At 38.7% G+C, this 57996-nt stretch overlaps 1 protein-coding gene and 1 pseudogene across 1 annotated transcript; both read left to right on the top strand.

Moving 5' to 3' along the window:
- The first annotated feature begins 4513 nt into the window (after positions 1 to 4513).
- LOC147637566 (uncharacterized) lies at positions 4514 to 15531 on the top strand (annotated as a pseudogene).
- A 25697-nt stretch (positions 15532 to 41228) lies between these two features.
- LOC147637567 (sm-like protein LSM2) lies at positions 41229 to 50300 on the top strand. Its single transcript, XM_086799363.1, has 4 exons — positions 41229 to 41366; positions 49490 to 49560; positions 49662 to 49820; positions 49905 to 50300. Exons 2-4 carry the CDS (start codon positions 49558 to 49560, stop codon positions 50022 to 50024), a joined length of 282 nt encoding a protein of 93 aa, XP_086655489.1. The 5' UTR covers positions 41229 to 41366; positions 49490 to 49557; the 3' UTR covers positions 50025 to 50300.
- The last annotated feature ends 7696 nt before the right edge of the window (positions 50301 to 57996 follow it).

The following is a 57996-nucleotide window of genomic DNA, read 5'->3' on the forward strand; positions in this document are numbered from 1 at the left end:
TATATATGTATATACATATATATGTATATATATGTGTGTGTGTGTATATATATATATATATATATATATATATATATATATATATATATATATATACATACATATACATATACATATACATATACATGTGTGTGTATATATATATATACATACATATACATATACATGCATATGTGTATGTATATATATATATATATATACATGTGTGTGTATATATACATATACATGTATATGTATATATATATATATATATACATGTATATATACATATACATGTACATATACATGTATATGTATATATACATGTATATATATATATATATATACATATATACATATACATGTATATGTATATGTATATGTATATATACATGTATATATATATATATATATACATATATACATATACATATACATGTATATATACATATACATGTACATATACATGTATATGTATATATATATATATATATACACACACACACACACACACACATGTATATGTATATGTACATATACATGTATATGTATATATACATGTATATATATATATATATACATATACATACATACATGTATATATATATATATAATATATATATACATGTATGTATGTATATATATATAATATATATATACATGTATGTATGTATATATATATATGATATACATGTACATGTATACATGTATGTATGTATATATATATATATACACATGTACGTATGTATATATATATATGATATACATGTACATGTATACATGTATACATGTATATATATATATGATATATATATATATATACATATATATACATACATGTATATGATATATATATATATATAATATATATATATATATATATCATATATGTATGATATATATATATATTATATATATATACATGTACACATGTGTAAATATATATACATGTATATGTATATATACATATACACATGTATATGTATATATACATGTATATATATATATATACATATATACTTCCCCCCCGTTGGCGCGCGCGGTGTGCGGTTCCAAGTTTCAGCCACCACATGGCTTGAGCTGGTACGTCGCTCAGTGATATTATCTTCTCATTCTCTTTCACAGGCGGCCATCGCTACTCGATATTCCGCCACACTTCAGCTCTATCTCTTTAGCGCGCAGTAGCATCACATGCAGGTCTTCTCTAGCTTCTGCCACAGTTCAACACATGCGTTAGTAGCATCACGTTAGTTCTGCCCCATGCGAGCCACAGTTCGACGCTAGATCTATCTACTGTTTAGCGCTCTTCAGTCGAATCAGCAGCTTCATTCAGTGTCACAGCATAGTATACGCGTGTACTTCAGCTGTAGCTGCGTCACATGCACAGCATATAATTATTCTTCCGCCCTTGCATAGTTCAGCTAGCTAGCGTCACAGTTGATCTGAGCAACGCTAGGTCAACTAGCTTCACGTACAGTGTTTAGCGCTCTTCACGAATCAGCAGCTGCATGTAGCGTCATCTTCTGCCACAGTTCTGCCAGCGCTAGATCATCTAGCTTTAATAATAGCTAGCGTCTTGCACAGTTTATACATCTAGCTCTACATAGATCTAGTTGTATACATCTGGCTTATACATCTAGCTCTACATATACTCAATCTGTTTCCACCAGCGCCATAGCTTATACATCTAGCTCTACGTATACTCAATCTGTTTCCACCACCGCCATGTTTTAAACCTGCTCGCCATAGCTACATCAACGTCGTTGGAAATTACCTGCGAGCTTGCCTGCCGGCCAGAGTACCTATGATCGCGTCCAAGCTTCGGAGAGAGTGCAGAGAGTGCGGGGATCCGAGAGTCTACGCTTGTGACCTGATCAGCGCCTATAACATCCAGGTTGGTTATATATTAATGGTTGTGCTTTTAATTTTAATACTATATATAATAAAGTAATAAAAGCATAAACCTAAATTCTTGTATGTGTATTATACATAAGATTAATCTAAAATGAATGCTCAAGGACAAGAGTGGAAAAGTCTTTGTATTTTGAAATCCTTGCGTTTCAATCCTTGTAACTCCAAAGCTTTCCCAAAGCCTATGTCTTTGTATTTTGAAATCCTTGCATTTCAATCCTTGTAACTCCAAAGCTTTCCCAAAGCCTATGTTCTTGTTTTTTGAATGAGAAGCCTTGAAAGAACTACGTAATATTGAATAAACAAAAGGATGTGCGCCATTAATGGTACACCCCACTCAAGGTTGATCCACATAAAACATTTGAGTTTTAAGCACCCAAAACACACAACGACCAAATTGCCAAAGATATATATATATATATATATACATATATATATATATATATATATATATATACATATATATATATATACATATACATATATATACATATATATGTATATCTATGTATATACTTGTATATGTGTACATATATATATATATATATATATATATTCTTATTTACATGTGTATACCTTTGTTTTTGTAAAGATTACATACTATGGTTATATGTGAATATTTTGATCATACTATTGATATTTTGTGTTTTTGTAAAACTTTATAAACTTATTAATTTAATACAGATGGAGCTTGTGTCTCATGCAACCTCAAGGATTAGATGCACTTGTAATTACAAATGTAGACGAACAAATCAAGGATGGCAACTTATTAGTAAAAGTACTTTTTATGAGCATTGTCATCATGATTTAATTGGAAGTTCCAAGGCATCTGTCTCAAGAAGCACAACCAAATGTTTTACTGGTTGAAAATATTTAAAGAGAAGAAATCAATCAAAGAAATTTAAACTCTCCTATAAGGCCTCAACCGAGGCAAAGAAACTCTCTTTCAAGGCCTCAAAGGAGGTAAAGAAAGATTTGGTGTGATTGCAATTTGTATTGTCATGGAGGACACAATGTTCCTCCATCTACATTTTCCAGGCACCAAAAGTTAAAGAATAGATTTATTGGACTTAGAGGTAACCTAGAATTATCTCCTCTTAGAGATACACCTGACCAAAGAGATATTGAAATGAATGTAGCTTTAATGCATGAGAATACATGCTTTGAGAGCATTGATGAAGAAGAGATCCCTCCAAATATAACCCTAGAACATGAACCTAGTTTGGAGGAGCCACAAGGTATTAGCTTGGAGGACAAGATAATAGAAAGAATTGTAGACCTTCAATCCCTTTGGGACGATCATCAAGTCTCAATTGATTTACAAAATAAGATGCTTCATTTGCTATTTGGAGATATGGGAGGATCAAGAGTCAACTCTAAAAGTGGAATTGCTAAAAAAGAGTCTCTTAGTAAACTGTTAGTGCAACTACCATCATCTTGGGATGGAGATCTTGATGGTATTCAAGTTCCTGCTTGTTGGGACCAACTAAATTCATTGTTTAAAGGTCTTGGAATGGTGTCTGTACAACAATACAAGATATGCATGGGAGTAGATGGAAATATTCATAAGCCTGAGCTACTTTATCCGAGTAATGAGGATAATTATATTGGAAATCGTGTCTACTGTAATTATAGTGGAGAAGGTAATAAAAAGAAACTCAAGCGTGATTGTGGAACTTGTTGTGAGAAGTGTAAAGTTTGTGGTGCTCCAAGAAAAGAAATGCTCGCATTTGATTACGTTCCTATTGGTGAATAACTCAAATTGCTAGTCAAGAGTAGAAGCTTTTGTCATGACTTTATGAGTATGTGGCACATGAAACAAAGATGGTTAGGCAAAGACTCATGCGAACAATTAGAAAATATTCATGATTTTTGGGATGGATCTAAATGTCAAGACATTCAAGACTTTTGGAATCCAAATGCTTTTTATGAGTTGCCTGTTGTTTGTGCAAATCCATGTTACAAAAAGAAATACACCACCTTTCCTCAAAAGAATATTTCGAATATATTACCAACATCATGGATGGAGGATCGCCAAGAGTATAATTTTGTATGTAAGCAATGTCGTCTACCGATTCAAATTTCAAAGAAAACATACAAGGGAGATCCTAGAAATTTTGCCTTATTGTTACATTGGGATGGTTTTCAAGCATCTAGGACAACCCAAAAAGATTGTGGAGCTGTTGAAATGAATATTTTGAATGCTACATATGGCTTAAGCTTAGGAGTTTTACCAATTTTATTTGTACCTTTTAGTTGCAAAAAAATCATTCATAATTTAGGTGATGTTTTTGGTGCATTTTTGAAGCCATTAGTAGAAGAACTTGAAAGCTTATTCATTGATGGTATTGATGTGGTGTATAATTATCCCCTTGAAAGAATTTTTGAGCATCCACATGAGGAAAAAAGGGAATGTAAGATAAGAGCTATGATGATGGTTACTGGGGATCACCCAGCACAATGTAAACTTGGTCTTTTCAAAGATGGAGGGCAATCATTTTGTCGAAGGGATAAAGCTAAAGCTACCTTAGATAATAGTAATCCAAGATTTATAGGTCGTTATGTATATGACCAAAATAGGTTTTAAGCAAGATATCCACTTGAAAAAAGAGACATTTCAGAGATGGTGGAAGCTATTGAGGAAGCAAAGACAGAATACACAGCTAATGATAGAGAAGCTACTTTAAGAAAAGCAGGGTTATCAGGTGAATCTATCCTATGGAGGCTATATGATCTCTATGGTTTTGATTTATCACTTGATCTAGTGTATTATGTCATGCATATATTCTCTTTGAATATTTTCAAAAATTATATTTCTTCTCTATTTTCAAAGAATTATAGTAATTCAATGAAGAAAGAAATCGATGATGCAAAGTATCCAAAGTAGTGCCACCTACAATTCAGTATGGTCGATGGCCTAAGTCTCCTAGCAAATACTTTGAGAGTTTCAAAGCCGAAGAAAATCAAAAGTTTATCCAATGGTGCTTGCCATATGTCCTGCGTGTAGTGCAAGGCATTTCAAAACATCATAAAGACTTGGGCGTCTTAATGATTGATATTGCACATAGCTTTTACAACTTCAGCCGAGACTATGGATGGTCAAAAGAAAGTATGGAAGTTGTGTTAAATTTGCAGCAATGTGATGAGCTATGGTGGATCAAATGCTAGAATCAACATCATTAACAAATAGATTAGATGATAATTAAGATATGATTAGTGAGCAATTAACTGATAGCTTAATGTAGGCATGGATAATAAAAAACCAGCAAATTCTCATTAGGCCAATGCCTCAATTTATAGAGTTTACATCCAAGCATCCAATCCCACTAATTTCTCCTTGATTCACTCCACCTCTTTTGCTTGATTCTCTCCACCTCTCCCAGAATATCTCCACACCTCCTAAATCTCCTCATGCTACCCTTTATTCTCTCCCAGTAGATACTTTTCACCTTTTCACAAGTTCTCTCACATTTACAGATTCTCTTTTACAGCCTCTTGCCAAGGGCTTGTTCCCGCACACACCCTATTCACTTGTATATTTCAACACCTCTCCTCAAGTGAATACTCCTAGCACACCTAGACCCTATACCAAGTTTCCCTCTTACTTGATAGTCTGCGACCAGTGCCTCAAGTCCCTAAGCTCATAGTCCTTGATACTCTCTCTCTCTCTCTATGTGTCCAAGGCTACTACAAGTGCCCGTGACCTTGACTAAAGTGCTCACACATACATCTACCACATGGCCTACATCATCGGTGGCTCAGAGGTGGTTTTACTCTGTTGGGGCAGGTTACATTGGGTTGTGGGGTTTCTCTCTCTCTCTCTCTCTCTCTCTCTCTCTCTCTCTCTCTCTCTCTCTCTCTCTCAAAAAAGATGATCTGACTCCACTTCCTTAGGAGCCTCCATGAAGTTTGTCGATGTCATTCCTTCTCCACTGGGTTTGCTGTAGTAGTCTCTTGCCATGTGTCCTGGCTTTCCATAGTTGTGGCAAATGAAGGTCCTTCCTCCTACTCTTCCTCTTCCTCGTCCTTGTCCTCGAGAGAATCCTCCTCGGGTGAAGAATGCTTTTTCTTCTCCTACTATTGAGTCCAGCCATTTCTTCTCCTACTATTGAGTCCAGCCATTTCTTCTCTTTGCCTCTAGTCTCTTGCTCTAGTAGAGCTCCTTCTATCTCGTGTAGCTTCAATTCAGGTACATTCTTTAATGTTGCTACAATGTTTTCATATTCACCTTTGTCCACACTCTTCAGAAGCACTGCTAGTGCCTCATCATCTTCTACCTTTTTGCCAATAGCTGCCAGTTGTTGCTTAATGCTTTTATATTTGTTCAAGTGTGTGATTAAAGGTTCACTTTCCTTCATATCCAATTTGTAGAATTATATTAACAGGTTTATCTTTGAATTTTAGCTTGTGTGCCAAATAATTTATTGAGTTCATCCCATGCATGTTTTCCCCATTGTACCCCTGTGATGTGATGAATGATTTCATCATTTAAACTGAGTGCAATAAGTCCCAATGCTTTTTCATTCCTGCTCTTTCACTCATTTTCCCCTCACCTTTGGGTATTCATCTCTTCCCTCAACTAGCCCCCACAGATTTTTCCTCACTCATGATGAGCAGATACATGGTTTTTGTCTGCCATGTGCTCCGTATTAAATTTGGCTATCTCTTGTGCCGTACTCATGATGATGTGAAGGGGGTCTTACCTCTTGATCCAATTTCAAGATTCAAGGGCAATGTCTATCCTTTTACAACTCAATCTGGTGTTTAGGTGATGATTACAACAAATTTATCAGCATAATTTTACTAGTAGAAATTACATTAAACCATTAGGGCCAAAAACGGCTAGAAAAGGGTTGTTTGTTAATCTAAGGATTAAGAAATTGTCCAATTGTGAATTGACACGTATACAAAAGTATGGCATTCTTGTCTCCTCCAAATGTCTTCTTAACGGTTCTATTTTAGTGGCGAACGGCCAAAACGGCTAAATTTAGACGTTTACGATGGCTAACATTAAAGTTTGGGTCCAAAATAGTGACATCTTGTTCCATTTTTTATTTCAAAAAATCAAGCATGAAGATACGAAATCCTCTTTTCAGGCCTTGAAAACAACGCTATTAATGACAAAACACCAAATTTTTTCAAACGTCTACTTTCCACCTTCCCTTCATTTTGGCATATGGTTTATTCTCCTTTCTTTGCACTTTCAAAAGATTCACTATTTTTCTCTTATCTGTGAGCTTCTATGGCGTCCTCACGTCGTCCTTCTCATAATATAACTTCTTGTGATTTTCATAACACGAGAGAAGATGGTGTTTGGAAACCCATGTCTTTTCGTGTGAATGATTGGGTAACAATGCTTCCCTCTTGCAAAGGTGCCCACAGGGTGAAAAGAACCAAGCGAAATGAAGTGAAATCCCATTGGAAAGGTTGTGTTCTTGCATTCAAAGTGACCGACAATGGCTGGCTTGCAAAAGTTCAACATGTCTACATGGCCAAAGACAAGGTGTTGAACTTGGATGAACATCCAATTCTCCATTCTTACTGTAATTCAACAAAACTTTATCTATTTGATACAACACAATATTTCTCTTTCTGATATATTTGTTGTTTGTTTCATTTCAGTTATCTTTCCGTCAACAGCTGTGGAGTGGCAGCCTGTTGAGAGCTTAAGTGGCACATTCAAAGCAATTCACAAGGGGATTGCAGATGTCATGTACATAGACAAACCACCTTCATTTTACAAATCAGTGGATTTATTTGTGTATTTTGCAGAATACAGGGTTCCATCAAGAGAAGGTGTTCATGGAGAATTATATGACATACCTATTCCCACATTAATGTCACTAGAATGGGAAGTTCCTGATCCAAATACTATAACAAGATTCAAATCCAAAATCAAAGATGATATTCTTAAAGCAATGTCTCCTGGAAGGATTTCAAGAAGGATTAAAATTCAATGGTTCTTGCCTATACATGTCTTTGTGGCATGTTTCAAAACAATGGAATTGGAGAGGACAAGAACGATGTGGCTTAATAGAAGACTTGGAATAGGCTCCAAAGCTTTGTCAAACTTATATCTAAGTCTGGACACAAGCACAAAATCTTTGCTCATAAGAGTGATCCTATGAGCAAATGCAGCAGCAATGTAGCCATCATTCATAAAGTCGATTAAAAAATCTTCAGCAGCCTCTTGAAGACACATGAGGGCCTGGGTCTCCCATCGCGCTTTCTGAAGATTTGTGTTTCTCATTTTGCCAACTAACCTTTCTGATATGTCCCTAACAACCCGAGTAAATGGCAGTCGAGGGATGAGAAGACTAGTAGATTTCTGTGCTGCTCTTATCTCTCTTAAGGACTTCACCTGATAATTCAATCTCTTTCTTGCTGTCGCCCTCGCACGAGGCTTTGGAAGAGGCTTTTCTTGTTTGGAAGGTCCTGGTTTGTCCTCAGCTTTTTCAGTCTCCAATGGTGGGTAGACTTTCCTTGTAGTCTGTTTTGTCCTTGCCATTGAAGCTTAAAAAACGAGACCAGATGAAGAGATTTGTATAATAGGACAAAAAAATAAGGTAGCCCGAACGAAGCGATAGAGCGAATCCAAAGATAATGGAAAGTGATAATCGCTTGATTCAGGAAATAAAAAAAAGTAGAAGTCCCGAACGAAGCGATGAGGAAAATCCAAAAATCTCGGATGAGCGTAATCGCTTGATTCGGGCAGGAAATAAAAAAAGAAGAAGTCCCGAACGAAGCGATTGAGAAAATCCAAAAATCTCGGATGAGCGTAATCGCTTGATTCGGGCAGGAAATGTGCAATCGCTTGATATGGGAAAGGACGGAACGAAATGTCCTGGAAAGCAATCGCTTGATATGGGAAAGAAATGAAAAAGTAGGTTTGGGAAATAAAAGGTAGCCTGTTTTCGCTTGATACAGTGTCGGAGAAAAATATGAATATTTTCAACAAAATTAACTTTTTATACCTCGGATATGTCGTACAAAGAACCGTTGGGTATACGTGTCATGTAATCATTATTGCCACGTGGCATAAACGGTCACTATTTAAGGTGTTTTAATCACGCTACGTATATTTTTCAAAACTCTCTTTCAATTTTTTTCCCCAGTTTTGGACCACTTATTTGCGTCAAATCAAGCTTTGCATCGTATTCTCTTCCTAGCCCTATTTTGCAAAAATCAATATTTATTTTGAGACCTTGGAATTGCCAAAGCCCGCACCAAGCGATAGAGGCATTCCAATTTTTTTGGACCTTTCATTTTCGCTTCGTTCTGGCTCATCAGAATTTTTCAGGCATTTTTCTCAAATATCTCAATGAGTAAAGTTATTGCGGGTCGACATGAACTTGTTGAAGAAAGCCCAAGTGAGAAACTCTTGAATGCTATTTTGCAAGATGGTCATGATATGAAGATATACGTTGATGCAGTGGAGATATTCAATCCAAGGTTTTCTCTTTCAGATGTTTTGTTGAAGCTAAAGGACATTCTTAAAGATGAGTACAAGCAATTTGAAATGTCAATTCAAGCTCATTGTTTTCGTATCGGAGACCATGATTTTTGTCACCTTACAGATTTTACACAGCTGTCTGTGGAGAAAGCCAAAGTTACAAAGAGGTTCAGTAGATTTTCAAATAGAACCTCTTTCACATGCCCTTCATCCATTTCTTGTCCAATCCATAAAAAGCATTGCAACCTTGTCCCCAAGGATGTCTCCTTTCTTTTCTTCCTATTTTTGAAAGCAGAAATACAGGATAAAGAGCAACAACCAGAAATTGATGCAGAGAATGAGGAAGAAAACTTAAATGTCACCACAGTTTCAAAGTTAGAGAAATGTGAGATTTTAGAAGAGGAAGAAATTGATGTTCAAGCTGAGGAGAGAGAAAGTGCCAATCTTGATGTTGCAGAATTTAGGGCTTTCACTATTACTGAAGAGCCCTCAGAGGAAGCAAGCATATCTGAATCCTTTGTTACTCTTCCAAACCTTCCTTTCTTCTATATCAATGAGAAAGATTTTATTCCTCTGTCCTATCTTCAATGTCTCTTCAATATCAGAGAAGACTACTGTATTGCAGCAATTTCAGAAGCTTGTGAAGTGGCCAAAGACTTTATTGATACAGAAGTAGAGTCAAAGGAAGAGTTTTTGGCACTTGATTTGCAAACATCTGACAACTCATTTATCCCTGCTAATGATGCACTTGCCTTGTGCCTTAAAAAAGTGGAAGAGGGGAAACCTTCCTTGAGTGATGAGGATTTTGAGAACAGGCTTATTGAGTTAGGTATTGAGTCTTTTGGCAGAGATTTCAAGCTTCAGGTAGATTCTGATAAAGTGGAAAGGGTTGGCTCATGCAACTTGATGAAAGACAAAGTAGTAATTGAGGATGAGTTGCAGAAGGTAGCTTCCATTTAATCTTTTGTAAAATGTTATTGTGATTGTAATTTTTTTAAATTGAGGTTTTTGTCTTGCAGATTGAATTGCTTGATAAGGATGATTTTCTAGGAAGAGCTAGAGGCAGCAGAGTGAAATCTACAGACACTAGGTCAAGAAGGCCTTCATCTGCTCTCATGCACTACTTGCCTACATTGGATAAGGCTGTGTTCTGTGCATTCCACATGAACTTCTCTGAAGATGCTGAGTTGCCAATATTTGCCTTGAAGGTGTTGTCAAGGTTCATGGGATATACTCCCCTTCAAATAAATGCTAACAAGGTTTTGCTTCTGGAGAGAGCTGCTGCTCTTAGAATCTTTGGATATGCTGCAGGTTTCAATGCCTCAAGAGCAGGATACTTTCTTTGCTACTCTAGCTATGCAGCTGCAGACAGCTGAGGTGTCAGATATCAATCTTCTTGGAGGTTATAGAAGGAGAAAATTTTTGAGATACAGAGGTGACATGCCAAGTAGTCCCAAGAGAATCAAAAGCTAATGTACACAATATTTTGCAAGGACCGATTTTATTTCAGCAAATATTTTGTTAAAGGTACAAATGTGTTAGTAATCATTAGTCTCTTTCTTGAGGTGTTGGTGTAGTTTCAGATTGCTAGGTCTTTGATCTCATCCTTTGTAATTGCCTCCTGTAGAACCAATTGAATAATTCTTTTAGTGCATTGCTTCTTCTTTGTCCACCTCCTCCTCTTCGGGTACATCTAAAAAAGGAAGTTCTTGCTTGATAATGAGACTTTTCCATTCCTTGTGTATTCCATGTTGCAAGTGGTCCTTCTGTAGCAAAATATGGTCCATGCAAGTAAAGAATATGCTACAAAGATAATTTTTGTTAGTACATTTAAGAAATTACAAGTAATAAGTCTGGACACACCAATTTATAACTGTTTTGATAAGTCTGAACACTCACCAAGTAATAAGTTATGTCTTTTTCTCCCCAGGCATCTATGATAGCTTTGATCAAAAGCTTTATTGCGTTTTTGAAATCATCTGCATAAGTATTTGAACCAACTTGTTGTCTAAGGACTTTGAAAAAATTGTCGAGTTTTTTCCAAACTTCCATACGTTTGTTGGCTACATCTGGTCTACTTTTGACATTTGTGGTGATGACACATAGCTGTTTCCAACAGTTCCACATTGCGTTGACTTGTTTGGTGTCATGGTTGCTCAAAAATCTTCTCGCTTTTGCTCCTCCCATTGAAACATCTTGCAGAACATCACCTGTACCTCCAGAAAGAACAGGATCTTTTTTAAGATGCACTTCCCCACCATGAAAACCCATTTCAGAGAGCAAGGCTTCGCACTTTTCTATGCACTCATCTGCAAGTTTAGTCGGCTTAATAGAATATGCATAGTCCAGATGAAGTCTGAGCAATTTGTCCAAGATTCTTATCTCTGCATGCAATGTACATATATGCACATTTTTCAAATGTATTGGTAGAATTGGATCCCATATTTTAATAGAAGTTGGATAATCGACAACATTCACATTATTTCTGGATGGTGGTTTTCCAATCTCATTTTCTGCAAGCCATTCTCTTGTCCCTGTGCTTGCCATGCAATAAAGACATGGATATTTGGTATTTGCTCCTCCACATACACCAAACATACACTTCAACGCCTTGAGGTCGGCACTCAAATGCCATTCCACAATGAAATCACCTATGTCGTCAACATGAAGCTGTTCACCTGTATTTTGGCTCTGAATAACTGAAGGAATGTCTATTTTTGAGAAGAGCCACTTTAATGTTTCATGACTCTCTACTGGTACCTGAGCTGATCCAATCCACCATAGCTCCATTTCTGATTGAGTTTTGTGGTATGGAGAATCAAGCTTACCTTGACTATAGTCCAATGCTTTATTCATTAGGGATATAGATATTCTTTCCATTTTTTGACATTTTTGGATTTGAGCTTCATCTAATTTTAAAACAAATACAAGTTTTCCTTCACAATCTATTTCTCTTATGTTGTAATATCTCACCATAAAAGATTGGACTTTTCTAATGTTCATCCAAATATTATTATAAACGTTGTATTCAAAAGATGATTTTTTTTTTGTCTCTCATATGGCATTGTTCCCTCAATATGGAAATACTCTCCGAAATGTTTAGAAATTTCCTCATTTAACAGAGTTCTATATTTTCCAACATTGTGAGGTCTAGGCAACCCAAAAGCTTTGATTTTGTAATACTTAAGGACCCTGAACCAGGTTTTAGAGATGGCTCTGTATCCCTTTCTACTCACTCCCACTGTGTCACAAACTTCTTGCATTTGGGAAGGCTGGACTAATAAGTCCATATCTTTTAATAGATGTTGAAAGATCAGTTTTTTTTTAGTTTGATTTTTAGGAAGTTCTAAAAGTTTCAAGATATCCGACCTATTCATAAGCTCATTCAAAAATCTTACCCTTTCCTGAGCATTAGACATGTCAAATCCTAGAAGGCTAGTAACATGATCTCTTACAAGTTTTAACCTTTTTTTTCTTTGTCCAGAGCTCTCTGTTAAGTTAACTACATCCCGCATTCGTTTTACTCGTGCTCTTAATCCTATTGGAGTTTCTTTTAAGGTTTTCAATTGATCATTTTCTTGTTTCAAAGACACTATTTTATTTTCAAGTTCTATAATTTTTGTTGCATTCAAAGATGAAGTATTTTGAAGATATGTAGTATATTCTGCATAATTAATATGTGATTGAGATAGTCTTGAACTATAACCAAGTAAGCCATCCTCCCCATCACCAACAAATCTAATCAAATCATGTGGTGTGTGAAAAGAAGGATACCTTCCTGTTTTGGGATCCGGTGGATATAGACTTCCATCTGTCCATAGGTCAATATGCTTCTTTCCTTCGTTGCGAAGATGTTGAGCTTCATTTGCACATGAAAGGGATCTTTGGTAGACACTCCGTGTAGTTGCATACTCTTGGTTGAGCTTGATATTCAAATGAAACTTACGATTAGATGTATCACTCATTACTAACAGATCATGAGAGACACAGAAGAATGAGAATGAGATGTAGCTTGTGAAATTTTTAGAGAAGCAGAGGAGTGAAATTTTTTTGGAGAATGGATAAGAGCGCGTTTGGAGAGAATGGTCATTTTGCCGCGTAGTCACTAAAAGAGGACAAATTTCGAGACGAGCCATTAAAGAGTAGCATGAAAACGATATATTTTTTTAGATTTTAAAATATGCACTTAGATACGTATTCAATCAGATAGATATGCTTTAAATACCCAAAACGGCTAAATTTGGAGCCGTTTTGACCATCAACATTCTACTAATTAGCAAGTTAGCGAAATTCCTTACACAGCCCATTTTGAGACGTTTTTGGCCCTAATGCCAAGGGTAACAAATCTGTACGGAATGGTTAGAGTATCAAACCTTCTCCAAATTACAATCTGAAGTTATAGGGATCTATATCAGATACCCAATGGTTAATTTGAATCCTCAATTATACCAAAAAATAGTGATTAGTACTAATTAATCACTGATAAGTAAATTAATCCTCTATTTTGTGTACAAAAAACAGAGTATGCGGGGAGTCTAAATCTGAGGACTTAGAGTTCAAATGAGCTCAAATCCTTTCAAGGCCATCAATAGCAATCAGTCTAGTAGAGGATTAAGCTAAGAAACATAAGATTTGACCAAACATTGAATGCTTAATCTCTATTTTACCAAAGTCACCTGCAGATTTGATGAAGAGCTTAGATCTCACTGTAGACTTGATCAAATCAAAATCTGTCTCTTCACCAGCTTGTAGAGCACCCTTGAAAACCCCTAGAGCCAAGAGGAATTAGAGCCATTGCATCTGGTGAAGAAGAAATCACATTTTTTCCTCAAAAAATAGGCATCTACAAAAACGCGTAGAACTGCAGCAGCACGTGGCGATTTGATGCGCACTGATTTGATGAGCTGAATGGTGGGGAGGCTGGCTATGCTTGCCTAGAAGCTTTTTCCCTAATGTTAATCCTGGAGGGAGATCAAGCCCCTCCACTAGTAGCTGGGAGTATAGAGAGCTTATTGAAAACAACTTAAAAAAATGATTATTTCTTAATCATATACTAATCCTAATTAGCAAGATAATGGGCTCATAAATTTGATGGATTCTAGGCTAGGCTCTGATACCAATTTGCAGCAATGTGATGAGCTATGGTGGATCAAATGCTAGAATCAACATCATTAACAAAGAGATTAGATGATAATTAAGATGTGATTAGTGAGCAATGAACTGATAACTTAATGTAGGCATGGATAATTAAAAACCAGCAAATTATCATTAGGCCAATGCCTCAATTTATAGAGTTTACATCCAAGCATCCAATCCCACTGATGTCTCCTTAATTCACTCCACCTCTTTTGCTTGATTCTCTCCACCTCTCCACCTCTCCCAGAATATCTCCACACCTCCTAAATCTCCTCATGCTACCCTTTATTCTCTCCCATTAGATACTTCTCACCTTTTCACAGGTTCTCTCACATTTACAGATTCTCTTTTACAGCCTCTTGCCAAGGGCTTGTTCCTGCACACACCCTATTCACTTGTATATTTCAACAAGTTGTGAGGACTTTGTTACAATCATGGAGAGTCCGAAAAGAAGAGTATACAAAGCCAAATTCTTCTCCTTTGGAACATGTTGCAGGTATATCAATATCAAACTTTTTTGATAGTTTTAATATCTTTTACATAATAATATTAAGTCTAATTAATTTAATTATATCTTTATAGGTAATGGAGAGATCTTAGATCATGTTGTAAGGCATGGTCTACATGATCGCTTTTGGTGTTATACCTTTGAGCGTAATGTGTCTTCTTATGTTGCGATTAAAACTAATAATCTCAACAATGAGGTGACTTATGTACATCACTACAGTTGTGTTCTTTTCACCAAAGCTTATAAAGCCATGAAATTTGATAGATATCATCTATTACCTAATGAAAGGTTGCTACTAGAATTGCATGAGGTTCTAGTTACACCAAGTGGTTTTGTGGTGGCTGACCATGAAAAACTCATGTGTTTGCCATGGCATAAAGATGGAATTTTTGAGGTTCCATCAGCTAATAAAGCTAAAAAATTATGGAGTGATATGAGAAAGTATATACAAGATTGTTATTGTGAAAGTGTAATAAAGAATAAGGGCATTGCAGTTACAAGACAGAGACGTGAAATTCGTGATGCAAGCAGAGTGCAAGCATAGATGAGATAAGATATGCAAGGAAATTTTGGAATATTGTCAATGAAAGCTTAGATGCACTCCAAGTAACATGTTATAAAAGTGTATTTTACAACGGAGACCTATACAATATTGGCGATGATGTGGTAGTTAAGGTAGATGGAGAACAAACACCACAAGATAATGTAGGCCATTGGAAGGCACACATTACTTCTTTATTCTCTATGCAATATAATGGAGAGAGAATACTCTTCTTTGGTGGAGAGTATTATAAGCAATGTGTGGTTGGAGATGGTGGTGATGAACACTTGCGTATAGATGCCATCACAGGGATGAGTATTTTGGAAAAGAATGGTCTTACATTTGATTGGGATAGCATAAGACCAATTTCTTCATTGTTACATAAGTTCTATTCTCTATATTTGTGCTCAGAGTAAAAATTAATTGCATATGAGGTAAAGGATTTGCAACAAAGAAGTAGATTACTTAGATATGGATTAGTAGGAAATGTGCCACCTTGGTTGGAATCCCATGACATTGTCAAAGTGCAAAAAAGTAATGAGAAAAATTGTAGCCTAGAATATGCAGAGAAGTAAAGCATAGTGGAGAAGAAGTGAAGTTAGCATTCTTGAAATGCGATGAAAGAAATGAAAAAATATGGAAGGTTCAAGTGGAAGAAAGATCTTGGAGGCATTGGAGTTGTTGTGTAACAAGAATTTTGGGGTGGACAGTTACAAAACGACAAAGAGTTCTTCATGAAGGCCAAGTGAAATGGATTTCTATAACATGGCAGTCTTAAAATTTACTTTTTCTCCAGGTATGAATCTTTATCACAACTATTTTTAATTTATAAGGTCTTTTTCTTAACATGCCAAGCTAGCATCTCTCCAAGTCAAGTTAATCTCTACACTAATTCTTTGATAATAGTTTACTCTCTTTAATACTATGCATTCTTAAGTACACTGGTGTTTTTTTCTTTCTCTTAATTTGAAATGCTTATGCATGATAGTCTTTAATCACAAGAGTCGCATCTCTTAAAGAAGTCTCTACACTCATCAAGTTAGCCTCTCTTAACGAAGTCTCCACACACACACACACACACACACACACACTGTCTAGACTTGTTAAGATTTTTACATAATCTTATATGTATTGATTTCAGCTATATATGGCAAGGATGTCATATGAAGTTCCAAAGAGATTGAAGGGGCTCGTGCATAGGCCACTTTTAAAACCAACTCTTGTTTCTAATTGTATCAACTCTTTCCTTCCTAGTGTACTAGCATGTCCAAAGACCTTTCAAGACCATGTTCGAGAGCATATGGGATGCAATCAAGTTATTGCACTAGATAAAAATGGAAAGAGGCATTCTATGACTTATAGTCAAGTGTTAGATGGCAGGGTAGGGGAATCATGCCTTTCTACTCTTGACTATTCGATTCCAAAAGGCAATTCAATGCTTCAAGATCTAGAGGGATATCTAGAGTTTAGGGATGATATATATCTTGACTTCCTAGAATCTATTAAAAGAGGAAATCATGATTCAAAAGTTTGCATCATTTATAGTGATAAAGTTAGTGCATCACATATAGATCCCATGTGCACTCTAGGATGGATGGGATTAGTGGAAGGGGAAAAAACTTGGTATTTTTGGGACCCTAATGATGTTAACACTATGGCCATTTGGAAAAAATGTAAAGCATACATTACCTCCCGCATAATTAAGCTTTACAGCTGAGGCAGGTTCACTTGTTTTCATTCCTCCAAGATGGCCACATGCTGTTTATACATTTGAGAAATCCTTAGGGATTGGTGGATCTATGCTCACTTATGACAGTCTTCATCAAATCTCTAATCGATGGAATTGGCTGGTGGATTTGTATCCTCAAGACAAAGTACCTTTGTTTGAGGATATAAAGAGCACTCTTGGACGTTTACATGGCTTCTCCTCATTAAATCTTGACTATGAGTTTTTAGTTTGTAATGCATTCTTAGATGACTGGTTAACAAAAGTTAATGACCAAACTCACAATGTTGTGGTACTTATTAGTAGTAAGAGAGGATGCAAGCCAGGAAAACGAAAGACATTGAGACCCAAGCCTATAACCAAATTTGGAAAGAAGCCACATGGCAACAAACATTGCCACCCAAGATCCTGAGCATGACCCTACAAAGAGCAAATATTGTAGAAGAAATTTATCTTCATATGCATATGTATTTCTATTATCTCCTGTTTGTGGAGTATGCTACAAGAGAAACCATGTAAACAAGTATTTTCATATTCCATAAATCATAATAAAACTATTTTCTCAACTGCTATAGTTTATTTCATTGCTTATAGAAAATTGTTGTAGATGTTTTTCGCTTTGCTATATTTCTTACACTCGCAAGTACTCTTTATGCCTTATAGATTTTTATTATGTTTCACTTTAACAAAAAAAATGTATTCTTATTTTTTGGGATAATTATTTAACTACACTCCATTCTTTAATTTGCACTTAGGAAAGTTTGTCATTGTTCCTTATGGGCTTCTCTTGTGTTTCACTTAGGCAAAATACTTTTTTTGGATAATTATTCAACTACCTTACACCTTTAAATTTGCACTTGCGAAGTATGTATTTTTTTTAACCTTGTAGACTTTTCTTGTGTTTCACTTATGCAAAACTTTCCACTTCTTTGATTTGCACACAAGAAAGTACATCTTTGTACCTTATGGATTCCTCTTGTGTTTCACTTAAGAAAAAATTTGTATACTTTTTTTGGATAATTATTTTAACTACACCAATTCTTTAATTTTCACTTGTGAAAGTATGTCTTTGCGCCTTACATATTTGTCTTGTTTTTCACTTAGGAAAAATTATGCCTTATGGATTTGTCTTATGTTTCACTAAGAAAAAATTATACCTTATTGGATTTGTCTTCTATTTCACTTAGGAAACATTATGTAAACTTATTTTTAGATAATTATTTAACTACACTTCATCCTCTTATTTACACTCTTGAAAGTATGTCTTTGTGGCTTATAGATTTTTCTTATGTTTCACTTAAGAAATAATTTATATACTGATTTTTTGAAAAATTATTTAATGGCATTCCACCCTTTAATTTGTATCCATGAAAGTACATCTTTGTGCCTTATTAGTTTCATTGATCATTTTTTAACTATAGAATGAAAATATAAGTGCTTATATTCCGGACATGACACTTCTTAACAATACTAATGTAGAGAAGGTTAGTAATATATTTGATACATCAATTTTCATTTTTATGTTCAATTCTAATCCTTTCAAAGTATTCTTTTTGTTTTAACTATAGATTATGAAAGTATCTTGATTGATGATAGGTACTTAATGAGGATGACTATTTCGATAATGATGCTCGGAACATAGAGGAAGATGTTGGTGGTCATTCAAATATTAGAACCTATACAGAGTTGCTTAATATCGCATGCCATACTTAGGAGGTCCTCACTTTTCATATAAAGATTGTTGGAGATAAAGTGCCTCACCAATGCATGAAGCAAATACAAGAAAAAGCTCACAAGCACGGAAGGTAATATTTCTACCATATCTACTTTCTTTATGATGATTAAAAGCATAGAGATATTTTTTAATATATTTTTTGGTATTGGTGTAGATAAGTACCAAGTTACAAAAACACTTGGAGGATAAACAAACCTTGACTTCTTCTACCTTCAAATTAAAAAAGCTCAAGGTAGTTAGATATATAATGTTAATAGCATTTTTTCCTTAATGATTAATTTTTTTTACTTATATTAAATGATTAAAATGCTAAATATATGATGTTAATAAGATTTCTTCTAAAATGATTAAAAAATTACTTATATTAAATTTATATACTCATTTTTTTCTTATCTATAATTTTTAAAAGTTGTTTTTCTTATATAACACTTATGATTCTCACTTAGTGTCCTACTTCTCTCAGGGTGATTCTTCTATGGATGATACACCATCTTCTCTCGAAGCTACTCAACCCCTCGAAAAGTAATGCTTTTAGTGTATATTATTTTAATCTCTTTATTTTAAGTATGATGTACATGTAGGTTCTTCTATACTTCTTATTTTGAAGCTTAAGATCGTTTTTGGTTTTATGCTTTAGGAAGCAAGTTAATATACCACAGATGATCTTGAAACGATTTTGATGAAGTTTATAGGTGCAAAGAATATAGAGGACATGTACATGTCAAATGAAGTTGACATATGCCATGATGAGAAAAGCTCAAGTATTGTATGCTAACAAAATAAATGAACAAATTTCTAAAGGGATGAGAGAAGACCTTGTAGCTTGGTTATTACAAGAAGGACAAGTGACCATCGCCAAGAAGAGAAATGGCTCTTTATCTTTAGATGATGTTAACTTAAGTGATATTTAAACTATAGAAAACTTCATTTCTTAAACTACTGATGTACAATTAAGATCTCACAGTAATGTATTATTTTTATCTATTTTTAATTTTTTTAATCTCGAGCTATTGTGATTTTTTATCTCAAACTATTGTAATGTTTTTTTAATCTAAAATTATTTAAAAGTTTTAGCTATTTAGAAATATTATTTTAGAGTAAGTTATTTAGCTATAAAGTGTAAAAGAAGCTTTTTGTTTTAAAATATTATGACCTAGGTGTTTATGATGAAACTTATGAAGTTTTACTTTATAAGTATTCTTAAAAATGCTCCAAATCTATTTCTCTCTCTCTCTCTCTCTCTCTCTCTCTCTCTCTCTCTCTCTCTCTCTCTCTCTCTTACACACACATACACACACATAAAAACGAAATGTGGGTGTCTTTAGGTGTCCACATAATAGTGCAATATTCTCTACTACATATAGTAAAAAATACTTTGAATCTCTCTCTCAAAGTTAATGTGTAGCTATCTACATAATCGTACAATATTCTCTATGATAGATAGAAATCATTTGAATAAAAACACTTAGTAAAATAAAAAACCTAATTTTCAATGTATTTCTCTTTTAAAAAACTAATCTTCAACTTAAAAAAATATATCTATAACCATTATTATATAATGAATTTTTACATATTAATTTGCTATATAGTAATATTTTATTAGATAAATTACTATATAGCAGTATTTAATTAGATAAATCACTATATAGTAATTAATGATTATTGATTACTATATAGCAATATTGATTACTATATAGCAATATTTTTCTATATAGATTACTATATAGGAAAGTTTTCCTAGATCGATTACTATATAGTAAATACTTTCATGACTTTTGCTATATAGCAACTTTTTATTGCATAGTGTACTATACAGGAATTTTTTGGTAGTTTATTTGCTATATAGCAAGTGTTTTCCTAGAATGAAGAACTAGGAAGTGTTCCACTTTTCCTAGATCTGGACTTTTACTAGATATGTTCATTTTTTCTAGTAAACTATCTAGCAAAAAAAAAAAATTGCTATATAGGAATGCGTTTGAAGTCCCTTGAGAGAGAGAGAGAGAGAGAGAGAGAGAGAGAGAGAGAGAGAGAGAGAGAGAGAGCATTTCTCTAGAAATGCAAAACAAAAGAGAAAACGATACACCTTGTCGAAATAAGAGAGATATACGCCTTGCCGAAATGAGAGAGAGAGAGATAGATGGTGCACGATATCTCCTGTGTGCTCTTTTCCTTATTCACCTTTGGCAGGAGAAACCAATCGTGGTGTCATGATGCGCTTGAGGTGGTGAAACGTTAACTCTCTTGCTAGCATCCCTTGTTACATCCGGTGTAGTTGCCGACAACAACTGCAATGGGGCTGAAGCAACTCCCTACACAACTGCAGCTTATATGTGTATTTCTTGCTTTCCTCATGGCTATAGAAGGGGTGCAGTGTATCACTAAGGAAAAAAATATGAGGACTATGATGACATTGATATGTCGAGAAGACCTGCCTCTATAGCCCATCCGAAGACGAGGAGAGAACTACACCAGCACCACAACACCAACAGACAACACAAAATCAAGGCACCGGTACACTCAGCTGACGTCCCTTGATCTCCAATTGACATAGGCGGACACTTGAGCAAACTCCAACCCTTCTAATTAGATCCACTTGCCTCCTCAAACTGTCCTCCCAGGTCAGCTCATATCTCTAATGACTCTAACCATCCACCAAAATAGCTTAGCTAACCTTAACTGATATCCAACTGACTAGAAACCTCCCCATCAACTAAACTAGATGGAAACTGCTTCCGAATTCTGATGCAAACTTCAGTCAAAAAACTATCCTATAGGATCCTCTATTGTCCTCCAACATCAGTTGACCTTACTGCCACAACCCTAGGGGCTTACCAAACACCTTGCTGACCCTTTTCTGACCCTCCTCTGATAGCTCACTTATTGAAAACTACCTCAGCAATCTGACTTAGAACTAGCTGACTCAAAACCCTCAACTAAAACAGAAACTTTCCTCAAATGTCCTCTAACATTCGTCGACCCTCATGATGCTCTAAACTCAAAGAGATGTCACCATTAAGACCCTCTCATGACTACAGCTGATACAAAGCTGCTTCCAAACTAACTGTCCCCTCAAGGATGACTAAAACTGACTCAACTGATGCAGGTTCTCTCTTCTCTACTTGGGCTAACACTTCTAGATGCTCAACACACTCAAACCACACAAGGACCCATCACAATGGATTCCTAGTTGACAACAGCTGACTCACAACTGCCAGGAATACCTTTAAGACTAGAAGTCTATCTAATTGTTGCTGATAGCTGACCTCTAACTGTTAGACCTAAGTTAAAAACTCTTCCTTTCAACTCAGACAAGCCAAACCAAGCAGTCTACATCATCATTTGACTATACTGATGCTCAACTGATCTAATATGATCATGTACTCTCTCTTCTGACACCAAATGAGTCAACACTGACTCAGAAATTAGTTTACCAAATCATCAAACTGATACCCACAGAAGCTTCATCACCATGATCTCAAAGAAAACCCAAACTCTCTAATTTCTTCAGATAGACAAAAAAAACTCATCACTATCTTAACAGCCCTGAGACATGGGCTCAAACATAAGAAGAAAAAACCAAAATACTCAAGGATTCCCCACAGGCAATCACCTACAACAAAACTTCACATCACCATCTTCACCAACTACAATCGATGATGAATTGAGCTGGGTCAAGTCTCTGTCAGATAAGCTTAGAGAGCCCAGGGGACACACCACCTAGCTAGCTCTCCCTCTGCTCTGACACATCCAATCCTCTCACAATAAGCTGTCTTCCTCTGCTATCTTAAAAATAAATTGCAGGAACTCTAGCCTGTAACTTCACAAAGAACATCGATCTGTAGGAACTCTCTCAACTGCAGTCGCCCTCACTCAATCTTCTGGTGGTCACTCTAGCCACACTCTCAAAAAAACCACTTGGAGAGGCCTCGAAATCTTCCCCCAATTCCCTTCTTAAACTCTTCATTGACTCAATTCCGTCCAGAAGGTATCACCACCCGTCTTCATTGTTTGCCCATGTTCTTCTTATTTTGATTTCATGCACATACGCTTATCCACTTGACCATGCAACGGTCATCCTTTCCTAAGGTTTCAAACATTCTCAATGAACTTATTATCTGTTGGGCGTTCAGGGTAGGCACACATCCTTTGAGCATATATCTTGGGCACAAAAAACCCATTAGCATCTGTAGGTTTCCTCTGTGTGTGTGGTAAAAGAAAAGAAGAAAACATTGATGATGTGCTGCCTATGAGTCCCCTCTGTATGTGTAAGGATTGCGATGGCGTTAGCTACTTTAGAGATTCGTAGTGGTGTAGATCTACGACTTGTTGCCCCATACCCCATGGCAAGCTTCCTAGTGATGTAGATCTATAGCTACTTGTGTAAGCCATCTTGATGGCCAACATTTGTGGGGGAGATAATGCAGCTAGGTCAATTCGAGGCCATTAATGATGAAAGAATGCCCATTCATTTTCTAAAATTGAAAATTGTGCATCCACTTCTCTATGGATTTTTCAGAATATGGGACACTCTCTCAAGAATAGTGCCGACTTTGGAAACAATCTTTCCCCCGAGACTGTCCAATGGAATGACAAAGATGGAGCTTAATGAATGTGAAGAAAAAATCAATAAACAAGCTAACTTTTTTGATACATGATTGCTACATTACACATGTGAGAAAAACCATCATTCCCACCCAACTGATGTTCAAGAGTTTGAGCATGCGCTTAAAAAATTGATTAAAGAGATTGCTCCAAGTTTGCCCTTCAATTTTGGGTCTAGTTGTTGCTTTTGTCATCTGTATAGCTGTGTTTCCATCCAATGCGGATCAGTTTGGAACCATACACCTTCACATTTTGCAAGATAAGTTATCTTTTGTCTATGATGTTAGAACTATTCTTTTGTCAAACCAATGTCTTTTTGGAGAGCCCAACAATGAGAGCCCTTTGAACAACTATGCAACTAGAATGTCTGTTTGTTAAACTTGCTTGCATAGTGTCTTTTAGTTGTTTACTATTGAAGTAGTGATGTCTTGAGCTGTTTACTGAAGCTTTACACCTGTTGTGACAATATTGAATTCTACACTCTAGTCTTGTGTGCTTTGTTGAGAGCATTTGCAAATCTCAGTGACGCTTTAGAAGGACAAGTCAATTTTGCAAGAGACATTTCCACTCTGGTGTATGGAGCACACCAGTGGACTCAGTTCAATTCCCAGTAGGGCTCACACTAAAATTTGTTGGTAGAACTTGTAAACTGTTTGTATCTTGCTTTCTACAAATGTGTCTCTATTCAATGTTTCTTGACAAGAGATCAAACTTCATCCAAATTGATCACTAACTGATCACTGATCATATTGATTATACTAGATCACTACTATAAACTCTTTCTTGGAAAAAAAATTATCATGATCACTTTAAACCACCATGTATTGCAAAAATCTTGCATTACTTTCAACAACAAGATTCAATAATCTTGCTTGCGTGAGTCAAATTAAGCAAAAACACCACAGGGTGTGTTTATCTTGCATCAAACTTTATAACATTTCTTGATTTCTTTACAGTTTGATCAAGATTAGAAAAGTCTCAATCAAGAATCATTCAATGTTGCTTCAAGATTTAATTTATACACTATCTTTGCATTTCTTTATAAATATGTACCAAGAAACTAATAAATAGTATTCTGCATAATAACTTTACATACATCTGCTACACAAGTTTAAATCGCACCACTCTGCACAACATATTCTACAATAGAACTGCACTCTACACTGTAATCTGCATAATAACTTTACATACATCTGCTACACAAGTTTAAACCGCACCACTCTGCACAACATATTCTACAATAGAACTGCACTCTACACTGTAATCTGCTCAATATACAATTAACCATGACTAAGAAAAATAAGCTTTCCACCATTAAACTATCTCTACTCAAGAGGGGAACCACCTTTTATAATTTATTTAACCCTTGTGTCTTGACAAAATTACTAAATGGGGGATAATCAAGCCTTGCCCTATCTCATGAAAAGAAAGAAAAGCAAACTATCCATTAAAGTAACACAACTAAATTAACTATTCCATTTAGAAAACTTTTGACATGACTTGGTTAATATTCCATCTTTATCTCAAAAAAGAGCTTTTAACAAGTAGCACTAAGGCAAGGTATGAATAATCCCTCATTTAGAGAAGAGAAAAATCCAAACGAGTAGCATTAAGGCAAGGTATGAATAATCCCTCATTTAGAGAAGATAAAAATCTAAACGTGCTTAAGAAGACAAGCATACAAAGCTAACAAACAAAATAAAACACAAAAAGTGAAGAGCAATTAAGATTATCTTGATAGTTTAAGCTTCCCACTATAAGAGAGTAAAAATACAAGGGTTTATGGAGTAAAACTAGTAGAGCAAAGGCCTTCATTGAAATGTTAATGTTTATTCTACCCCCTCTCCTCCTTTTATAGTTGAGGAGTAAAACTAGTAAAGCAAGGTCCTTCATTGAAATGTTGATGTTTACTCTACCCCCTCTCCTCCTTTTATAGTTGAGGAGTAAAACTAGTAGAGCAAGGGCCTTCATTGAAATGTTGATGTTTACTCTACCCTCTCTCTTGCTTTTAGTTGAGGGGAGTTTCCCTTTTTAAGAAATGGTTCCACTCACTAGTTTAGTCAAAAATGGATTAAAGAGGCCAGAAAAGACTAGTTTTGTACATGGTTTGGTTCCCTCAAGAGGTCACATGAAATATCCCATGATCTTAGGTATTTGTCCACTTTTTTAAGCTTCATGGGCATTATTTTTTCTTCTTCTTCTAGGCACCCCCTTTTGGGCTCTCTCCTCTCTAACTTTGGCTTATTTTAATTAATTATTAGGTGTATCTATCCATACAATATTTATTTCTCTAAGAAATCCAGTTATTCCTCTTTAGGAAAATCCCTTATCCAACATAAATTATATTTTTCCTAAAATATGGTCTTGGCATAGGGGTATCATGTGGGAATCCTTTGACTTAAGTTTCCTTGTCAAATTGACTTCAGTTTTGCATTCAAACTGAACATATAAGTTGTGAAGGTCAAAAGGACTAATCCCATTCAAACCTATTTTCAAAACTCAATATTCTCATTCTATAATATTTTTCTCTCTCAAGCTTTTCACCTAACAAAATATGTCTTTTACATTTAGGCTTAGGGAGGGGGATCTTACACAACATTTGATAATGTGGATGGGAAGAAGAACTACTTTCACTTGTGTAAAGCTTTCTTCTTCTCTTGAGTTCTTACCCTCTTGCTTGCTTGTGATATGCATGCTTGTGTGATAATGTGTGGTGTGTTGAGTGTGCATTCTAGATAGCTCGAGTGAGAGAGTGATTGAGCTAGAGTAGAGTGGAGAGTGGTTCAAGCTTTCTAGCTTAACCATTAGAAGGGTTGCCATGGAAGATTGAGAGTGGAGGAAGGGTTGCCATATAGGATTGAGAGTAGAGGAAGGGTTCAAACAAGAGGGATTGAGAGTAGAGGAAGGGTTCAAACAAGAGGGATTGACACTTCCTCTTGACCTCTTTTGCCTCTCCTATTAGGACTTCCATGATCCAAGACAAGTCGTTTTACACTATCCTATAATTCCTTGCATGAGGGCAATAATTTTCTTTGAGATGAATAAATGGCACCAATGTTGAGGAAAGACTAATCTTAGTTGAGGGAAGAAAGTAAAACCATCTTCTTCTCAAATTTCTTCTATTTTTCTCACTTAATTATGCCCTTAGATGCAAATCCTTGGTTAATGTTAGGGAAATGTGTTCTATAGTAGAGTATTAACTAGATTAGAGTGTTAATGTGTGCGATTTGTGTGTATGTGTGTGGATTTGTGTGATTAGAGTAGGTTTTCATAACCTTTTTTTTTGTTTTTGTTTCTAATTTGGTATGACTTTGTCTCAAGGGAGTGATGGAATGAAGAGAAAGCTCTCCCAAGTGACTTAGGTTATCTCTCCGTTTGGTTGCTTTCATCATTACCATGAGATTAGACTTAGGTTTAATTAAGTAATTAGTATACATTAGCATTTTTTGTATTTTTATCAAGCTTAGCTTAATCTAACCATCTTTATAGTTGTTGTTTTTAGAAGCATTGAGTAGATAATGACAACATCATTAAGGTGTTGCTATGAATCACTAGTGCTAAAAAACTCAAAAACATATAGAAAAACCGTGAAAAAGCCAAAAACATCAAAAAAATATGTATTTATTCTCTTTGAAATTTTCATATCCTCAACCAATTTTTGGATCATCCAACATCCGGATCATTAATCTGAGGTTTTGATCTTTGAACTCTATAGAGTTAAAAGCGGATATTATGGGATAATCAGTTTGGTAATGGTCCAAATCAAATATTATCTTGTAAGAGGGTATAAAGTGGTATAATGACCCTTGCTTGACCTGTAAAATACACTGAGGAGAACAGTGCCAACTACTACCTTAAATGCACTTTGGATCATCAATCGCAAATCTAGACCATCGGTCCCTGTCGAATTTTGATCGCCAATCTTAGTTCACTAATCCCGATCATTCATCCCAATTCCAAATCATCTAATTTTGCATCACGCAATCCAAAATCCATATCAATATCTAATTCAGATCGTTGATCCAAATCTCAAATCATTCCTATTTTAGATCATCGCAACTTCGGGATCGTTCTAAATTTTAGATCACCTGTGATGCAAATCATCCATTTAGAAATCCTAAATCTAGGTTATCGATCCAACTAGACTTTTAAAAAGTAGAGAAACCATAGATAAAAAGAGAGAGAGAGAATCTTAAAAACAAGCAATTATGGCACTGGATCAAGTGCTTATGCATTTGCAATCAGGCTGAGTCATTGCTCAATCCTATTCTAGCTCGAGATTTTGTCTCATGCTCAGAAATTAGGGAGTGGTACTGGACCACACATAGAGTTAGAATAGGACTGAGTCATCACTCAATCCTATTCTAACTAGAGATTTCGTCTCATGCTCAAACATTAGTAGGGAGTGGTACTAGACCATGCATAGAGTTAACCTACCTGATTCCATTAGACACTAACTCAAAACTTGGAAGTAGACCAAGAGTTCTTCACAATAATGAAAGAGACTAGATGAGTGTTGTGGGGTATAAACCCTATAGTAGAGCTTTTGCTAGATTACTACTGTCGGGTATAAACCCAATAGTATAAACCCATGTATTCTCTATGAATCATCACATGAAGGGTTGAAAGGAATCAAGTAGCTCACCAAATCGGAGAGAGATGAGCGATCAGTGAGAATATGGGAAAATGAGCACAAAAATGATCAGCTCGTGAAACCTCAAGTGCTACGGTTATCATAATGAGATACTCTTGAAGCAATGATAACTTTCAGCATTGCCATATCGTGAAATAGAGTTTCTTGACAACCCAAAAGTTATTGTTTTGCTATGTGTGATGGACACACGAATGCTATGTAGATATGGAAGGAAACATGTATATTATCCCCACACAAAATACCTAAACAAGCGTCTGATTGATAAGCATTGTATAAGCAATAGGCTACTTTTATGAGCCTTGGGTGCTCGATTGGCCACATTTTAAGTGTGTGTGAACACTTATGGCCTCATATATAAGTCACTTTCTCTCATAATATAACATACTCTACCATTGTGCAATTCATTCTTCCTCTTCCTAACCCTCTTGCTAATTACCTTCTCTAATGTATGCTAGTAAGTGTGTATGAGTTGGTGAAATGCGCGATGAGTAGACCCGTAGTCCAATATGCGATGACAACACTCGCTCGCGGGATAGTGATGAAAATTGCTACCCAAGGAGGTGTGGATCTCTTGAAGTGGTAGGAAAGATCCCCCATGACTTGCTAAGGTACTCTCTTGTGAATGTGTTTCTAGAAGGAGAGGCCAAAGCAGGCAATAACAATGACTTCTCCTAAGGAAATCACTTCAAGACCAAGAAGCTCTACGAACAAGAGGAGAATTTTCATTCTATTCTCCAAGGGAAACTACATGTAGAGACCTGAAGCCGAAGTCAAGATTCCCTCCACATTAGACCCCTATAAGGGAGAAAAATCTAGCTTCCATTTGGAATGAGGTGAGAAACCATGCCTTTAGAAAGAACTAGATCAATAACCTCAGTAAATTATAGAATGGAGCCACTGGAGTTGAGAGCCATGAATATAGAGCCTCAAGCATACCTGTGACTCTTGGAGTACTAGTATATGGATACCCAATGATGCATTTAGGATGGGGAACTGTAGGAGTTGAGAACCATGAATATAGAGCCTCAAGCATATATGTAACTCTTGGAGTACTAGTATATGGATACCCAATGATGCATTTAGGCTTTGTACCTCCTAAGTAACCAAGAGAAGAACTTATTGAGGCACCATCCTATGGTTATGGAGGACCATAGGCTTTGTACCACCTCTTGAGTAACCAGGATAAGCATGTATCAAGGCACCAACCTATGGTTATGTGAGACCATCTGATATTGAGGTACCTCCTAGAGTCAAACCTAATCACATGGTTGCAATGGCTCCCAAGCCAATACCAATAGGGAAACCGACTAAAACAATAAGGGGCCAAACTCATATAGCCCATGAAATAAGAAGACTATAGATGCCATTCCTAGAACTGGAGTATAGCCATCCCAGGATAAGGCCCTCTCTCATAGCCGTTAATTTTTATTTTTATGGAATGGGAGATCTATATAATCATTTGGCTACTTTTCAAGCAAGTCTGTACATAAAAAAGGGTGATCAATCCTAGAACGAAGGTAAATGCTTTTGACCTTGGAAAGCTGTGCTTTGCTTTGGTTTCAAATGCCAGAAGATTCATGGTGAGAAATCATGGAAGAATTGAAGCTAGCATTTACAATGGGTGTTCTCCAAGACACGTGTCAAGCGTTAGCTCTATAACACAATTATATTCAAGCAACTTAAACAAGCAACTTAAACACGAAATTGTGAGAGACTATATTAATCGTCTCAAGAAATTCAATAGTAGGTGTCCTACGAAAAAATTGAGCCAGACTAATCTTATCTCGTTGTTCTTAGAAGGATGATTGAGAGCAACAATGTGTTATATGCCAAGACGCATCAGATGTTAGTGGAGTGTTGCTTGGATGCCATTGACTTTAATGATAACTATAGAAGCATCCTATCCATAAATAACCTAAGGTCAGATCCATTGGCCAAAACTAAGCCCATCATCAAAAGCACGGTTCAAAGAACGCTGAAGAGCCCAAGAGTGTGAAAGATATAGCAAATTCTATGATCAAACCAGCTCCAAGAGAGACTAACCACCCTTATTTAGCTCCTAGACGACAAATGACGAGGTGTGTTATTTGTAGAAGCAGCTCCAAGAGAGACTAACCACCCTTATTTAGCTCCTAGATGACAAATGACGAGGTGTGTTATTTGTAGAAGTAAACACATGGCTCACAAATGCCCCAATTGTAAGAGCTAGAGCAAAGTAGTGGTGTAAATACTTCAAAAGATATGGAAATCATGTATCATCATCTAATTGCCACCATGCCTAAAGAATGATGATAATGGCATGAGTGTCAGCTTTACCAATGCCTCCTCAATCATATGTTAAGTTCTCGAGCTCAACTCTAGTACGGATATGGGTGACACACCAAGATGATAGCTCCATGCTTAAGCTATTAGCATGGTTGGTGTGATTATAGGTAATATCCTGCCAGTGGTTTATAGGTTATGTGATACCATTATGGTTTATTAGAGTTATGGCATAGTTACAACACTAGCTCATGTAGTCAAGTTCACATTATGGACCAACCTTTTTATGTTATAGTAGGAGATTACTTTCTCTTATAGTATGTACTCTTATCTTTATGTTATAGTTATAGAGTAGAAGAAAATTCGGCCATCCATCTCTCTTATGTGCTTGTCTACTCTTATGTATGTATGTTTGCTTAAAAGGAGCTCAAGCTCACTCTCTCCCTACATTCTTCTCATGGTATTAGACCATCGATTTGTGTGAAGAGCTTAAGAGGCAAGAAAGAGGGCAAGAAAAGGAAGCAATACATGGGTAAGAGTAACTCCATCGCTTTCCTCTTTGATTTGGAAGCAAATCTTTGCAAGTAGATACTAAGAAAGAGCAATAGATAGACACAATAATAAGGTGCATTGTCACATCTTGGGCCGCCATTTGCGGTCAATAAAAGGGGCATTATATTATGTGGGTGATGGTCCATAGGTAGTGATTTTAGAGCTTAAATTTGAGGCCATTTTGCACGTCCCATTTTGACTCTACAAGTTTTCCTCGAGCACTCTATGAAAGTATTAATTTTAACTATGTTGTGTGGCATAAATTTAGTTACAAGAAATCCTGTACAGAGAATTTGAGATTGTAGGTTATTGGTGGATGTATGTTTTTATGATTGGTCCATATATAGTTGCATTTACAATACCATAGGAGGTGACTATGTTGGAGATTACAAGTTTGCTATAGGTAATCATGTCTAACAGTCTATCCCACATTGTGACCAAGAAGGTGGACAAGAAGAACTTCCAAGCATGAGAAACTTCCTCATGGGAAAGGGTAAAAGGGGGTTTATCTTAGTGTTGAGCAACTCACTCAAGGCCTCATATCATAACATCATAATGCTTAGCTATTTTGATAGCTCCACATTGTTTAATTATAATAATCCTTATGTAGGAAAAGGTGAATGATTCCTCCAAGTGTTTTCCCTTCATAATTCTCACAAGTAGGTCACATCGAGTGGCTCCCTTAGGCTTAATAAGATGTCTTAAATCCTCGATTATGAAGGCAATTCTTCTATCCTTTCAAAGATACAAAAAGATAAGCTAGTTAAGCATTTGTCACCAATTTTTGACGATCCGGATGTATGTGAAGCTTGCATGATGGGTAAGAAGCATTGTAAACTCTTTCCATAGGAGGCTAGTTTTAGGGCCAAGGCACCTCTTTGATCTTTATGAAATGATGAGTACAATTGGAGGTTGAGGCTATAAAACCATTTCCATGAGAGGCTAGTTTTAGGGCCAATGCTCCTCTTCTACTTGTATATGTTGATCTCTATGGAAAGGATAAGTACAATTACACTTGGAGCTTGAGGTTCTTTCTATTTTTTCACATTGATAGATGATTATAGTAAGAAGACTTGGGTGTATCTTCTTAAGGAAAAATCTCAAGATTTTAAAAAGTTTAAGGAATGGCTTACATCGTTTGAAACTAAGATAATAATAAAATTGAAGTAGTTCAAAATAGATTGAGGAGGATAATTTATATCTGATGAATAAATCGAGGAGGAGAATTCATATCTGATCAATTTTTGGGTTCCTAAGAAGAAAGAGGTATAAAGCGGTAGCTTACTACCACTCACACTGTGCACCAAAATGATATTGCTGAGTGCAACAATCATGCTATTATTGAGCTGGCAAGGAGTATGCTTATAATGGCAAGAATCTACCTAAATCCTTTTGGGCTGAAATAGTTGTGTACATTTTAATAGGAGTGCAACAAAGGTCATTAAGGGGTGACTCCATTATAGGACTACTCGGGTAAAAAACCTTCAACTGCACACTTAAAAGTTTTTGGGTGTGAATGCTATGTACATGTTCCAGATGCTCAGAGGACCAAATTGGATACCAAAAGATAAAAATGCATCTTCCTTGGTTATTACATGGAGTCAAAAGCATATCGCTTGCTATGATCCTTAAGTAGAGAAGATCATAGTGAACCGTGATGTGGTATTCTAGGAACAACCATGTTGAATGGAGAAGGACTTCCTTCAGAAGTGGGATAACTACTAGGTAGTCAACTAGTACATCTTTATGGGCTGCGAGTCTACCCCCAAGGATGGTGGCATCGGCTGTGACTACAGACCTACTCAGTCATGTCATGGGCCACATGTCATGGGCCACCCCGGTTATACATTCCTATAAAGCTTGATACATGACGAGTCACTTCTCCACACCATTCACAGTCACCACTGTGAGTTTTCTCCCTAGCTTCTATGAGTATACAGCCCACGTCTTAGCAATTCCAGATCAACCACATCAAAGCTCCCTCTATAGGAGAATATGGGTGTCAGGATTTTCCATCTATTGTATCACTTTAGTAATACATTATTCTTCTCTATCTCTATTATAAGGTAATTTGAGTTTTAAAGTTTAGTACTATGAAAACTTGAGTGTTCTCTTATATACACTGCACGTTGTATCCTGTTAGAGTACATTCAGACAATTGTTCATCTAGTGACGTGACTGCTAGAGGATCTAAAACATTTATGCTCCTTCTTGATCTGAAATTATAATGAAGCCATCCTAAGGTAAGAATCTTGACCTGTAGGTCCATTGACCTTTGAGACTTAGCTGTCGTCCTATGGCTTTAGTAACCCATAATTAGATGGAGCTCTCTTCGATGGAGGGAGCAAAAATGGTTTCTATTGGGTTGTCTTCTTAGGAAAAGCTTGCATAAAATCCTGATCCAGCCTTCTAAACAAATTGATGAAGAAGGGTCCATCATCTATCATAGGAGCATAATGGATAAGACTTACATAAGACTTCGATGGGTTTCCTTACATGAGATAGTTATAGAAAATCATGTTGGAATTAGGGTTGCAGGAAAGCACACAAAGCTTGGAGAAGAAGAAGCAAGAATGCACACAACACAAAGTGTATTAGATTGTGTCAATGTACAAAAGATAAGTTAGCCCTAGAATGATAGGCGTATATACAAGCCAGGGGAAAAAACTTCCTAAAGAGGAAAAAAGTGCCCCGGCGGTCCTAAGTGTGTTCACACACATCACTGCCTATATATATGGCAACAAATCTCCCCTGGGAGTGATGGTGTGAACGAGAGCTGGCACTCATGTATAGGGCAGTGCCATGCCCAAAGTAGATCAGTCCACAAAGGGGAGCAAGCCCAAAGCTTTGCGGAAAGCTTCGAACTTCTCACGAGGAAGCGCCTTTGTGAAAAGATCGGCGATCGACGAGGTTGTCCTGTGTTGGCACATAGGCCAAGCTGATCTCTCCTGCTGAGAGTCTCTCCCTGACATAGTGATAATGCACCTCAATGTGCTTTGTGCGAGCATAAAAAATTGGGTTTCTCGTCGCAACTGCCAATGCGCTCTGACTGTCAGTGTAGATAGAGGTGGCAGACTCATGTCCAACACCCAAGTCAGCCACCATAAGCCGTCTGAGCCACACACACTCAACCGTAGCTGTGAAAGCTGCCCTGTACTCAGCTTCACAACTAGAAGTGGCCACAGTAGGTTGCTTCTTGCTCAACCAAGATATGCATGAGCTACCGAGTATGAAACAAAAACCACTTGTGGACACTCTTGTGTCATAGCAACCAGCCCAATCTGTACCCAATCTGAGTCCGAAAAAGCATGTAAATCTAGCGGCAACGATCCCCCCTTGGGATAAAACAACCCAAGATGTATGGTGCCACTCAAGTAGTGAAAGATGCGTTTAACTGCCTTCTAATGCTGAGACCCTGGGGCTATGCATAAACCTGCTCACCTGTGAGACTGCAAACTGAATGTCCGGCCTCGTAATGCATACATAAATGAGGCAACCAACAGCTGTCTGATAGAGTGTGATATCAAAGTGATCTCCAGCATCATGAAGACTCAACTTCAAACTTGTCTCCATTGGAGTAGCAATAGGCTTGCAGTCTTCAAGGCCAAATCTTCGCAACAATGTCTCAATATACTTTGTCTGCCACAAAGCAATACCTCCATCACACTACTTAAATTGTATTCCCAAATAATGATGCAAATGCCCCAAATCTGACATCTCAAAAGAGGCATTCAAATCAGCCTTAAAATCAGCAATATAACTCTCATTTGGTCCTCTGAGTAGCATGTCATCGACATAGAGAGCAATGATTAGATGTACATCATCACACGTTTAACATACAAGGTGCTTTCTGTTGGACTATTCTGAAAACCATGTGCAGTCAAATATGCATGTATCTTTTCATACCAAGCTTGTGGAGCTTGCTTTAAACCATATAAAGCCTTTTTCAACCTGCACACTTTGTTTTCCTGCCCTCTTTGAACAAAACCACGAGGCTGCGATACATACACCTCCTCATGCAAATCTCCATTCAAGAACGCAGTCTTTATGTCCAACTGATGTACATTCCAACCATTATGAGCTGCCAATGCACAAATGCTACAAATGGTAGTCATACGACAAGTGGGAGCAAAGGTCTCATCAAAATCAATGCCCTTTTCTTGAGCATAACCCTTTGCAACAAGTCTAGCTTTATAGCGATCAACACTGCCATCTGGCTTTCGTTTCAACTTAAAAACCCACTTACATCCAATGACCTTTTTACCAATAGGCAAATCACACAAAGACCATGTACCATTTTTCATTATAGCATCATATTCACTTTGCATTGCAGCCAACCAATTTTCTGATTTTTGTGCCTCATCAAATGAAAGAGGTTCTTCCTCTTCACATATACTAGACACAGCCAAAGCATAACAATCTGATGCATAAGAGGCATGCTGAAAACCTGAACGAGTATGACTAGACATAGGTGCATCAATTTTACTATCACGCAAGGTTTGCACCAGCCATTTAGGCATACCTCTAGCTTGCTCATTTTCAGCCCTATCTTCATAAATTACATCCTGTAAATCTCCATCAGAAATAGGCTGATCTATGATGTCGTTTGAAATCTGCATAGGCTGAATATTTACCTCATTAGGACTTACATTTGAATTCCCACCTGTATAAACAAAGGCAACAACGTATCAAATACATCCCGTGAGCTCACACCTGTCTCTTTGGTACATGATAACAAAGGCTGCACAGCATCTTCCACAAAAACAACATCTCGACTAATCAAGATACGCTTTGACTGCGGATGATACAATCTGTAATCCTTGCTCTCAGCACTGTAACCAACAAAAATGCATTTGACAACCTTATCATCCAATTTTCTATGTTGTTGCATAGGCACTAAAGCATAGGCCAAGAACCCAAAGACACGCAAGTGACCAATAGAAGGCTTCCTACCATGCCAAGCTTCGTATGGAGTAACAGACTGCAAGGCCTTAGTGGGACACCTGTTGAGTACATATGTAGCACCCTCTCAGCAACACCATTTTGCTGAGGGGTATACGGCACTGCACATTGGTGTTTTATCCCACGACTAGCCAGAAAAAGATCAGGTGCAACTATTGTAAGGCAACTGATCATGTTATTAAGAATTGCCCTATGCTAAAGGCAAAAGAGGCAAAGAAGAAAGAGTCAAATGCAGCCATAATAGCAGATGCTTCTACAAATGCAGATTCTACAAATGTTGTGCAGGATACAGAATGGGCGTTTAGCGTGTATTGCCAGTATGACCCATCTGTACATGATGCATGTTTGGTAGTTTCTGTTGACTCTGATGTATGGCATTTTGACAGTGGTGCTACAAAGCACATTACCTCTCATCGTGATATGTTCACTTGTCTTGAGGCTGTCCCTAATGGGAATACTGTCACATGTGCCAATAATGCTTCTTACCCAGTGAAGGGCATTGGTAAAATCATGCTTACTGCTGTAAATGGTAGCGCTTTCACACTTTCAGATGTTTTATATGTGCCAGGGATAAAGAAGAATCTATTGTCTGTCTCTGCACTTGCTAGACTTGGACTTGTAATCAAATTTGTGGATGACAGATATACTATTCATGATTTGACTTCTGGTGATACGATTATTGTATATGGCACCTTGTTTCGTGGACTGTATAGGCTCAATTCTTATGACAAGTGTGTGGAAGATTAAGCAAATGCAGTTTGTGATGAAAAGGCAATTTCAGATGCAAAACTATGGCATGCTCGTTTTGGTCATCTGAACTTTGCTAGTTTGTTGCGTTTGCAGAAATTTGATATGGTTGCTTCATTGCCCCCTCTTGAGGCACCATTGAAACATGTTTGTGAAGGCTGTATTTTGGGCAAAATGCAGCATTCTGCGTTTCCAAAGGATGGTTCTATGTGGGCCACTCGCAAATTGCAACTTGTACATAGTGATGTATGTGGGCCAATGCAAACCCCGTCATTTGGTAAACACTTGTACTTCGTGACTTTCATTGATGATTACTCAAGGCATGCATGGGTATATCCACTGAAGGCAAAGTTCGAAGTGTTTTTGTGCTTCAAACAGTTTTTGCTTATGGTTGAAAATGTATCCAATTGTAATGTGGGCACCCTCCGTTCTGATCGAGGGGGGAAGTACATGTCTAAAGAGTGCCTTTATCAAGAGCCTTCTCAGACCTATTGTTGCTACCTATGGAAGAAGAAGAAGTTGCAGACCTGCTAATAGGAGAAGAAACAATGGAAGGAGCTGCCTTACCACTTCTTCTCTGCTGGGCAGCAACAAATGCCTGATCAACTGCACAACGCTGCCTAGCCCTGTTTTGCCTGGACTGCGTTTCTTGCAAGAGCTTGTTGACTAAAGTATCATACTTGACAACATCAGGTCTGTCCTCAGTAACAAGTCTCCACGTGGAAGCAAAAGTCTGATATGACTCAGGTAAAGCATCAAGAACAGTCTGCACAAGAGAATGATCAGGAATAATCTCACCTACAGAAATCAACTATTCCTTGAGATCTTTAATCTCAGCAAGAAAAACATTCATGTCATCATCTTCCTACATAATCTTCGATTCTAGCTCTTTACGCAGGTAAGAGATTTTTGCCTCGTTAACGACCTGCATACAAACCAGCTAGAATATCCCAAGCCTGTTTTGCTGTTTTAGCTGAACGAATATGTGGAGTGATGTTACGTTTGACAGAAAGTGCAATCGAGGCATGAGCTTGCATATCTTTACCATCCCAATGAGCTTGTTCAGTAGTGGGTAAAACAGCAGCAACAGTAAAGCTGCTAGAACCTGCAACATCCTCAACAAATCCTACATCCACAGAACCTGGACGTACATCCATACCCTGCACAATGTTCCACACTCCTTTTGCAACCAAAACATGCTACATCATGTATGCCCAAAGTGGGTAGTTGCTGTCTCCATCCAATTTGTCATCAGCAGACAACATGCGAAATACATCATTGCTGTTATCAACCATGGCCCACTGACTGAAACTGATGCAAAAGCTACATGTAATGAAGCAAAGACTGAATAGAAAACAACTCGTGCTATGTAGCACGGTCCACAATAGAATACCTATGCCTGTTTTGCAAAAAACTACACTGTCGAAATTTTTGCACAAAATGACGAAAACACCTGTGCAGAACTTGTAATGCAAAAACGAAGCCCGAGACGACCTCAGATGTAATTTCTGAGAACGCGAGGCCCTATGGGCTTATTTGTAGAGTATAGGGACTTGGAAACGCTCGTGAAAGCTCACCTCAAACGGAGAACGTGAGTCGGAGGATGCTAGTGGCGTAGCCCTGGGAGTCGATGCCTGCTCTGATACCAATTGTTGGAATTAGGGTTGCAGGAAAGCACACAAAGCTTGGAGAAGAAGAAGCAAGAATGCACACAACACAAAGTGTATTAGATTGTGTCAATGTACAAAAGATAAGTTAGCCCTAGAATGATAGGCGTATATAGAAGCCGGGGAAAAAAACCTCCTAAAGAGGAAAAAAGTGCCCCGACGGTCCTACGTGTGTTCACACACATCACTGCCTATATATATGGCAACAATTCATTCATCTTCTCCTCTTGGAATCTTGGGGAGGGACAAAACCATTGTTAGAGGTAAGAGCCTTCATGTCTTCCCATTTGAGTCAGTCTTGATTTAGATGGTTGGACTCAATATGGTCCCTCCAACTGTTTTAGGCAACACTGATAATCTTGAGCTGTGCAAGACCCACCTTACTTTGGTTATTATACCCGGTTATATTCAAGTACTCATATATGGAATCGATGCAGTTTAAAACCACTTCTTCGAGATTGTTATCTTCATCAAGCAATAGCCTTGGTTGAGACCTTATGAAGTGCCTCTTTGACATCATTATATACAATGCCTCAATTCTAGGTACAACATTTCATGCTTGACACTCACATCTCATTATTTCTTCTGAAAAAGAAGACTCTTCTTGAATCAAGATCTTTTTAGTGAATAAAAAATATTTATTTTATTTTCTATATTTTTAATTATATTGCCAAGGAAAGGTCTCAATCTTAAGATTCAAAAAGTTAAAAACGATGATACGGCCCTATAATTACAAATCTTTTGTTGAGCTATTTAGCTCAACAAGTGCTGTAGACATTGATGACCCACCCGGGTGATAGCTTCTGCACTTATGCCACTGACATGGTTGATGAGATTATGGTTGATATGTCACCAGTGGGAATGACAAGTTGCGTGACAACCACTTTGGAGTACTAGGGTTATGGCATAGTTATAGCGCCAACGTTGGGTTCACACTATGGAGTGACCATTGTATGTCATAGTAGGAGAGCACTTTCCCTTATGGTAGTATGTACTCTTATCTCTTTATGTTAATGGTTGTATATAAGAGAAAAAGATAGAAGAAAATTCAGCCATCTCTCTCTCTCTCTCTCTTGTATCTTGCTCTCTCTTATGTGTGTGTCTTTGCTTGTAACAAGGAACTCAAGCTCTCCCTCTACCCTGCATTTTCTATATGGTATCTCAGAGCTCGAGTTCGTGTGAGAGCAAGGAGGCAAGTAAGAGACAAGAACAAGGGAAGCAAGGAAGCAATACACAAGTAAGGGTACTTCCATCTCTTTCCTTCTTTGATTTTGGAGCAACACCTTCGGTAGCTGTGAGAGCTAGACACATCGGGAAGTCATTGTCTCATATTAAGGCATCCTCTAGAAGACCATATTATGTACAACTAACATAGTTAATTAAAATAGTTAACATAGTTAATTGAACTAATTAACTAACATTTTACGCATTTTGGGCATCGTTTTGGCTTTGAAATTTGTGAAGTGCCAATTTTGATTATATATGACCAATTTTTGGTTCGGTGCAAAGTTACAACAGAAAATTGGTTGCAAGAAAGTCTATATAGAGAATCTAAGTGTGTTGTAGGTATTGGTAGATGCATGTGTATGTGATTGGTTCTTATACAGTGACATTATAATAGGTTTATAGTACCGTTGTAGAAGGTTATAGATTTGTTACAAGTGCATAAGCTTTTTTGGGTAATCCTTTTCATATCAATTGATAAAAAGTAAGAGAATGTAGGAGAAACTCATTCATAAGTGAGTTATGGGTTAAAGACTTGTGTGAGTTCCTTAACACTTGTAAAAAAAAAACAAATTTTGTGACTTTAAAGACTTTTGCAAAAAAAAGTATATCTTTGTAACCATAACATCTTAAAGAAATTCCTTCTACGAAAATACTCTCAGTGCAAATTATTAGTGAATATCAACCAATCAAAAAAGTTACAAAACATGAATTTTCCATGGCCATCATTTAGCCACTTTTTGCGAGTAGTTTCAATTTTTGAAATACTTTTTGAGCACGCTATAAATACAATATTAAATAAGTACGTAATCACTTTTCCTTGAATATTTCTATCCATATTAGTCATTGCTCCAGAAATCATGACTCATACTACTACGATTACTCCTTCTCCTCTCAAAATCATTGCTCAAAATTCTTTCTTAAAATCATCGCTTAAAAATCCAAAGGGAGGCCATTTTTTAGATTTTAAAAAATTTGGAGAGGCATCACACAAAATTTCCCCCAATAGATATTCTCATATATACATTACAAAGCATTTGGAAGAGTAAGCTTATCACATGGGCGATGCCAATTTTCTATCTAGCAATTTAATTTTAATAAGCAATTATTTATCATGAAAGAGGGGCCGATATTATGGCACTCTCTAAAAAGACCAAAAAGAGCTTCAATGAAGGGGTAATTTTTTTACCAATTTCAAATCTAATTCGATACTATGAGTCGCTAAGACTGTGCGATAAAAAATCTATCATAAAAGTATATTACTTTTTGGCTGTATTCACTAGTATTGGGGGCACTACTTTAACAGCACATGAGAATGAGTATGTGCCAACTCCACACTACATGTTTTTTTTTTGGGGGGGGGGGGTGCTAACTCCACACTACATGGGGCCTTTTCATGCATTAATTGTGTTTGTTTTTTTGAGGGGGGAACTCGCCCGCTACTATGTTAGCACTGAGCGACCTAGGATTTATCTACTCTTTATTAAACACAACTTACTCCCTCCCCAAGAACAACTTACTCGAAAGGGAAAAAAGGAGCTTGGAAGAAAGGAAGATTTTTGGATTTTTAAAATTGAAAAATTTAAAGATCAAGTATTTAATTAACAAACAAAAAGTTTGTTGGCCTTTGCGCATTAGAGCTGCTGCTGCAATTCGATTCGAGTTGCCGCCATCGCCATAACTCGGGGCGGATATTCTTGAGGCCAGGTAATCGTGCCGAAATCCCTCAGGAATTTGCACTCAGATAGGGTTATCTTAGGGTTTTTTTTGGAAGACTCTTGACCCTTCGATGACAGCCTGCATACAATTTTAGGTTTCTTCTCTTAAAGAAGGACTAGGGCTTAGCTTTCTTCTAGGTGATTGGGAGAGGAGAGTAAGAACTTTATCTCACAGTGACTTCCTAACAGAAACTCTCAAGAGTTTTGATCTTACAAAAAAACTGCTACAGGGCCGCGTTGTACTTTAGTCACAAGCTAGGTCATGAGCGAGTTGCTGCTCTTCACGTTCTCTCTCATACGGTTGATTATACTGTTGTATGGGATGGGTCTTCTTGCAGCTAAACGGCTGATCATCTCCACTTGGTTGGGTGGTGTGATACTGGTGTCAGGTCTTTGGGGCATCTCTAAAGCTTGTGAAGACTCTCTGTGACTTCGAGTCTCTTCCTGTTTACTCGACCGGTCCTCTGGCCCAACCCGAACACCGCAGAGGATGAGGATACAAGCGATGCCCTTTCGCATGAAGCTGCTCTATGGGATCAGCTTAATGCCCGTGCTAGACCGGTCATTCATTCTTCTGAACTCTCAACCCTCAGTCATCGCTCACATCAAACGGGATACCCATGCACATGTTGCGTGGAAGAGACTCTCTGACATCTACGACTGGAAGACACCCATGAAGAGAGTTTTCCTAGAGCTTCAAATGTTGAAGCTTTCACCCATTGATTATACTTCCATGTGGGATCACATCAACAAATTGGAGTCATTGCGATCTGAGATTTCTGGGTGTGGGAAGGAGATTTCCACTGAAGATATGGCCATCCGGTTACTTGCTCAACTGCCCTTGAAATATTTTATTCTTCACTTCTTACCTCAGGACGGATGAAAACCATTACCCGAGATGAGCTGGTGCCTATGGTCCTTGATCAGGAGAGCAAATTCAGGGATTCTTCTTCAAAGAAAGGTAACGATGCTGTTATTGGATAGAGAGGGGGGCAGTCTAACAAAGGCAAAGGTGGGGCACCTCCTTCTAAGGACTCCAAGGACTCCAAGGATGCAAAGCCGAAGGTGTCTTCAACTTCTAATTCTTATGGTAACTAGAAGTTTTGTGATTATTGCTCCAAACAAGGGCACTTATGGCGACAATGCCGGAGTCGCATGCGGAATTTGGAAGAGAAGTCAGAGGACAAAGGGGCAATCTCATCCACCAAAGTTGTGGAGGAGTCAGCTTTTGTCACCTTGATTGATCTCGAGTCCAAGACTCCCCCTCCAATGGTTGAGCAGGCTCTTCCTTCTTGTTCCCACTCTCCACAGTGGATTTTGGGTGGACAATGGTGCCACACAACACATGACCTATCGCAAGGATTGGCTTGGTGAACTGTAGCAATAGAGTTGCCATTGGAGATAACTCTACTGTTCCCATTCTTGGTGAAGGGACAATGCCTCTCATTCCGGATGGCAATGGTCGAGAGTGCTATTTGTGGTAGATTTCGGATTTCATCTTCTTTCTGTACACAAGATTTGCAAATTGGGCACTAAGGTGAAATTTATGGAGGACTCATTAATCATTTGGGATCCTCTCACGGACAAGATCTTTTGGCAAGGCATCGAGGACCATGGTCTCTACAAACTCATGGCTCTTTACTCTCACACAAGTACCCGCATAGGTGATCTTTGGCATGTTAGATTTGGACAACTTCATTAGGAGGCCTTGCGGAAGGCTTTTTGGGAGCAGCTGGTGGATGGATTGCCAGATGTTGGCACATGTGAGGGGCCTTGTCACTCGTCTCAAAGGGAAACAACACCGGGAGGCCTTTCGAGAGAAGGCTACACGGCGAGCTACGGCACCTTTGGAGTTGGTTCATGCGGATTTGTGCGGCCCGATGCGCACTCCATCTCTTGGTTGTGCTAGTTATGCTTTTCTCTTGGATGATGATTTTAGCTGATATACCCGAGCCTATTTTCTCAAATCCAAAGATGAAACTTTCGACAGATTCCAAACATAACCACCAATTCAAGGCGGCATCTTTCAAGTGCATGTGAACCATGCGAAACTTTGACTTTTCGGAGTAGTTGTCTCCTCCAAAAGCAGCATCGAACTGCATAACAAAAGATAATGCTTTTTGTGCATGAAAAGCATCGAACTTGACGCTCTTCTCTCTCAGCTTGAAGTCCATCTTGCGGGTTGATGTAGGCTCCTTTGCCTTCCTTTCCCTTACCTGTCCCGAAGAAGTTGCATCTGAGAAAGCAAGCCTGGGAAGAGCCTCCCCATTTTCTCTACAAGAAATAGACCGGATAGATGTAGATTCTTTTGCAATGGTGACTTCTTTGGTCCAAAGCTAGGCTTTAGCAGCTTCAACTCCTTCGGCTTTGGTATCTGAATCCTTGTTGAAATATTCAAACATCCGAGCTCTTCTATGGTAATGTTCCTTCTTGGCTCTCCAAGCAAGGAATTCTTCGTCTTGGAGAAACTGTCTAAACTGCTGAAAATCTCGGTACTTTGCTGATGTCACGGTTGAAGAAATGGATCGACGACCTTGGTTTCCATCCTGAAGTCTTGGATTGGCCTCATAGTTGTTCCCTTCATTAGGCCCTTGGTTTTCCTCTTCTCACTCAATCACATATCCAAGAGATAAGGGGAGAGAGGGAAGGGATTAGGGAACTTTGCATAGTACACCACATTGAGCGGGGAATAGGCCCCATCTCCTTTTAGGAATTTATTCATTTTTTGATGAGAAATAAAGTATGTTAAGTTGAATAGTGTCTAAATAAGCCTCCTTTCGCTTTGAAGACATAGTGCTTTAAGGGAGGGGTGTATGTGAGGCCTCTTTTTCTCTTACTTGCTTAAATGGTCCGCATAAACATGAGAAAATATTTATATTGAGAAAAACAGATATATAGTTTGTAAGGTTTAGTTAAATGGGTTTGTCTCTGTCTGCACTTGCTTCTATAAGTTACCTCAAAGCTTGACACACCACATCATACCCTGGGGGAAGCTTGGTGAGGATAAGTGTAGCCAATTGAGTAGAGAACAAAGCAGCACCCATTGCTAGTAACTAGTCATAGATAACTTTGGCCTTCATGAAAAACGACTGCATAGAACTTCAGTAGGAAATAACAGACCGCAGAGTTGCCCTTGCAAAGTAACCGCCCCAATCAACGAATCTCCAAGCAAAGAGACCTTCCAACTTGGACCATACTTGATGGGCACTGGTAAGAGTTTGCACGGTTGGTGAGACCTCCTTTGTAATGGTCCGCACAAGCATTGAATGCGCTTTTGAATCACGAGCCTCCCAGTCTTGTAATTCAGCAAGGAATTCATCTTCTTGAACCTAGGTGCAACGCTTCGGGGTCTGAGGACGCTTGGGCTTCTTCTCACTATCTCGTGTACTAGAAGGCGGATCGACAATAGGTGGCAGCGTAGACGGCACATAAATAGGTGGCATTGTCAGCAGTATAGTACGACCAGGTGTATAACAAGATGGCAACGCATAGAAATAGCTGGTGAGGGGTGGTAGAGGAAATCCCTCAATCAAAAGCTTGATAATGATGATGATGATGACAAAGATGGTCTTCTCGCACTCTCCCACGAACTCGATGATGATGTTGATGAAGTTGGGGATAACCTCCAAGCTTCAATGAATGAGAAGAAGAGAGAGGTTCATGCTTCTTTTATACCTTGGGAAAGCCTTGCTTTTTGCCAAAAGCAATGCTTTTGCTTTGTTTTCTCTTTTAAAAAAAAAAAACTTTGCTTTTGGTCTTTTTTACTCCTCGCTTTTTCTTATTGTTTTTCAATAATAAAATATTACTTAACTTTTGATAAAGTTTTTGTGCTTTGCTTTGTTGGCTTTAAGGCCTTGCTTTTTGGCCTTAGAGATGCTTTTTGAGAAAGCGGCTTTTAGCTTTTTCGTCCGGCTCAGTCTCCTCTTGCCAGTGGTGCCCTTGGCTCGCAGTCAACCTAGTTTGACTTTTTGCTTTTTCTTGCTTTTTGACCAAGATTGATGCTTTTTCTTGCTTTTACCAAGACTGATGCTTTTTCTTGAACAAACCTTATGGCCCATGTCTTCATGTCTTCCACTTGTCTGGTGTCCGGGCAAGGGTTTCATCATGTGAAATAGAGCTGGAAGGGCCAAATAGTTACAAAAAACTTCAACGGATCAAAGCTTTTTTAAGTATTCACACAACCCCTTGTGGTTTACAACCTTTCAAGGACCTTAAGGTTGAGGCTCCTTGTTTAGCTTCCGCCTAGGTTGTTTTGGTGTGCACTTCAAGACATATACCATCATGTTCACAGGAGCTGGAGAAACTCAAGTTAAGGAACCTCTGCACACCAACGTCGTGGGTGCCGAACTACCTCAACTCAGAGTCACATGGGGACGGGGGACGGGGACGGGGAAGTGCCGTCCCGGGGACGGGGTCGGGAACGGCAAAAAAAACCTCTTTTTTAGAAGCAATTTAGGAGTTGTATGCATGACATACATATAGAGACACACTTTGAACAAAATTTTACAGCGAATAGACAAAAAAACAAGAGTCATTTTGAGCAAAATGCGCTAATAAAACATCGATGGCACACTGATTATGTGATTGATAGTCTGATAGATACAAAGAGATAAGTACATGCCTCATGGGCAGTGAGGGTTACAAAAAAGAGTGGGTACAAAATAGAGATACTAGATAGATCATAGATGATAGATCACAATAGATCATGGCCATTGGCAGTGGGCACAAAAAAGGTGAGATGGCTCAAGGCTCAAGAGTCAAGCCTCAAGCTCCTGAAGTGCTAGCCTCGCGGGAGGCTTGGAAGTCGAAGTCGTCGATGCCATTTGAAGCCTCCTCCTCCCCCTTAGGCTGTAGTTCCTCCTCTACCTCCTCAAGATGCTCCTGAGCTGCAGGATCCTGCTGTGCCGTCTCCCATTCGGTGAAGGGATCCGCCTTCCCTGTTGCTGTCGCACATAGCATGCGCAAGTTAGCGCTCACAAAAACCATGCCCTTTGCACTTCAAGGCGGTTCCTCTTCTTAGAGGCAATGTGACTGTAAACGCTCCAAAGTTGCTCCAAGCAACTAGAGCTCGCAGCCTGGCTAAGGATGCGAATAGCCAAGCGCTGCAACTCCGGCCCATCTGATTCGTAATCCTCCCACCAAAGAGGAGACCCAATCTTGAGGCGGTCAAGCTGTGCATCTAAACATCCAAAAGATCCCTGCCGCGTCCTGTACTGAGATAGCTGGTCTCTGATCTTCCGCCTGATGGTGGCTCTAATCCGCCATCCCCTGCTTACTTCCTTGTCGGCCTCTTGCTTTCTGCCCTGGAACTCTGGATCAACCACAAAGGCAGCCGCATGAAGAGGGGAGTAGTAGGAGTTCCACCTGGACTCACATAATGAGTGGATCTCCTCAAACTCGGCCCTGTCTGGAACAAGCTGCTCGAGTGACTCGATCATGCGATCCATGGCCTCATAGACCTTGCCGATACATGGTTCACGGCCGTCAATGACTCGTAGAAGGTGAACAATAGGCTTGACCAAGGCGTCGATTGTCTTCACCTTCTCCCACCAAGCAGCATCGTCGGCGCGATCTCGGCACGTTCTCCCTGTTGCCGATTTTGACTGCGGCATGGCAGAAAATTCATCACTAAGGCAAAGCCCTCTTAGGGCTCCGCCACATGTAGACAAGCGGCCTAGCATGAGGAAGTTGTATGCAAATCTTGTCTCAGAATACTTGAGGAGGGAAAGAGTGCTCCTTTTAGAGAACTCATGTCGCAGCCTTTGGTGGTTGAGGACAAAGGATACAAGTTGGTTAGCCTCCTCAATGGTGGGTGCAATCCATGGCAAGGCACCTATGTCTTTGAGGAGGTTGTTGAGACAATGGGCCATGCAAAAAGAAACTGTGATGGATGGATACATTGACTCAATAATGGTCCCGGTTGCCCTATTTGACGCCTCTCCATCCGCCAGCATGCCGACCACAAGCTCCAGCCCAATGACCTCGATCGTGGACACCCATTCCGCGGCAAGCACATCCACGGCCTTCCCAGTGCCACTCGCATCATGTGACTCGATGAAGTACACTTTGCCCCTTGAGTAGGCCACCACTCCATGGATGGAGTGCTTGCGCGTGTCACTCCATCCGTCTACAATGAGAGAGACTCCGTTAGTCTCCCACGTTGCCTTTGTATCCGCCGCCGCGTGCTCAACGGCCAACTTCTCCCTATCAAGCAAAGTGGTGCGAATCTTTTCCGATGAAGGTGGCACATAAGAGGGGCCATATTCCCCGATCTTTGTGGCCATCTCACGGAAGTAAGGAGACATAATTCAAGTAAGGAAAACCATGTAGCATGTTAGCTTTTTTTGGCAATATGACAAATGCTTTGAAGCATGAGACATTTAAACGCCGCCACTTCTCTTGTAGGAACAAAGCTTGCAATTCCATGCCCTTGAACCACCGCCCACTCCACGACTAGTGTAGTGGACCTCATCCCACCATGACCATGTGTGCACCGCCGGCCTCCTTCATGAAGAGCCCGCAACGGAAGATGTGGCGGCGGCGCCTTCACCTTGAGATGCTATGAATGATGATAGTGTGAGAGAGAGGGAAGAAGGGTGCAATAGAGAGTTGCAAGTTGCCGCTTGACTCTTGAGGCTTGCAAGTCTCAAGAGGGATGGATCATGGAACTTGGAGAGAGAGAGAGAGAGAAAGAGATGGCTTGGAAGTTGGCACAATGTAGATAGTATAGAGAGAGAGAGAGGGCTAACTTGCCACTTGGGCCTTGAGGCTTGGACAATGGAACTTGGAACTTTGGAAGCTTGAGGCTTGAGCAATGAGGCTTGAAGCTTCAAACTTGAGTGTGGAGAAAAGTCCTAAAGTGTGCCTTCTTTTATAGCTGGAAATCTGCCCGTTTCTGCCCGTTTTCTGCCCGTTTCCGTCCCCTGCCCGTCCCACGTTTCGGAAACGCGTCCCCGGGACAACTTTCTGCGTCCCCATTCTGCACCGCGTCCCCTGCGCGTCCCCGGCCGTCCTCGTCCCCGCGTCCCTAAGGGCTGTCCCCGCGTCCCCGTGTGACTCTGCCTCAACTAAATCTATCGAAGTTCACATTAGGTGTGAACCACCTCTAATTAAGGGTCAAAGATAAAGGCCTTAGTGCCTATAAATACATAGTACATGGTGTGAGTATTATCATTCATAATACAATCATTTTGTTCATGTGCAATCGCTTTATTGCATCTCTCTCTCGCTAGCCCTGGTCACTATCACCATAGCTTGAGCTTCCATCTCCATCTCCACTGTCACCCACCCTCTCAAGTGCCCATGTTCCTTACCATCAGCTCTCTATTGTTCCACCCACACATGGTAGAAACAATCTTCAGGAGCACGTAGGATAAGAGAACACTACATAGGGTATGTGAAACTGGAGTTTGATGCCAATGAGGTGATAGCCCCAGTGGTGAAGGTGTTTGCCTAGGACCAAGAGGTCTTGGGTTCAAACCCCCACAAGGGGCTTCCTTGGCGGCATCGCCTACGGGCAGATAAAAAGCGCCTACAAGCAGGCGTGCCCACGGGCGGTGAAAAACGGTAACTAGGGAGGATCTTGGGCCTAAGGCTAGTTGGGGGGGGGGGGGACTGGAGTTTGACTGGTATATGGTGGTATACACACAAGCTGCATGCTTCTCCTAGAGCACCCATACAGACGGGCAGGCAAGTCAATCGAAAGAGGCTATGACTTGCAGGCATGCTGATTGGCCTTTACTGCACCAATTATGCAAATTTTTGGCACTTTTTTATACACGCCCCCGGCCCCCGGCGCCCCCCCCTCTCCCCCCCCCTCCCCCCCCCCTCCCTCTCCCTTCTCCTCTAACCCCTAGAGGTATGAAACATTATTAAAACACTTTATGAAATGCGTGGAATCTGTGATCCCATGGCCAAATATGGCCTTCCATGAGCTGGAGCCCGTCAGCAGGCCTTGTTTGGATGGTGACCTCATGTAAAGAGGTCGTCGCCCTTTTAGCAATCAAGTGGGTAGTAAGTGCTGACGGGCGCATAGATACGTGTATCTAGCCCAAGTTATTGCATATCCAAAGGTAGCAACTCGTTATTAATGGGCTGTAAAAGTGCTTGCAGGTAAGCTGGTCAAGAAGGATTTAATTGAGGACTTTGGCAAGAATTTTTGATCATTTGACCTGTAAAAAATGGTAAGCATGTGGTACTTTGAATCTTGCAAAGTACTGTAACATGGTGTCAGTTGTTTTGAAGGTGGGTAGTACCAGATTGATTTAGCTCTTGTTTTCTGCAGTTGTTTTTTTCTTATTTCAAAGAGCTAGTGGGAAAAGAGGTGACTGTGGAGTTGAAGAATGACCTGGCTATTCGGGGCACCTTGCACTCGGTTGATCAGTATCTAAATATAAAGCTTGAGAATACCAGAGTGGTTGATCAAGTCAAGTATCCACACATGGTGCTCTCTCGTACACATGCTTTGAGGTGTCATATATAGCCGTTGACAAGCTTTTATTTCCTAACATTATACATTACATTTCAGCTTTCAGTAAAAAACTGCTTCATCAGAGGGTCAGTTGTTCGATATGTTCAGCTCCCACCCGATGGTGTGGATGTTGAAATTTTGCATGATGCAACGCGCCGTGAAGCACGTGGAGGATAAACATCATCCTTTTACTGTTTCATCCATTGGTCCTTTGTTACCAGCTTAGTGATTTGACATGCAAGGCCTTAAGTTATGGATGAACTTTTTAATTTGTAACATTTCAAGGATAATGGTTTAATCAGCATGTTTTTGTTGCTGCTATCTAGCCTACATCTAAACTCATGCACATGGGCATGTGCATGTGCATGCCTCATCTGCTTCTAACGGTTTTGAGCTTCTCAATCCTGTAATACAGAACTTGCAACTTATGAATGCTGCACCAATGTTCTGTTCTGCCATGTCAATTTATCATGGGTCTCAAATGTGGTAATTGTACTTCACTATAAAACCTGCTGTATTTAATGGATTCAATTTTTGGGCTGCTTTTGGGCTGCAAACTACTTAAGCTACACACACACACACACAAAGAATAGAACTGTAAATTGGACAAAAACAGACCCAACCATGGAAGTTACTTTCCCTTTGTCATGTTGGGGACATTTGTAGTGACTAACTAAAGTGAGACATTTGTTTGGAGATAGTCCCAACTAAACACTATGTTAGCAAAATGGGTGCAAGATACGATGTTTGTTGTAGAAGTGTGAGCATCATGACCTGTACCTTCGTCTATTCAGCTCAAATCTTGTGATATGAATTCAATTGCCCTAAAAGTGCTCAAAACTTCTATAGGAAATCTTTGGCTTCTATATCATGCCTTTGGTTCAAAAGTTATACTTCCTAGAATCTCCCACAATGTATGAAACTATTTAAGCTTCCTTTTGAAGGCCTTATGCAATGTGGTAGTCCTCCTTTTTATAAATAACTTGAACCTCTCTTTAAGGGTTAGAAATGCTTCAAGTGCTTTTGATGACTCACTAATATGAGGAGGTGGCAATAGGTTATGATCAACGTTAACTCTATGTAGATGGGGTGGCCTATTCTTTTCTTCAATGCTTTACTCTTGAATTTGGGATGGTGATTGAATCAACAAGTGGAATTTTAGTTAAATCTAAAAAAAAATGTGTGTTTACACATGGCTTCTCTAAGCCATGTGTGTTTACACATGGCTTCTCTAAGCCTAAAAGAGATTCACATACGCTACGACCATGTAAGTTTTTGGGCACATATGCCAAAGTATTTGTATGTAGCAACCTCTTAAATCTTTTTTGAAAGGCCATGGTCTTCATCTTTATGAACTTGTCAATATTTTTTCTTCTCTTTATAAGGAATGCACTCTTATGTCTATGGCTTTGCAACCTCTTTACTATGTGGGATAATCGTGGTACATGGTTTTGATATAGTAGAAAAGAGACGTCTTTCTCAACTACGGAGGGAATCAATAAGGTTTTCCAATTGATCCATCAAAATCTTGAATAGTGCAGAGAAGAGGGCTACTGTGTTTCACTTTGATCATGTTATGCATCAACTTTGGTAGTCCTTGATCTAACGGTATATACACTAACTAATATCCTTATAAAGTGAGTGTGGCCAAATGGCATCTCACCTACACCTATTCGTCTCAACCATAGCTTATTGCCTAAAGCGTTGTATCAAAGGTTAGTGAAAATAAACAAAGTAGGACTATAGTTTCTATCCTTTGTATTTTTCCTCCTCAATGATGGCTTTAAGTTTGAAGATAAACTCCCTCACGTTGAGCCCATCACTTTAGTATCCACCTTTATAAAAGCCTTTTGATACATTACAACAAAAATTTGCAATATGAGAACGTTTTGAGATAAAGTGGTAGATTGCAACTGCCAATTTGCAATATGTTCTTTCCTAGATGGTTTTGATTAAGGTAATGAAAAAACATAGTAGGCGACACATTAAACCACTCGATATCTTATCTCTAGACCTAATGATGTGAAGAATGATAGGATTCTGATTATAGATTGCTAGATCATGCCTAACATTAGAAAAGCTTAACATTGACATGAATTATATAGTTGGCTTCAAGTCTATCCTATCTAAAGTCTTTTCCAAATTGTATGTTGGTCCACCTCATAACAACTAATCATTTAGTACCAGAGCAAGGAGTGAGAGGATAGGTCCTTGGCCAAGCCATGTTCATGAAGTTATTCCATTATGTTAAAACCACAAAAAATGAATCCAAGTTTGCATTTGATCTCAGTAGAAAAACTTTGGAATGTTGGTCCACAAACTCATAACAACTAATCAGTTAGTGCCAATGAGAATATCTCTATTATTAAACATTTCACAAACTAATTTAATTACTACTAGGTGAGGAGTGAGAGGACAGGTCCTTGGCCAAGCCATATGTTGTGAAGTTATTCCATTATGTTAAAACCACATAAAATAATTCCATTTAATATCCAAGTTTGCATTTGATCTCAGAGAATCTTTGGAATGTAAGTAAGGAGGGGCATACTTCAATCCATTCTTAGTTTGAACTGCATCATTATCTCAATCATTGTATATTGATCTAGCCAATGTGACGTTAACTTGATCAATGCAGCTAATTGAGTCAAGCCTACATCCTCATGTGACGAGAAGGAAAAGTAAATCCATTGATTGAATATCATGCAATAGAAAATTAAGTTAAAGCCGAAAGACAAAGTCAAAGTCTTCATGGATGCATGCAAAATGCAGCTTCCATTACTTGGCAATGGGAAGTTTCCCCCATTTCTTCTATAATAAACCAATGGATTAGAGCCCAAGATGGCATGAGGAAAATACTTTCACTATAAGTTGATAAAAAGTAAACTCATATATAAATAAGTTACATGCTAAGGACTTGTGAGTTTCTTAACACTAGTCTTATAAAAAATGCCATTTTCACGACTTAGAAAATTCTCTCTTTGTAATTATAACATCTCAAAGAGATTCCTTCTTAGAAAATACTCTCAATAAAAGAAATATATCAACCACAAAAAAAGGTTACAAAACATAATTTTCCATGGCCATCTTTTAGGCATTTTTTTTTGGTGAAAAGTTTTAATTTTTTGAATTTTGCTTAAAAAACACCTCAAATACAAATTTGAGAAATTTATAGAAAAATGAAATTTCTTTCCTACATGTATTTAATCCATTAGCATGTACCTTCTATCAATTAAAGATATGTTATCTATGACATACTTCTCAAAGGAAAGATTATTATAATATTTTTACCCTATTTTTGTATTTGAAAGAATTTTCTAGATACATGCTTAACCCCATATGAAAATGCATATAGTATACTCAAGTAGTTTCATAGAGTTTTAAGTGTTTTTACCTTTAATTTTTTAAAATTCTATAAAATATCCTTGAGTCCTTTTTTTTGGCCTTAAGCCACTTTTATGGTTTAATTTTTAAGAATAATGTTATCACTTTGTATATAAACATTTTAGAAGACTTTTGATGTTTGGTAAGCTAGAAGTCGAGCTCAAGAAAGCAAAAAGAGAAGTCCACAGGCTTTAGAAGGAGCTCGTTGTTGCAACCAAGGTCACTCAAGAGGAACTAGCTAGCCAACACTCACAAAGAGGATGCCCCCCCCCCCCCCCCCAATTACAATACCAAGATTTGGAAGCAGCCAAGATTGTAGCAGCCGAGGCACATGAAACTTAAAGGGACCCACCTACTAGTACATGTCAAGCATGCTAGAGCCAAAGAAGTCCAAGCCGTCCATGTAGCTAACCGGTTTGCAAAGGAGTGTGAAAACACCCTTGTAAGTAACCAAAGAGGCAACCAAAGCTCTCACTAAATTCCATTAACCAAGCCATGGCCAAGTGGGTAGCACGAGAAGCGGCCTAGCTACTCCAACATAAAGAAACCCTCATCACCTAGGCACACATTGACATCCATTAGCTAGAGACCATTGCCTCGGATGATACTCCCTTGGAAGGCATGACTAGAAGAAGCTGGACATGCTTCTCTCATGGGCAAACTACCGACCTTGACACCTCACCAACCAATAGTCAGTCCCCCTTGGATACCCTCACCCTCATCAACAACCATACCTCAGCCTTATGCTTGCTTCAATTCAATATTGTTTTATATGACCCTTTCTCAATCCCCACCTTCCACACTGTCTTAGCCTACTCCAAACACCATGCGACAACCAACCCTTGATACCTCCTCTTCTTCGACCAAGCCATATCGTCTTGGACACAACACTTCTATCCTCCATTGAAGCCCATCTGGTTGTTTCCAACCTCGCCACATGGTGCCACTTATTTGTCAAGTCTACACACTTTACCCAGGAAGATCACATCCTTGAACTCTTGGCACCACCTGGCCTTAACTACCCTATCAATAATGATATGCTTCACTCACCATGGTAGCCATGAAGACTCTCGTTAGCTGGGGAGTGAAATCAACCTCGTTCTAGCTTTGTCATATGCCTAACAACCAATACAACCCACAAGGCATCCTTTAACTCCATATCAAATAGTATACACTTCGCAAGCCCTCGCCATGCCACCATTCACACCATCCATGTGGCTTACTATGCCACCATTCATATGGCTAACAACCAATACAACCCATAAGGCATCCTCTGATTATATATCAAATAGTATACACTTAGCAAGCCCTGGCCTCACTAGAGATGCCACCATTCACATCATCCAGTCAATATTTTCTATGAAAATATTGATATTGATGCTATGTTTACATTCCTCGTAGAAGGCTATACATTTTTCTCGCCTCTTGAATCCCCATCAATGAAACCTCCTGTTGATGGTCTCCACGTAGAGTTTAGAGCTCTATAAGATACGCAAGATGGATGATCTACATAACTGTCATAAAAATAGATACATACTTAAATATCTATATCCATAATAGTCATTGAAAAATCATTGCTATAATGTTACTCTCATTTTTTTCTCAAAATCATTGCTAGAAAAGTCCTAATGGAGGCCATTTTCAAAATTGAAAACTTTTGGAGAGGAAGCACCCACCAGATATTCTCATGTATAGACCGAGAAGTATTTGGAAGAGTTAGCTTACCACACGAGAGATGCCAATCTTCTATCATATAAGTAGATAATTTATCATCGATTAATATGTTGATTAGTTACACTAAAGTAATCATACTTGTTATGATTGTGTGCATGTACTCAATGACATGGAGAGCTACATTGGAGAAAGGAGGATTGTCTTCCCTTGCAAGAATGTGAGGCTTTGATGGGATTGTATACTTGTTAGGCTTTAAGAAAATACACATACTTACTATTGATCCCAAAAAAAAGAAGAAGCGATTTTGATTAAAGATCAAATAATTAATTAACAAACATATTACAAGTGATTAATTAATGAAAATTTAAACCTAAAATGTCTATAATAAAAGATTGTATTTTTCAATAACGGGTGGTGGAATGAAGCACGTCAACAGCGAGCAAGCAGGTGGCGTTCTCTTATTTTTCTCGCGAAAATCGTTCGAAATCGTATGTGCGTCCGTCTGTGAAAATTAAGAATCGATCGCTCTTTAAGAAATAAGAATTAAATTTCCTCTTGCAAATGATGGATTGTGATTCCTTGCTTTTCAATATTAATCAGTTTATTTGGTTCAATAATAACAAAAATTACACTGCCAAATTTTAGGCATGTAAGATCCCCTTCCCCCTTTTGCCTCATATCAGATATTATCAGATTAATATTTTTCTCCCTTGGCTTAATATCGGAAATCATTAGCTTAAACATTTGTTTGGTGATTAAATATATACATTTATGTGATTTTAAGGTGATACCACAGAGTTGGAATGGACAAAAATGCCAATATTGCAGCATTAAATGCTGCACATTATCGTGATGTTGCCTTTTCTGCCTGGCCGACTCCCTGATGCTGGCCGACCTGATCTGGCTATGGAAGGCCTTTTAGGCTGGTTGTCACACACCCCCTCTCAGGCCAAAAGGGGACCATAAAAGAAGATGAGAACGATGGTAATTGGGTGAAGAGGAACATGATGAAGTATATGGCATGTTGCGGGTGTAGATCATTCGTTCGCCTCTTCGTCTTTTGTAGAGTCTTTTGAGTTTGGGCTCGTACTGGATCAATGCCACAATGCAAGGGGTTTTCACATGCATGAATGCCCATATGGGTTTTCATTCACCCATGTGCCCTAAACACAAAAAACAGAATGCGATACAAAGGGAATGCAAGATGGTAAATGCTATGTAGTGGGTTTTCACATGAGTAGTGACCTCACTGGGGTTTTCACTTACTCATGCCCCTTTACAACAATGATGGATGATAAAAATGGTGAGGATGGTCCCCCTCTCAAGATGGTGAGGGTGATGGTGGAGAACCGATGCCGATCCGCTCGTGAAGACGCTCGAGGATAGGCCGATTGATGGACTTTGTAAGGATGTCGCCATGGTCCGCCGTAGGAATGTACTAGAGCCTGATGGTACCAAGCTCAACTTGTTCCTTGGTGAAGTGAAAATTAACACCAACATGCTTGGTACGGTTAGAAAAAATAGGATTGCCGGCAAGGGCCATCGCAATCTGATTGTAGACAAAGATGGTAGTAGCAGTGTCCATGGGAACGCGCATCTCCTCAAGAAGCTGATGGAGATACAAAGCCTCAGTGGTGGCGTCATAAAGGCCCTGGTGCTTGGCCTCAACTGAAGAACCTTCAATGGTGCCTTGCTTCTTGCTAGACGAAGAGAAAGGGCCATATCCAAGTGAGTACAAATAACCACCATGAGAATGCCAGGAATCGATATCACCGGCCCAGTCGGAGTCCGTGTAACCACGTAGGGTGATCCCACGACTGCAGTGAAGTCTGAACATATAGGTACCCGCTAGATAGCGAACAACCCTCATCGCTGAACTCCAATGTGGCTTCTTCAGAGCATTGAAATACTGACTTAATATGGATGTGCAATAGGAAATGTCAGGTCTTGGGTTAGTGAGCCATATGAGTTTTTGTTCCATAGCCTGTTTCCAAGCGGATTGTTTGATTGCCTCTTTCCACGATGTTGGCTCATCATGCGCCACATAGTTTGCTGAAAACATAGAGGCAAGTGAGGCACGAGGATTGAGTCTAGTGGGCCGACGAGGATCGTCCAAGGTGGTATCGCTGGGAAGCATGCTTGAATCCCGCATGGTCTGTTGGTATCAGTTGGGTAAAGGGTCCCTGGGTGGCTGTCGGGAGGAGGTTAGCAGAGTACAGGAGGATTCGGTTGTCAGAGAACCGTTTTGAGCATTTATTACAGCACCCGCCCGTTGGCGAGGGGCCCCCTCTAGTCACTATGAGGGCCCCTCCAACCCTTTCGGTTTGGCGGCCGCTACCCTGCCGAGACTACTACTCCGGTTCTTAGTTTCCAGCGAGGCCTGCTGGCCCTAGTGAACCCCTGGCAAGCTCCTTCCAGCCATAGTAACATGAAACGTTTCGTCCATTTCATTGTTTTGAAGGTTTTGTTTCATTTCATTTCGTTTGTTTGGACAAAACGCAAAGATTTCGAATATATACACATACCAAATGTATAACATAGCCAACAGAAAGATGAAGATGTATTTTTTAGAACTAGTGGGTATGGAATTCATGATTTTGGGAGTAGGTATTTTGGTATTTTCAAAATTTGGGCAAGAAAAGGAGAGAAAGAGAGGAGGTAAGAAACAAGTTGGAAGGGAAGAGGAGGAAAGGGAAGGAGGTGAGAAGAAAAGGAGAGAAAGTTGGAAGGCAAGAAAAGGAGAGAAAGAGGAGGAGGGAAGAGGAGGGTTGGGACCGTAGAGGAGAAGAGAGAGAGAGAGGAGGAAAAGGGTGAGGAAGAAGAGGAGGCGTGGAGGAGAAGAACTGAAGGAGAGAAGAGGAGGAGTGGACGAGGAGAAGAGGCAGGGCAACGAGCTGTAGCTAGGAAGAAGCATGGGATGCGCGAAGTGGCAAATGGGCTACAAACATGGGCAAAAACGACAATAGAAATCACATTTGCAAAAAAAAAAACATTCCGCCTGTTTTCTTTGACCTAAGGTTACATTTGGGCGAAATGCCGTTTCGATGGGCAGGTTTCATTTTGTTTCGAAACGTTTTGTGCCGTTTGAAGAGGG

The sequence above is a fragment of the Cibotium barometz genome, chromosome 6 (genome assembly GCF_041138505.1).
Source record: "Cibotium barometz isolate CiBa-2024 chromosome 6, ASM4113850v1, whole genome shotgun sequence".
Taxonomy (NCBI): Eukaryota; Viridiplantae; Streptophyta; class Polypodiopsida; order Cyatheales; family Cibotiaceae; genus Cibotium; species Cibotium barometz.

Bases quoted from the DNA above. Each gene is read 5' to 3' on its own strand.
- LOC147637567 (XM_086799363.1), top strand. The intron at 49,821-49,904 runs GTGCTCTCTCGT...ATTACATTTCAG, and splicing joins AAGTCAAGTATCCACACATG to CTTTCAGTAAAAAACTGCTT.